This window comes from Ichthyophthirius multifiliis (assembly GCF_000220395.1).
Source record: "Ichthyophthirius multifiliis unplaced genomic scaffold scaff_1120509251421, whole genome shotgun sequence".
Lineage (NCBI taxonomy): Eukaryota > Ciliophora > Oligohymenophorea > Hymenostomatida > Ichthyophthirius > Ichthyophthirius multifiliis.
Genome location: NW_004085890.1, coordinates 1 through 62,993, shown reverse-complemented (window position 1 = coordinate 62,993; position 62,993 = coordinate 1). Strand labels below are relative to the sequence as shown.

Here is a 62,993-nt window from a genome sequence, read left to right as displayed (position 1 = left end):
AATTTTTAACTTTTATTTTTATTTTAATTGAAAAATAAATATTTATATTTAATTAATTTAATTTTTTTTTTATTTTAAAAAACATAATTTAGAAATATATTTTTAGTCTTTTTTTCATTTTATTATTATTATGTATTTTAAGCATAATATTCATTACCATATATAAAAACATTTTTTTATTATAAAATCCTTTTATAAATATTATATCATGTATATTAATTTGTCTTGCGTAGATTTTAAATATTATGATAGTGAATAAAAAACATCGAAAAATTTCAGTAATTTTAGCTTAAGATAACATATTTGAAATTCATCTATATTTACATTATTTTCATTATTCAATATAAATCCATTTTATATGTACTTAATGATTTATAATAATTCTAAAACTATATTTTACAGTGTAATTTTATTATTGGTTATGTTTTATATATTTTTTTTTTTTAAATAATTTATAAATATTAACAAAAAATCACTATTACTCCATTTTATTCGCCACTTTTTTTATTTATTGAGTTTTTTAATCAATAAAAAATGAGAGAAAAAACAAAAAAACATAAATCAAATAATATATAAAACAAAATAATTTATATTAACATTTTTTTTATGAAAGTTTTAATAAATATATATATTTTTTTTATTTTACTTTTGGCACATATAATCTTGATATGGCAATATATCTAATTAAAAATCAAATATCTTTGTATTAATTTAACGCCTAAATTTATTAAAATTTTTGAGTCGGCTTTATAAATTAAAATAAATAAAAAGGATAATAATATGGATTTATCAGGAGCTAACTTTTTAACATCATCTTTAGTCAAAGTAATTGGAATAACTATAATTAAATCTTCAGCATTATTTTAAATTGAACAATTTATATAAAATAATAAAAAAAGATATAATTATATATAAAAATTTGTAGTAAAAATAGATTTAACATTGAAAAATATTTATTATCAGAAATATGCCAAAGTTATAAAAAGCATTATTTAATTAGGGAAAATAAAAATTATAAAAGATTTAATTGAAAATTTATTATTGAAATTTAAAATTTATAAAAATTACAAGAAAATTGTTATTTTATGAAAAATTTTAAATCTTTTAATTAATAAATAAAAAATATTATTTACAATTAATTGATATAAACTTACCAAATAACATTCTAAATTAATATGCAGTTTATGGAATTGATAAAAATATTAAAATATTAAAATTATATATAATAAAAGAAATTAAAATATTCTTTAATAAAAATAATTTATTTTAAACTTAATGAAGGTTATAACAACAAATAAAAATATATACGTCATAAAATAAATTAAAATAATCTAATAATATTTTATAAAAATATAAAGTTATAACATAATTAATTATCAATAGTGTTTTCTATTTGTGAAACACTTATCGATAATAATATTTTCATATATTTGCAATCTTTTTAAATAACTTATATAAACTGTAAAATATATTCTTATAAAGAATAAAAAGAAAAAATTTTACGTTTTAAATAAAAAGTAAATAATAGTTTTATATATAATTGATTATTTTTCATATTACGTAAATACTTTATTTTATTTAAAATTTAATTTTATAAGTTTTTTATATATTTTAAAAAGTAATCTAAAGAGTTATAAAAATACAAATAATTAAAATTTTATTAATTTTTCATTAACTTTTTTAAGCTTTTTATTTATTATTACTGATTTTTTTTACAATAAAAACTATTAATATTAAAAGACATATAAAACCCATAACTAAATAACTTATCGCTAAAAATTTATTTTTACCACCGAAAGCGTTGGCAGTTGATATAACAAATAATTTTTTTCCATTAAATCTTTAAACAGGATAATCTTTATAAAAGAAATGTAAAATAAATATTAATAATTTTCTTTTTACTATTTTCAATGTTTAAAGTGTAAAATCCTTTTTCCAATCCTTTCTCTATAATACCCCAAAGCTTTCTAAAATTAGGTAAAGCAGCAGTTCTCATCCAAACCATAAATCTTTCTTTAGTTTTTTTATTTTTTTTACAATTTATTTTTTTTTTGTTCAAAAAAAATACCATCTTCCACATCTAACCATTATATATTTTGATAATCTTTATTTCTTTTAAATTTATTTTCTTTATCACTAGGCCAAGCAATATCTTTATTACTAATATGAACAGGTTAATTATTTAATTTATTCTCTAAAACATATGTGTCTATAAAAATTAAAAAAAATAAAAATAGTAAAAAATATATCAAATAACCATTAAAATACGATGCTGCTATTAATCCACATGGATTGGCTATCATATTATCTTTTAAATTATCATCTATGATTTTAAATTTTCTTAAATCTTTATAATAAAGAACAGGTTCACAATCACTTAAATCTGATGATGAAACATTATCTCCTTATAATTGATTAATATTTTTTGATTTTACATATCTTCTATGGTTTTAATAAAAATTGTCCAACTCATAATATACAAATACAGGACCTTCTATATTTTCATTAATATCAAAGTTAACCTTACAAGAATTATTTGGAAGTTTATTATTTTTAAAATCTTCCTAATTTACTAATTTTACATCTCCACATTCAGAATCATATCTTACTGAATACTCTATTATTTAATTTGATAATATTATTAAAACGATTCCAAAAACTAAAAATATAGTCGCTTTTTTTATATATAGATATTATTTTAAAAAATACTTTTTTATTTATTTATACATAAAATTGCAAATAACATTATTGTAGAATTAATTGTAGGAACAGGCTACCATGCTTTCATTATTTATTATTTAAAAGCATATGAAAATTTTGTTTTATCTTCTTTATTTATATCAGACATTTTAATTGCTTAAATAAAATATATAAAGAAAATAATTAAGTATATATTTATTATAAAATTTTATATATAAATTTGAAATAATATTTTTTTATATATATTTAAAAAAGAAATTTAAATAAAAAATTTATATTGTTTATTTTTAACTCATATATTATGTTTAAGATCATTAAATTTATTAAACATTGTATTATAATTTTCAATTTTTCAACAATTAATTTTTGATAAACTTAATTATAAATTAATAAAAGTTAATAATAATTTAATAATATATTTTTATATAATAAATACACATGTTATATTAAAAAATATCGCTTTGAAAACTCACTAGTATTTTATAAAATAAAAATTATTACTAAAACACATATTTTATAATAATAATTACTAATTAAAAAAAGTAAAAATATAAAAAACTTAAATATGATTAGTATTACAATGATTTAAACTTATGAATAATCATTAGGAAATAAATTCAAATCAATATACTCTGCTCCTGAAACAAATATTTAAATTAAAAAATTTAACAAATGTAATTAAAATAAATTTAATCCGTAAAATTAAAATAATTATATTCAGATAAAAGAACATAATAATTAATTAAAAACTTAAAATTCTATAGAAAACCAAATATTATAAGAAAAAAGTTAATAAATCTAAAATAAAATGAATAATAGATATAAATGTTTAAAACCATCTATTCATAATTAAAATAAAATTTAACAAAATATAGAAGATAATAAATTACATTTTAAAACGTCAACTAAAATATACTTTCACTAAAATTTAAAGTAAAAGTAAAAATAAAATTATTTAAAAATTGCTATACTAAATTGTGCTTTTAAATATATTAATTACTCATTAAAATATAATAATAATATTAATTTTTAAAAATAAGCTATTTTAAGCTAATAGTATGATTATTAAATATTATAAAGAAAAGAAAATTAAAATTAATCTGAAAATCTAATTTTGCAAAGCTTATACTCTGCACCTGAGATTTTATGAAAAAAATATTTTCATTTAATTTATTAATATAAATAATTTTTATATTTCTATATTCTCTAATACTAAAAATTTTAAATTATTAAATTCTATATTTTATTTTATTAATAAATAAATATATTTATGTATATTTTTTATTCTAATATATAAAAAAAAATTTTATAAGTGCGTAATATATTAAAAAATATAATAATTAAATATCATAAACAATTTTTTTTTTAAATAATTATAATATTTTAAAACATAAATTTTTATTAAAAATAATATCTATATTTTTTAAGTTGAAATATAAAATTCAACTTTTTTTTTATATTTATATTTAAATTTTTATATAATTTAGTCTTTTTTCAAACATAACCTTTATCTTAGTCGATACTATTTTATAGTTATTAATTGTAATTATTTTAATAATTTCTAACTTTTAGATCACTGTTTCCTTTACTATTAATACATTTTTATTCACTATTAATTATCTTTTGCTTTTTATAACTTGAAACAGAATTTAATTAATTTTGAAAATAGATTATTTTTTCTTAAGCATCTTTTTCAAATTCTTTTCTAACTTCTAAATTTCTTTATAAATTAAATATTTCTTATTTATCAATTTTGCTATTACTTATACTATCTTTTAACTAAGAGTCAATTTGCTTTTACTTTGTTAATACTTTATTCATCTGTTCTTTCAATTCAAAATATTTCTCTTCTATTTTACTATTCTCTAACCTATTATTTTAATTATATTCATAAAAACTATATATTTACAAGTTATTTTTTTTACACTTATTAATTATATTCATCTTATAATTAAGCATATTTTTCTTTATGTTCTTATATTTGTTTGAATTTAATTTATGAATCATTAGCATATTTATCTTTTTCTATATTTATTTATTCTATTTATTATTTCAAATATTCTTAATTATATTAATTTTCTTTTATTTTTAAATTAAGTTATTTATTTTCTTATTCAACTTAAGAAATAATTTTTTCTTTATTATTTAATTTATTTATTAAATTATATAATTCATCTTACAATTTACTAAAGTTTTTTTCTTATTAACTTATTTAATTATCCTTTATATTTTTTTAATAAATAAATTTATTTTATTAATTTTACTTTATCCATTAGTTATAAGTCTTTTTCGTGTAAACCATTTTTAATAGAGTTAATATTGCATTCTAAATTCTAATTCTAGTTTTTTAATTTATTATAAGAATTATTTAATTCTAAGTATTCTTCCTCTAATTTTTAATTTTTTTACTAGGCTTATTAATTCTATTTTTCTTAAACTCTTTATTAATTATTTATTTAAGCTATTTAAGCAGAATGTTATTACTTAATATTTTCAATTTAATCGATATATTTTTTTTCTTATTAAATCAATTACTAATTTAATTATTTTAATTATTCACTATCTTCATTAATTTTTTGTTTCAAAAATTAATTTTAACTATTAAAATCTTAAATTTGATTTTCTAATAAATCATTTTGGATTTTTTTTTACTATAAATCTAACTAATTTTAATTTAAGTTTTTATTTAATATATCCAATTATTAATTTAAAAAAAATACTTATTATATCTATTCTTAAATTTATTCATTTTTATTATTAAAATTATTTTCTAACTCTTAAATCTACTATTTTTAACTATTCGATTATTATTATTAAGTTTTTAATTCTCTTTGTCTTTATTAAATTTCTTTATTTAAATTTTTTATTTATTCATCTTGTTTTTATATTTATTATATTTAAGCTTAATTTTAAAGTTCAAACATTTAATTTTATTATATAAGTTATTAATTTTCTTTATTTTATTATTATATATCTTTTTTTAATTATTCCTAATTATTTTTTTATATTTGTGATTCTTTTTAGGAATTTTCCAATTATTTTTGATAATTATTATATTCAATATTTAACTAATTTAATTATTAAGTAATAAATTTGTTTTCTTTTGTTTACATTTATAAGTCTTACTTTAATTTATCTGTTTCTTTAATTTATAATTACATTTCATTAAATTACTATTAAATTTATTTTGAATAAGAAATATTTTCATTTTTCAGTTTGTTTATTTCTTGATTTAATTTCTGTGTTTCTTTTTCACTTTAAATCAAAGATTTTTCCAATTCAGTTTTTTAATTTTCTAATTAAATTTATAATTATAATTTTTATTCTTAAATATTTTTTAATTAATCTTCTATTTTTTACATGTCGAATTAAGAATTATATAATTTTTTTTCATTAGTTTAAATTATATTACTTTATTCCAATTATTTTTATTCAAATTCATATTCTAATTAATTTGTTTATTATTTAAATTAATTAATTTCTTTTCTATAATTTTCTTTAGCTTTTTAATTCTCCTATATTTATTCTTAAACATTATTCTTTAAAGTTTCTATTTACTTATTCTTTTCAAAAGTTAAAGTTTATAATTTTTCTTTTAGTTCATTATTTATTTATTATAATTCATTCAAAGCAAGACTTTATTCCTAATTTAATTTTTCAATTTGTTTTCTTAAATTTTATTTCTTTTATTTTTATTTTAATATTTTATCATTATTTTTATCAACTTATTTTTAATAATTTCCTAATTATTAAACTTATAATTATAATGTTTTTTCCAAAATTACATTTCTTTCATTTAATTTTTCTAATTATTTTGTTTACTATTCTAATTTTTAATTATTATTTTCATTTAATTATAATTATTCTTGATTTTAAATTTTTAATTATTTATATAAATTATAGTATTCATTAATTTATTATTCTTAATTTTTAATTGTTTAATTATAAACTTTAATTTCTTGATTTTAATCTTAAATAGTTTAATTATTTTTTATAATGAATTATTTATTTATTAATTTTCATCTTCCAAATTATTAATGATATTCTAAAATTATTAAATACATTTTTTATTTTTTTAATTTTCATTTTAAAGAATTTCAAAATTTTCATTTAATAATTGATTTTATTGATTTAAATTTTATATATTTTAATTCACTTAATAATTTTACTCTTATAGGTTTACATTTTCTTATTAAATTTGTTTTATTTATTTAATTAATTCTTCTTTTTAATTTTTAATTTATAAATTATTTTCTTATAATTTATTGATTTCTCTTATTAATTCTTTAATTTATTTATCTTATTTTATATTTTATTATTCATGTTTATTTTATAATTATTATATTTGTTCTTAATATTATAATGAAATTTGTTTTTATTTTTAAGTAATTTCAGTATATTCTTATTATTAATGTTATTAATTTAATTCATTTTTAACATTTATCTTTTTCAATTATTATTTTAAATCTGCTATTTATGCCAAGTATTATTTCTTTTCATTATTAAAATCTTAGCCTGATATATGTTTCATTTATTAAATTTAATTATGAAGTTCTTAAATTAATTCATCCTTTTCTTTATGAATTTTTTATTTTGTAAATCATTATTATTATTACAATCTCCTTCATTAGTTTTATTTTAATTTTTTTCTATTATTTCTTCATAAGCTTTTATTATTTTTTTTTATTCCTGAACCAAATTTTCAGTTTCCTTTATTTTTTTTTGCCAATTCTTAATTTCTTCTTATTAGTCCTCTAAAATTGATTTTATTTTTAAATCATTATTCGTAATTATTTTAAAATTTTAAATCTAATTCAATAATTGATTATTTTCATTTTTTAAATTGTTATTTTCTCTTATAACTTAATCAATCTTCTTATTTTTTTCATTCAACTATTATTTCAATTGTATATATTTTCTACTTATCCATTCATATGAATTAGAATTATTTAAGTCATCATCATTATAACTTAAATTATTTTAATTTATGATTTTACTTTAATTATTATTTAAATCTTCATTTATTGATTAATTGTTCAATTAGTTTGAATCTCTTGATATTTAAAAAGACATTTATTTTAATTTATTTTTATTAAATTGTGAAACTTTGAAATATTATATAAAAATATACCTTTATATAACTTATAAATTATTAAATAAAATTTTTATAAATTATATAAAAATTTATATAAAGAAATAAAAAATATAAAATTAGAATATATAAAAAGGATTATAATATAAAAAAATATTTTAAAATAGGTAATTTGTATAAAAAATAGATATAAAATAAATATATATATATATATAAATATATATATATATATATATATTGTTTTAATTATTTTAAAATTTTTATTTATTTAAATAAAAAAATTATTAATAAAAAAAATATATGATATTAATATATATAAATAAATATTAAATAATTCATATGTTTATAATTTTTTTTTATATATATTAAATATATTAATATTTAACAGAATTATTCAGAATCTCTATAAAACACATTAATAATTTAATAACCTAAATAATATTAGAAATATATATATATATTATCATAATTAATTAACAAAAATTAAATATGAATTCTTTATAAGAAAGATAATAAACTATATTAAATTAATATGAAATAACAGATGAATAAATAAATTAAAATTAAGAATATTAAGATTATTTTGATTATGACTATTATATGAATTAAGTTATATTTCCTGCTGATCAAATTCTTCCTTGCAAAATAGGTGGTTTAGAAATAGTTAATTTAAGTTGGAATGATTTTAAAGGAGTCCCAAATGAAGATTCATTTTGGAGTGCATATATAAAATGGGCAATAAGTTATAAATATTAGGAAAAGTAGATAGTTTAAAAACAGCAAGAAGGTGAATAAAAAATATAATAATAATATTAAATAGTTCCTTAAGTAAAAGTTTTTTTGAGAAATGATTCTTGGACTAAAAGTAAAAGTATATATTTATTAAATCATGAAAGAGGACATTATTTAATTGGATGTTTATTAGCTTTAGAATTTAAAAAGCAAGCTATTAATAAAATATTTGGTTAATATTATTAGTAGGAAATTTAAGATTTACTTAATAATGTTCTCAAATAATATTGTTAATATGAAAAAGATTATGATAATTAAACTGAGCATATGCTTAATTAAGAATAATAAATGATATGGGATAAAAAAATTGTAAGCTAATTATTAGAATATTAAAACTATTTTTTAAAATATTGAAAAAAATAATAAATGAAATCTAATAAAAATATTTCAATAAAAAAATATATGAATATTTTTATTTAATTAATAATAAACAAACTTTTTATTAACAAATTTTATATAAATTTATATATAAATATTAAGTTTTATTATATATATTTTTACTATTGTATTTTGCTAAATATTTTAGACTAAAAAATAGTGAAATATATTATTTGAAATAAATCTTTTAACTTAAATTTTATAATAAAAAACAAAAAAATATATTTAATAATAACTTAAAAAAAATAAAAACAACAATAACATGTATTATTAAAAATTCTAAGATACAGAAGAGTAATAAAATTCTTAATAATATAATTTTAATCAAGAAGATTATTATATTAGTTTTTTCTAAAGTGACTAATTTTAAAATAACTTTCTTTAAGATTAATAAAATATTTAAAGTTAATATTCATAAAATTGCTAAAGTTAATAATATGTAAATTACTAATAATCATAAGCATAAAATATAGGGTAAAACTAAAAAAATATTAACTAAAAATACTAGAATATAGATATAATATAAGAAGACTCATAAGAATATAACATAAATTGTACAAATGTTTCATATAGTAATATAAAAGAAATGAGCTTTAAAATTCCAAAAAAAGATGATTGTAAAATATATAGTAATAATATTGTTATTTCTAAAAAAAATAACTAAAAAATTATTGAATCTATCAATCTAGATAATTCTTTTGTTTCAAATTCAAAAATAATTGACACTTAATTTGAAATCATGAGCAATATAAATTCAAATTTTTAAGAAAACTAAATGTAAAATGAATTTTCTAATTAATAAACAGGAATTATTAATATTATTAACGCTTAAACCGAGAAAGAAAAAGAAGATTTTGACATATACTCTTGTAAGAAAAACAATTAAAACTAGCATAATAAAAAAACAAACATTAGCGAATTTTAATCAATATTTCAATAAAACTTGATCAAATCTAATATTAAATAAGAAGAAAGTTTATGTTTGTAAAAAAATATTTAATAAATTAAATAAAAATATTAAACCTCAAATAATATTGAAAATAATAAACAAAGTATAATAAACGAAAAATTAGAAGATTCTTATATAAAAGATTAAAAGAAAAAAAGTCTCACAAAAGAATCTCTTGCTATTAATAATAATCAATTAAGTTTTAGTAAAAATGAAAAATCTAATAATATTTTAAAAATCTAAGATTAAGATTAACAATCAAAATAATAAAATATATATTTAAACAATACTGAAGAAACAAATTAGTAAAATGAAAAAACTTTTCTTTAATAAAAGGAAAATAATTAAAATATTTTATAATAATCAAAAAATATTTATAACTCTAATAATTTAAACTTAAGAAGAAATATTAATATATCTATTTTAAATAAAGATAATATAATAATAAAATAAGAAGAAGAATAAGAAAAATTAAGACAATAAGAAGATAAAGCAAAATAGTAACACTAAAACTTAAATGAAATAAGAAAAGAATAAAAATCTATAGAATATTAAAATTTTAATGATTATTAAGAAAACAAACAAATTAATGTGAAAGAAGAAAACTAATAAAATTTCTAAACTATAGAAATTTTAAAAAGGCCTTAATTATAAGATCAAAACTAAAATAATTAATTATTAAATTAAAATATGAATATCATCTAATAAAGCATATAATTATAATAGTTTCAAGAAAAAAAAAATATTAAAACAACTTACAGTCTAAGGAAATTAACTTAAATTTATAATCTTAATTTATTTAATAAAATATTTAGGATTAACAAAACCAAAAGGTTTAAGTATTAGAAATGTAATAAAATATTTAACTATAATAAAATAACTTAAAAACATAAACCTATGAAAAAAATATTTAAATTTAAGAAATTAAATGTTAAATAATGGATAATTAACAATAATAAGATAACAATAAAATTATAGAAAATTAGAATAAATAAGAATAAAATTGTTAGAAAACATAAGACACATTAACCAAAGAATATAGAAGTGAATTTGAAAACAAACAAATGAAAGGAATTATAATTTAAAAATAAAATGATAATATTCATATTTATTAGAATGCAAATATATAAGAAACAAAATAATTATAAGAACATAAAAATGATAATAAAATTTAAAATATTAAAGACATTAGCTAAGTTTCAGAACAAAATAAAAATCAAGATAGTATTAATATAAATATATAATAAGAAAAAATAAAATTAAAAAAACAAAAATTGAAAATGAAGAAAAAATAAAACAAAATTAATAAAAAACAAAAAATGTTTAAACCCATCTAATGGAACAAATAAAATAAATAACAAAAAGTAATATTAATAGTTTTGGAATATAAAATTCAAATTAATAATCCTTAAATAATTCTTTAAATCAATAAAGTAATTTTAATTCAAAATAAAATCATATTAATAAAAATCCTTTCTTTAAACTAAAATTAAACGCACACATTAATAATGACTAAAATGATATAAATTAAAATTAAATAAAAAATAAATAAAATTAAAATGAAAAAACATTAATTAATAATGAAAATTAAAATTTAAATATATAATAATAACAAACTAATTAATAATAATTCACTAATATAAATTAATAAATTTTAAAAAACTAAACCGATATCGATTAATTAGAAAATAAAATTAAAAATTAAATTAAACTAAAGATTTATAAATTTAGAATTTAAAAAATTAAGAATAAATATAAAATAATTTTAAATCAAATTAAATATAAAAATAAATATAATAAAATTTTCTTAAATTAAAAATTAAAATATTGATGTTATTACAAATAAATAAGATTAAAAAAATTATGAATAAGCATTAGGTATTTTAAAAATTATAAAATTATTAAAATATATATGAAATAATAGTTAGTAATATACAATAATCAGATATTGAAAAGCCTTAAGAATAAGATAATTAAAATATTAAAAATGAAAAATAAATGACTTATAAATATGATATTTAATAAAAATAAGTAACCTAAAATATTTAAACAATAAATATAAAATTTTAAAATATAAATTAAGAAAATAATAGTAAAATATAAAATTAAATTTTTTTCGCAGACTTAAAAATTGCTTAAAATCCTAATCAATATAATAATTAGAAAGAAATTAAATTTTAACTTTTTTAAAAATTTTAAAATAAAAATAATTTAGAAACTCATCATAATAAAATAGATTAGAAAAAAGAATCATTAAAGTATTAAAATATAAATGATTAATAAGATTTCTCAAAAATAAATTTATAAAATAATTAAATTACTAATTCAATAAAATCAGTTTAAAAAAATTAATTAATTTAAAATGAAAAATAAGAAATAAAAACTATTAATAGTAATTCTAAAATAGGAAATATTATTCAAATAAATTAAGATTGTAAACTATTATAGAAAAAACTATTTCTTAAAGGAAATATTTTATAGAATATATTACCTACACATTAATAAAAATTGAAGATAAAAAAATTAATATTGAACAATAAATATAAAAAAATAGAATAAATCTAAGTTCCTAAATTATTGATATAAACAGGAAAAAATAAACCTGATTTTTAAAATATATTTAAATTTTTAGATAAAGAGAAAACAAATAATAATAAATTTAATATTGGTGAAATAAATAATAATAATGATTAAAATATATTAAATAAGTAAAATTAGTATTTAAATAATAAAGATATAAAAAAAATAATGATATAAATTAAAATATAAACATTTAAATTAAATAAAATTAGGAAAGTAAATAAAATGAATAAAATCTAGACAAAAAATATAAAGCGATAAATGAATAAAAATAAAATAATATAAATTAAAAAGTAAACATAAACTAAAATTAGGAAAATAAATATATCGAAAAATAAAATTTACATGTAGAAAATACATTAATATAAGATTCTTGTATAAATTAAAATTAACTTTTAAATTAATTAAAATAAATTGAAATATAATATGATCTAAATATAAAAAATTAAATTTGTGAAATAAATAATTAATAAACTTTAAATGTATAGACTATTCAAAAATAAAAGGATATAAATTTTATTGATAGTAGTTTTAATAATCATGAAAATAATGATAACAATAATTAATATACTATTAAATAAAATAAAAGTTAAAAAGTGAGTCTTAAAAATAATTTAATTGAAACTAATTAATAAATTTTAGACATAAACGAAAATTAAAAATTAAAATTAGATTAATCTTAAATTTAAATTTAAATTTAATAAAATTAAGAATATAAAATAGAGAAAGATATTTAAAATTAATAAATTTTTAAAGAAGTAGCCGTAAAAGTAAAATTAGAAGGTAATTTATTTATTTTATTTTATTTAATCTTAATCTATTTTTAGATTCTAACAATAATTAGATATTAAATGATAAACAAGTTTAAACAGACTTAATAAATTAAAATAATGATTAATTTTCATATATTTTAGACAGAGAGAAACTTTAAGAAAATATAAATTTTTAAACATAATTAGATTAGAGTAAAAATAATTATTAGATATAAAAAAATTTGATTGATAGATTATTATGTAAATATAAAATATTAATTATAATTTTTTATATAAACTATATAGTTAGAAGTATTGAATTAAAATGGAATAGTTTAAAAAACATGTAAAAATTTAAACATTAAAAGAATGATTTGAAGAAAATGTAAATATTAGTATAATAAATATAAAATATCTAATATAAATGATTGTATAATAAAATTAAATAATTTCTTTGAAAAAATATATTAAAATGTTAAATTATATTTAAATATTAAAAATTAAAATAAAATTAAAACATAAACCGAATTATTATTTTTATGAATTTTATAAGTATATAAAATATAATGCCTCTTTTTTTATTTATAAATAATTTTAAAATGTTTATATAAAACTAAATAATTTTTTTAATTTATTAATTTTGATTTTTCAAATTTCTTTATTTAAAATATCAACGTTAATTTAATTATCCTAGCTTTATTACAATAAATTAAAGTATTCCGTTATAAATACTTTGCTAATTTTTTCAAATAAACCAAAAATTTGCTTTTTCTAAACCTAAACTTTTTATTTTGATGGATTTTTTTTAATTTATTCTTTTTCTTTATTATCTTTATTATTATTATAACTGTTACAACTATTATTTGTATAAATTTGTGCAATATTAGCTTAATTTTAATTCTCATCATTTAAAGTATTTACTTAATTTTTTTATTTATTATTTTAAGAAATAATTTATTTCTATTTTTATAAATTAATAATTTATTTTGAATTTTATTAAATTTAATCTGTTTATTTTAAACTTTAATTAAGTAATTATTTTTCTTTTAAACTTTTGCTTAATAATTATTTTTCTTTTAACTATTCTTTTAATTTTCCTATTTTTTCTATTAGTAAAGATTAAATATCTTCTTCTCTTAACTGAAGTTGCATTATTTATTCTTTTATTTGAGGTGAAATTATTTATTCTTAATTTTATGTTTATAAGATTTATTCTTTCAATTAATTTTAAATTATTTATTCTTTTATTTAATTTTAAATTATTTATTCTTTCAATTAAGGTTAATTTTCTTATTCTTTTGCTTAATATTATATAAATTATTTATTTACTTACTATTAAATTATTTATTCTATTACTTAAGGTGAAAATATTTTCTTTTCTTTTATTTAATTTTAGTATGTTTATTCTTTTAATTTATCTTATTATTAAAGTTATTGCTTTATTTCATATTAATTAGTAATTTCTCTTTATTGATTTTATTAACTTTATTAGTAAATTTATTCTTACAATTAGATAAGTGGTTCTTAAAGTAAATTTTAAATAAATGGTTCTTATGGTTTAAATTAACTATTTTATTATGTTTAATTATATTCATTAGTATTATTACAATTTACACATTTACAAAATTAACCACATTAAATTCCTAGATTATAACATTCACAATATTTTTTATTGCACCCAGATTTATAGCAATTACATCCTTTTTTAGTATCGTTAGATTTCCTTTAGAATTTTCTTAAAATATTAGCATCATTGGGATGTCTTTCAATTAATTTGTTAATTGCTTTTATTCTGTTATTATTATCGTCCATATTATTGCATTCACAACAATTGCAAATATCTGAACATTTCTCACCATTCGCAAAACAGTCGCAGTATAATTTTAAACATTTAGATTTTTTACAGTTACAAGATTTTTATTTTTTCGAATCATCTGCTTGAGGCAGTATTTAATAAAAGTTTTAATTAGTGTTTAAATTACCAAAAAAACTAATTTATTGTTAACTTTAATCAACGCTTTCATTATTAGAATTTATTTAAAGGTCTTCCTACTTTATCAATATTTATTTACTTAGAAAAAAAAAAAAGAAAAAAAAAATAAATAAATAAAAAAATTAAATATAATATGTATTTTATAAAATTATAAAAAATGAATAATATATAATTAATTACTTTATTTCGATTGTATTTTATTATTATGTTTAATTTTTTTATATTATTTCAGGCAAAATTTTTTATTTTTTTTATTCTAAGTTAATATTCTATTCTTCTTTTAAATTGTTTTATAATCTACATATTTTGATTTTTATTAAATATATGAAACATTTTTTTTTAATACATTTTTTTAGCAATTTAGATAAAATTAAATTATTAGTAATCATCGTTTTCATTAGATTTTATTGATAAATTATCTTATTCTTTTCTTTATGCTATATTTATTTTTTATCCTGAGTCTTAAAATTTAACTGAAGTATTATTTTAGAGAAAGCTATCTTTTTATTTTAAAGTTTAGTATTAAGATTTAGGACTTTAAGTAATATGATTCGCTTCTTTTAATTAAGATGTAAATATTGTGTTTTATAAAATATTTTTATTCATTTTAAAAGTTAGTTTTAAATAATGTTTGAAAATGGTATAAATACAATTTTTGAATATATTTATTTGGTTATTTAATTTTTAATTATTTTAATATATTTGTATATTTTTATATTAATTTCAGTGTTTATTTTCTTTTATTGCGGAAATATTATATTATTAAAATAGAAGTAATTTTATATTGTATATTTTATTTTTCTTTGCATATTTTTCGTTTTTAAAATTAAATTTCAAAAATCTTTAACAAATTTTTTATCTTAAATTAGATTTAACTTTATAAATGAGTTTTATATATTACTTTTTAATAAAAAAAAATATTAATAATTTTTTTTTATTTATTATTTTTAAAAATATTTATTATTTTATTAGATTTTTAATCGAAGTAAAATCTTTTTCATATTTTATAATTAATAAAAATGCTTTGATTTTTAAATAAAAAACTATATCTATAATAAATAATAAACTTTAATTAAATATATATAAACTATTTATAATGAAAATATTATATTTAAAAAAAAATATTTATTTTACAATATATATTTTGTAATTCATAAGTAGAAAAAAAAATATTAGCAAACATTCTATTTTTTTTTATTTGCTATCTATAAAACAAAAATAAATAGCTAGGTTATTTAATTAAAAACTAATATTTATAAATTATATATAAAAAAATAGGAAATATTATAACTAAAATGAAAAAATAAATAGTTTAAAATATAATGGATAATTTATTTATACAAATAATTTATTATACAAAAATTTAAGTAAATTTATTAATTAATAACTATATCATAATTCATTTTATTTATGAATTACAAAATTATTTATATCTTTATTTATTTTAATAAAAATTTAAGAAACAACAATAAACTTTAAAATATTTTTTTTTAATAATATATATTTATCTTTTTTTTTTTAAATATATATATATTTTTTTTAAACTTTTTTAAATTATTTCTATCTTATTTTATTTTATTTTTAACTTTTTTCTTTGTACTTTTATCTGTTTTAAATTTATTAATCTAAAACTAATTTTTATACTATATCATAAATTATATAATTGAATCACTTAAAATAAAATGATGTTTGTCAAATAACTCCTTATTTAATTAATATTACAATCTTTTTATATTTTTTGAATTTTATTTTAGGTTTTCTTTTAATTTATATGTAAAATAATTCTAAAATAAATTCATTTAATTTATAATTTTTATAAAATAGTCATTAAAAAATTTATCTCTTAATCCTTTACTTAATTATTTTAATATTTCCTCTCCTTAATCTTAATTATTGTTTTCCATATTATGAATGTATTCCAACTGCTTAATAACCTATAACTATGTAAATTTATTAATTTTTGTATTATGCATATAATTCAATATAACATATATATTTTCTCTAAACTTAGCCTCTTATTAAGCTTTTACTTAAAATATACTTCCTATAGTATTTACTGCATAAAAGAAAATACCGCAACTAATTAAAGTCATTCCAATAACATATCCTTTTTCCAAAATACTATGATAAGTAATATTCCTATATCCGATGTATTCATAGTAATAATAGTAAAATATATAGATTTCATGTACTATATGGTTATTTTAGAAAAAAAAAAGTGTAATAAATTAAATATATAGCAAAATCTTTTATTTATGTCAAAATTTTAATCAAATTCAGTTTAATAATTTTGTTTAATTCCATATATAAAAAGTGTTTATAAAATATTTTAGGTTTTATTAAAATTATTTGTAAATTAATTAAAAGAAAGTATTTAATTATACAAATAATAATTAATTAATAACTTTCTTTTTATTTTATTTAAATTAAAAATTAGTATAAATGTTTTAATGATAATAAATATATGTATATAATTTTAGAAATTGTTTAGTTTATTTTTTTCATATTTTAATTTTGAGTATCAATTTTATAATTAAAAAATTATTATTTAATAAATAAAAAACTATAAAAAATTTTTATATATTTAATTATAAAATAAATAGTAAATTTATAATACGTAAATTTAGTATTTAAAATATTTTATTTATTTAAATTTACACAAAAAAAATATATATTTTTTCTTTTTATATAAATAACAAAAATATTTCATTTATTTTTTTGTAAAAATAATAAACATAAATCATTTAATAAAAAAAAAATATAAAATATAATTCGTTAAATAAAAACCTAAAATGAATACTAAAAATAATTAAATAACTTTCCATTAATATAAAAAAATTAAAAAAACATATACCCATATAACCTCTTTTTAAAGCGAAATTTTCTATACTTAAAAATGGTGGATGACTGAAAAAATAAGTTGATCTGATATTTCAAAATATAAAGAAACTATTGCCGTTTAAAATAAGGAAATAAGTATAAATTAAATGTATATAAATGTTCTTTTTCAACTATGATTGTTAATTTATTTTGCTGTTGGCAATTGAAGAATAATAAAAATAAATTGACATTTTATTAATCTAATTGTTAAATACTAAAGATTAAAAGTTGAATGAAATTTAAATGTTGTATTAAAATATAAATTTTACTAAAGGCCTACTACTGTATTAATACTTAATAGAATCAAGTGGCTCTAAGTTTGCACTTTAGGAAGGTATAAAGTATATTTCATACATGGCTAATATAACTAGAATATATAAATCTGCATCCGCATATTAGGTAATAATAGATTTATGTAGAGATTATAAAAAAAGACTGAATCATCTAGCCAAAATAATTTTAGTTACAAATATAAGTATATGTTTTGGCTGATATATATATATATTTAGAAGAAATGTAATCTATTGAATAAAAAGGATATTTATTTTATGGGTAAAAAATAAATTAGAAAGGCAAGTATTTTCATGATAATTTATTTAAAATAAGTAAAACAATATAAAAATTATAAAATAAATAGATAATGTAAAATCATATAGTCAAGGAATTAAGTTTATCAGAGTAAAAAGAAAATAGTTATTCAGAATTACAAAATATTAAAAAAATAATTAATTATATTGTAAAACAAAAGAATATTTTTTGATATTATAAATTATAAATTAAAAATTTATTATAGTTTATAAAAATAATAAAAATTTTATAAAAAAAATATTAGAAACTATAAAAAGATTTATATTAAGAAAAATAAAAATATTAATAAGTTAATTAAAAGAAAAAAATCAAATATAAAAATAAATTAATTTTTATTTTATTTAACAAATTATAATAATAATAATAAATAAATTAAAAATAAAAAATAAATATATTATAAATAATATATTAAATCAAAAAAAAATATATTTATATATATAAAAAAAAAAAAATATATATATATTTATATATTTATTTATATATATATTTATATATATATTAAATAAAATAATATAAAATAAAATATCATCGATTAAAATTTATTTAATAAAAACAATTTAAAGTAATAAATATTATTTAACAATAAATTAAAGTTATAATATTAAAATTAAAATCATTTATATTAAACAACTTATTTAATTAGTGATTAATTAGCACTAATCATATCATATAATAATTTAATATTTTTTTGTAATACTTCAAAATTAAATTAATTTTATTATTATTTTTAATCAAAAATTTTAATATAATCTTCAGAATTTCCTAAATTAAAAAATATCTAATTTTTAGTTTCCATTAAAGAAGGTGATTAAGATTAGTTTCTATTTAAAAATATGTTATTATTTTATTATATTTCATTTTATGATATTTCAGTTCTTATAGAATTATATTTTTATTATGAATATGATATATTTTTGTTTCTATTTTCTATTTAATTTTAATTATTAATATGGTTATTTTGTCTAATATTTTCTATCTTTATTGATGTTAAAGGAACTGTTTTTAAAGAAATATTATCCTTTTATAATTTCATATTTACGTATGGTATTTATTAATTATTGGTTTGAAAACTTTAATTTTTTAATATTTTTAAATTATTTTTTAAATTCTGTTAGTTCTTCTCGTTTTATTATGCTAGGTAAGTTTTAACATTATCATAATTAAATGGATTCATCAAATTTTTAATTTATTACCATTCATCAAAAAGTTTCTTTGAAAAAATTATTTTAGAAGTTTAACACATGTTTTCTATAAATTAAGAAAATATATCTATTATTTATTCAATACAAACTTATGAATTATTTTACATTTATGTTATTTTATTAATTTTTTTGATAGTATTATTTATTTTATATGATTTCTTTTATATATATATATATATTTATTTATATATTTATATTATTTAAGATTTTAGTGTTATTTTTTTTATTGTAAGATTCATAAAATATTTTAATATAATAAATAAATTATATAATTTATTATATCTTATCTTTGAATTTTTTATTTATTTTATATTTTTAAATTAATTTTTTTTTTTTATTTATAAATAAATATAATCATATTTTTTAATTAAATAAATAAAAATATGCTTATAAATATAAATAATATAAGTATTTATTTATATTTAAAATTTAAAAATTGAAAAAAAAAATTATCTTAAATTTTCCTTTAAATAAAAATAAAAGAAATAAATAAATTTAAATATAGAAAATAAAATAATAATAAAAATATAAATATACAATTAATTATATTAAATAAAAACTAAAATAAAAAACCAAACAAAAATTTAATTAAAATAAAAAAATGGGCAATTAATCTTAATCATCAATTGTGGACAGACAATTATATAACCCTTAAGACTTTACCCAAGCCTAATCTTTAAACGATGTCCGTTACGGGACAATCAAAATTTTAGAAAATAAACAATCAAAATAAAAAGTGGCCGAAATAACCAAAACTACAAACAATGAAAAACAATGGCAAACCCGAGTTGCTGAGTTAAAATTCAGAAGTTTATTAGATCACCCTAATATAGTTAAATTATTGAATTTCAATTCTTAATAAAACAACGAATTTTGCTCGTCTTTTTACAAAATATGTCTTCTTTACGAATATTACTTTAATGACTTAAAAACTGAAATTTCCGAAAGGAGAAGAGTCAGAATTCCATACACTGAAGGTGAGCTTCTATACTTATTGCAATCTCTAGCTAGTGCTATCCTCTATTTGAAGTCTAAAAATGTAACTCATGGAGATATTAGACCCTACAATGTGCTCTTAAACGATATTGGTTAAGTAAAACTTGGTGAATTGTACATTTAATCGTAAAACATGTCCAATTATTCCCTCTTATTAACGGGATAAACTGATGACTGCTATATATCACCTTAATTATTAGAACATTTGAAAAGATTTAACCAAACCCCCACTTATGATGCCTCTAAAAACGAAGTTTTTTCACTGGGAATGACCCTTTTAGAAGCTTCAACTTTAGATAATGTAAGCGCTAGTTGTTATAATAAAGAATAATACACACTAAATTCTGAAAAGATAAATTCTTTATTATCCTAAGTAAGATTATAATACTCTAATAATTTCTATTAAATTTTACAAAAAATGATACTCGAATAATAATTAGATAGAATTTCTATTGAGTAATTAAACTCAGAATTAGAGTCTTAATGGGTCAGAAATAATGCTGCGAGAAATATTAGTACTATAGAGATTGTTAGTTAATAATAATAACAAATAGTATAATTAGAAACTCCGTTAAGTTAAAATACAATTAGATATGAAGTTTAATAACCTACTTATGTTTTAGAATAGACATAACCTGTATATCCTATTGCTTAGAACAATTTAAGCGACTTAGATGCTAGAGTTGAAGCTATTCTTAAAATGAGCAGAGAAACAGTTTAAAAATATGGAGTAGCTACAAATGATAGTAATGTATAAACTAGTTATACTACTAATGTTTATACTACATCACTTCCTAATGTTAAATAATAAGTCAATTATAATGTAAAATTATATTTATTTATATTTTTATATTTATATGTATATATATATAAATAATAGTAAGCTGAAGATTAATTTAAAATGTCTGGTAAAAATTCCGTAAATTATGTTCCTTTTGACACAACTTAACAAGTAAATTATGCTCAATTTACAAATACTTCAGTAGGTTAATATGTTCCTTTAACTATGAATAGTAATAATAACGCAACTACTTATACTTACGTAACTGAATAATAATAATAATAATAACCTTTAAACGCCTAATAATAAGAAACTTAAGTATAATCTAATGAAAATGTAATAAAAAGGAGTATGCCAAGAGTTTAAGCCTTTACTTCAAGTTATTAAGAAGAAGATGCAGTAAAAAGAGGTGGAAATAAAATGACAGAATAATCATATGAAAATACTTAATAATATTATACCAATTATTATCCTTAATAGTAAATGAATGAATAATTACAAAATTAAACATACCCCCAAACATACACTTTTGCAGACGATTAAGCAAAACGATCAGGAAAATCAAACTCTATAGTCGAAAATCATGTTGTAGGAGAAAGTCATAGTGTTACTTATAATCAATATAGACCTCAGGTAGTTGAAAATATCACTAAAAATACTTATGTTGTTAATGGTTAAGATTAAAATGGATAATAAATGTCAGCTTAAGAAAGGGAGGCTTATATTTAGAAAATTTTAAATGAAGCAAGATAAGTTGCTTAAACAGGAAATACATATACTACTAATAATTATACAACTAGTAATGTAGAATGAAGAAAATTATGTAATTATTTTTTATATTAAATATATTTTATTTATTAAAGGATATTCTCATATAGAGTTGATTTATTTTTTTATAATATTTTGAACAAAAATAAACATATTATATTTTTTATATAAAAATTATATTTAATTTAATTGAAAATATTACTTCAATTAAATAAAAAAAAGTATTAATTTTTATATATATAAAAATAGTAAATTTAATAAATATTTATTATGTTTTTAATAAAATATATATATATTATTTATTTTAATTAAACTAAAAATTATAAAAATAAAATTATAATTTTTATAACTTTTATAAAAATTTATTAATAAAATTATAAAAACATTTATATTTAAATATAATATGATAATATATATATATATATATTTTAGAAATAATTTTAATAAAAGAAATTATGAAAATACTCATAATTCTTGTTCCCAATCAATTACTTAAGATTAACAAGCTATTTTTAATTATCCTTCTGATTTTATTTACTCAATAATGTTTTTACCAGTCTTAGTTTCAATGTCATCTATACTCCATTTTATATTATATTAAGGTATATATGGTGCTTCATAATCCATATTATTTAATTTTTACTATTTATTAAAATAAAAAAAAATATATTTTAATAAATATTAAAATTAAAAACTACCCAATCTAAATTTCTAAAAAATTTATGTTATTTTAAATTATTAAAAGACCCTCCTAATCTAATTTCTTGAACTCTACTTAGTAATTACTCAATTAAAGCTTTAGCTTTTTTATCTTAAATCAATTTATTAAAAACCAATTTTTTCTTGATAATTTCTTCATAAATTTCATAAGGATCTTCCGCTTCTTCACCAAAAGGTAAACACCCACACATAAACTCATAAAGACAAACTCCTATAAAAAAATAAAATAAAAAAAAAATAAAAATAAAAAAAATATGCCTATAGACCACAAATCTACTAAATAATTATAACCCTTTCCCGATATAATTTCAGGAGCCATATAATGTGGAGTGCCAATAATAGTAAAAGTTCTTGTAATATTTCCTTTATTTTATTTCAATATTTTAGCCGTTCCCATATCAATTAGTTTTACATATCCTTTCTAATTAACCATGATATTCTCAGGCTTAATATCTCTATAAATAACATTCGAAGAATGTAAATATTCAACTACTAGAATCAAAGAACCGACATAAAATTAAGAATCCCAACTACTCAAAAGTCCTATATCTCTAATAACATTAAATAGCTCTTGGCCTTAAATAAATTCTAGCAAAAAATAAACATTGAATTCATCTTTAAAGCATTTAAAATATCTCATTATGAAATTATTATTTACTATTTACATAACTTTTTTCTCCTCTATTATATGAGATTCTAAATTTATTGAAACCACAGTATGTTTACTTATACATTTTAATGCATATAATTAGTTATTATTTTTATTTTTTACTAAATAAACATTCCCAAACTAACCAGTTCCTAACTTTTATAATACACAAAGATCCTATAATTATATAAAGTTTATATTTTGTTATATTTAGTTTTCCTTTAATTATATTTAGGTATTTATTTAATAATTTTTAGCTATTATTTCAGATAAAGTACCTCCTATATTTTAAATTAAAAGCTGATTAGATATCAAAGCCACAATCGAGTTTTCTTCGCAAATCAAATCACTTTCATATATAGAAGATGAACATGTTTATATTATATTTTCGTCTCCACCAACTATTTATCCTTTTTTAAAAATGATATCATCAGTAAGCTTTTTTACAACTTAAAATTTAGAATAGGAAAATCATAATAAGTATAATAATAAAAATATGATAAAAAAAAATGTATACATAATTATATTTAAATATATTAAAATATAAAAATACCTTAAGGCTTCCTTTCAAAACCACACAAAAATTTTCCGAAACTTTCGAATTTTTGAAAAAAATTATATCGTTTTTATACCTTCTCTAAATAATCATAATATCTAATATTTTATCTAACTAATCATTATTCAAATCTTTAAAACCCTTTCCTTTTTCCAAAGTCCATTTTGCAATATTTCTATAAATAATAACTTCGACTTTATCCCCTAATAATTAAGTCAAAACATCTCTTCCTAAAGCTAAGCATGTAGTATTTTCTATTGCTTTTACGGTCATAGTTCGTACTTAAACTCCTTATAAAAGAGCCGTTTCTCCAAAAGATTGGCCAGCTTTTAAAATTCGTATTTATTTATTTTCTGATATTACACTTACTGCGCCTTCCTTTATTATGTAAAAGGAACTTGCTGATTCATTCTAATTTACTATGTTTTATTCTTTGTAAAACCTTTAATCTACTAAGGCACCAGCTATTGAATCTTTTTAACCAGAAGTAAGATTTTCTTTTTTTTTTAAAAAAAAATATTTTATTTATTATTATTTAATTTTATACAAAAGAAATGCATTTTGTCAATAAATTTTCGATTTAATTAATATTCGCGTTTAATCATTAACTCGACTGCTTTTTTAAATGTAATACGATCTATTATCCAAAAAAAACTCTTTACCAAAGCAATACATGAAGCTGATCTTTGAGCACTATATAATAACGCTAATTCTCCAAAGCAATCACCTTCTTTTAACATTTTAATTTTTATATCATTTACTTAAACTTCGACAGTCCCTTTTTCAAAAATATAAAATGTAAATGCATTATTATCTCCTTATTTTATTATATATTCATTTTCTTTTACATAACAATAATTCATATCTTATACTAATTTTTCTCTATTTTATTTTATTTTTGTAAAAAAAAAAAAAGAAGTATTTATTATGTTTTATTTTTTACAGTTAAGATTCTTATAGATTATAAAATATAAAGTGATTTTTTAAACATTAAATTATAAATTAAATATCTTATTCGGTTTTTTATTTTGGAATTATTTAATAATTTTCACAGGATTTTTCAATATTATTACAACTATTTTTGTTAATTATAAAGTTTTGACGTTTTTCTTATCTTTTAATTTACTTTTTAAAATAGTTTAATGTGATATTTTTTTAAGAAATATAAATATTTTTACTTCTTGATTCATTATTTTAAAATTATCTATTTTTTATTTCTAAAGAATTTTTTTATTTTATTTTAAATTGAAATATAATATAGTATTTATAGGATATATTTAATAAATTTTTTAAATTGATAATATTTATAGTTAATATTTTTAATTTTTTTATATATTATATATATTATATATATTTATTTATTAAATAATTTAAAAATATTTAATTTTATTAACTAAAAATATATTAAAATTAATCAATTCATTTATATTATAAAAAAATATTTGATATAAAATTTATTTAAATACAAAGAAAATGTAAAATAATAATAATATAATGAATATTTTATCAAAAAAAACTTAAAGATAAGATTTTTTATATATAAAAAAATTTTAATAAATAATAAAAAAAACAAAAAAAAAATTATATATTTTCATAATAAAAAATCCTTTTCAAAAAAAAAATATAAAAAAATAACAAAAATAATGGAAGACATCGAGCAAGAAAGATTATTAGATAAATCTCGATAAAAAGTAAAAGAGTAAGCCTATTTCATGAAACGTTCTTTAGAATAAACAAATCTTCGGGAAGGTCTAAAATACGCTTCATCAATGCTCGACGAACTTGGGTCTAAACCCCAAAAATCACTAAATCCAAAAAACTATTATATTCTTTTTATGCAAATATTCGATGAAATGAGAAATATGGAATAATTTTTTAAAGAAGAATACCGAAGAGGTAGAAAAATGATGGATTTATACGAATCTGTATAACATGCATCTAAGTTAATACCAAGACTGTATTTATTAATCACTGTAGGATCTGTATATATACAAACTCATGAAGTTGGCGCAAAGGAAATTCTTTTAGATTTACTAGAAATGATTAAAGGAGTAGAACATCCAACAAGAGGACTTTTTTTAAGATACTATTTCTTAAAAATGTGTAAAGATAGATTGCCGGATTAAGATTCAGAATATTATGGGTATATATAAATATATGAATATATAAATATATAAATATATAAATATATAAATATATAAATATATATAAATATATAAATATATAAATTATATAAATATATAAATTTAATTTTTATAATAAAAGTGAAGGAGGTGATACAAATGATTGTATAAATATAATAATGAGAAATTTAGCTGATATGAATAAACTTTGGGTAAGAATGAGTGCTAAAACTAAAAACAAATAAAAAAAAGAAAAGTAAAGACTCGATTTGAAATAACTTTGTGGCGAAAATATACTTCGTTTAAGTAGTTTGGAAGGTGTTAATTTGCAAGTTTATAAAAATTAAGTACTTCCTTAATTACTTGATTTGATAGAAAATTAAAGCGACGCAATTTCTTAATAATATCTATTTGACGTAATAATAAGTTCTTTTCCAGATGAGTATCATTTGGATACTTTATAATTAATGTTGCAGGTTTGTACGATGAACTTAGACCCAAAAGTAGACATTAAAATTATTTTTATACGTTTAATGGACAGATTAGCAGAATTCGCCATTTATAATAAGGATGTTGCAGCTTCCTTTTAATAAAAAGGAGACTCTATATACAACATGTTTAAATAAAATATTGACAAGATGATTGAAAAAACTAGCAGTAATGAGTTTTAAAACATTTTAGATTTGATGGCAGCCTTTCTTAAATTTACACTAAAATGTTATTTATAAAACGTAGAGTGTGTGAACTAAATTTTAAAAAGTTGTGTACTAATATGCCAAAAGTAGTAAATTTAAGACTTTACAGATGAATGTTTTAAAAACATTGTTAAATTTTTAACTTTGCCCCTAGAAAATTTATCTCTTTCAATTTTAAATATGAACGAATATCCTAAATTAATGAATTATTTATCGTTTGTTAAAAGAAGATAAGTAGCTTAAAAGATCATACAAACAGTAATTTCTACCAAAAAAGAAATTTCAAACGAAGAATTAGCGAATTAACTTATATTATTTATATCTCCTATGTTAGAATAATAAGATGATTATGTAGAAATAGAAGATTATGAATTTGAACTTGAATAATCTTTGCTAGCAAGAATGGTGCATCTTATACATAATTAAGATTGTTAATAATATTGGAATATTATTAAGCTTTTCCTTATTAAGTTTAAAAATGGTAAAATAAAAAGATAAGTTTATACTTACCCGAGTATTATTTTTGCTATATGTAATTTTACAAGATATGTCTATTCCATTTAAGCATAAAATTAAGTACTTAATTACTAAAATATATTCAAAATTATTAAAGAACTTATTGAAGAATTATAATCGGAAATGCCTAAATTAGCACTTAAGTTATATACTTAATTATTATTGATTATTAATGAATTTGATGATTAAAAAGAAGTATATTATATATGTATTTAAAATATATTTAATTTATATATTTAAAAATTAAAGTTAGATGAATTTACTTATGAAATAGTTTGCTAAAGTTTAATTATTTATTAAGATGATTTAAGCGATGTTAATGATAAATTAGAAATTATGAATATTTTTATTGGAATTTTTAATAGAATTAATTGTTTAAGTGATGAAAACTTTGATACTTTAAGTAGTAATTTATCATCTTATTCTGCTAAATTATTGAAAAAATAAGATTAAATTATTACTACTCTTAGTTGTTCTCATCTTTATTATGGAATACAAATCGTATTTTAATATTTTTTTTTATAATTTTTTTATAAAATATTCATTAAAATATATAAAAAGAAAGATCAGAATTAAGTTAAAAAATGTCTACAAAAAGCTATTAAAATTGGATAGATTTTATTAAAGTAAGGTGGTAAAAATTGTGGTGTTTATGTCTATATACTAAATAGATTTTTAATTTTTGCTTAATAATTTGAAGTAATAAAAACATATATATATATATATATATATATATATATATATTTTATTTTAAAATATATATATTTTAATATATATAGTTTTAATTTGAAGAAATATAAGAAATAATTAATATTATTAAAAATAATATTAATTCTGTTGATGATAATGAAGATGGTAAATAAATAAAATAATATTGGGTAAATACTATTTCTTATATTTAAGAAAAATTTAATTAAATATTCCTATTTTTACATAAATTCAAGTTTGAAAATAATAAAAATATATATAAAATAATAAATATAAATTTTATATTTAAAAATATTTAATTTTTTAGATTAAAATTTAATAAGAATAAGTTATTTTTTTATTTTAATACATTTATCATATTAATATAGATTTTTTATTTTTAGAATAAATATTTATAAATTATTAAAATTAAAAAGAAATTCATAAATAATAATAATTAAAATTTTAAAACTAATATAATTAATTAATTAAAAAACAAAAACTAATAATAATTACTAAAGAATTAAAATTAAAAACAATTATAATAATTATAAACAAATAATAATATAATCTAAATAAACGAAAAATTCAGAGCAGACTTTTCAATGAGAAAAAATACCTTAAGTAAAAGTTTATGAATATAATAAAGTATAAGAATAAACATTGTAATAACCTTAAAATTCTATTAATTAATAATAAAACTCATATAAATAAAATAATTATCAAACTTAATAAAATATTTAATAATAATTTATTTTAGAAATAAAATAAAGCTATTAAATATAGATATAATAACTTCAATAAGTAATTTATTAATAATAAAAGGAAATTTGAATAATTAGTCCAAATAACTAAAATTTAAAATTATTTAATTAATAATAATAATGTTAATGGAATTTAATAATTCCATTTATATTAAATAATATTTATATTAAAATTTATATAATTTATAATGTTATTAAATTGTTATATAATATCAAATTAATACTTTTGTAGATAAAAACTAATAAAATTAATATTTCTAATAATAACCAGTCTATAATCATTAAATATTTATTTAAAAAAGTTAATTTTTTTTATTTATTTACATAATATTATAATTATATAAATATCTGTGACTATTTAATAAAAGTTTAACTAATAAAACAAATAATAATTTTTTTAATTTAACTTAAAGGCAATTGTTTATTTCAATGGCATCAAACATAGCAGAATCAAACTGAATACTTTTTAAAAAAATATAATATTGTTTAAAGTAAAAGATAATTAATAAAAACAAATTATATACTAATAAAACATAAAAAATCTTAATTTTATAAAATTAACATAAATAAATAATATTTTTAATTTATTTATACACATATAAAAAAAATCATATATTTTATTTTAATTAATAAAATAAATATTTTATCTAATATTATTATAAATTATAAAGGAAATAAAAATTTTAATATTTATTAATAATTTTGAAGTATCATATTACATAATATTTTATCATAAATTATTTTATTAATAAAATTATTTAATATTAATAGTTTATAATAATTTCAAAGTATCATTATTTTATATTATTTTATTCATAAAATTTTATTTTAATATATTTATCATTCAATTTTAAAAAATCTTATATCATATATATAATTAATTTTAGTATATTATTTTATCTAAATATTATATATTTTTTTCATATAAATGATTAATAAAAACAATTAAAATTCTTAACAAAATAAAAATAATATGTTAGACCTATTAAGGTAACTGAATAAAAGCTTAGATTAAATATCGAATAATTAAAAAATAAACTTAACTTTATAAGAATTAAGTGAACTTAATTTAGTAAAATAGAAACTTAATAATTTAAATATTATTAATGAATATTATCCTTAATAATAATAAATGTACTTTATTTATTTTTATAGATTTTTTTTCTATAAAATATAAAGAAACTTACTTTAATTTTTTTATATATTTATTCTTTTAGTTTTCCTTAAATCAAAAATTCAATACATAATTTTGATGTTGAATAAAATATAATTGAATAAATATAAAAAACTATTAAAATATTCAAAGTATAAATATAACAAAATAAAAATTCATTTAAAATATTTTTATTTCAATATAGGAAACAATAAAAGAACTTGATTAATAAAGAATATATATTTTAAACTAAAAAATAAATAAATAAAAAATATTAAATTTGCTTAAAATAATATCGTAATCAGCTTTTAAATCTAACAATTTTACTGTAATTTATTAATTGTAAAATAATTAAGGATAATACTTTTCTACTAATGATAATTTGAATGTAAAATAAATTAATATAAAATATTAAAAAATAAATAAAATAAAAATATATAAAAAAATAACTTCTTATCTTAAACAATAATTAATAAAAAAAAAATCTAAAAATTATTTTCTCTACATAAAAAAATAATTTACATAATTAATTTTTTTTTTAAAAATAGATTCCATTCCAAACATTAAAAAATGCAATAGAAGAGTTAAATTAATTTTTAATCGGTGAAAACAAAAACGAAATAGTAGATAATACATAAGAAAGACCTGATTTATAAAATTTTACATTGATTTTTGGTCCTAAAAAGTTCTTTTTTATAAAACTACAAGAAAGTGTTTTCTTTATTTTTGAATTAGTTGAAGACTAAAAATTTTCTTAATTTTTAAAATTACCAGCTAAAAGTTATTTTATGATTTTTAATTTCCTTTATGATGCAGTTAAAGACCTTTTTAGCAATAAATCAATGAAAGAAAATATACTTTCAACTTTGCATATGATAAAGTTTTAATATATTAGATATTCTCATTTAATTTTTAAAAACATTTTAGCTGATATATTATCTTTTAATTTAAAATGCGAATGGTATATATATTTAGAAATAAAAATATATTTATTTATTTTATAAATAGTAAAATATTGCATTGTAATGATTAACTATTTAAAGAAATTACAAAATAGAACTAATGGAATGTTATAATAAACAATGGTTTTATTAATATCCCTATAGGAGATTCTAAAAAAGTTTAATATATAATATAATTAGAGTAATTTAAGCTAAATATTTTTACATTTGTGGAAAGAGTAAAAATAAAAAATATAAATATGTTTTTTTTTTTTTTAAACAAAAAAAAAAAGTTAACTAAATACTGGAGATATTTCACTGGATTAATTTCTAATTATAGTATGAAAGAATTTATAATGCAAATCATTGAATTAAAAACTCCTGAAAGTATTTTCTTTTTGTTTAATAAAAAAAGATAATTAATTTATTAACCTTTACCACTTCCATCTAACTTGGAGTATTTTTTTAAAATTATTTAATAATTAATTTTTTTATTAAAAAATAATAGTTTCATTTATATTCCAGAAAATCATTAAATGGGTTAACTATTAGGTATTGATGATGTTATTTTTGAAGAAGAAAATAAAAAATTAATAAAAAAAGTGATAAATGAATTAGAAAAAGGAGAATTAAATTTTGGAAATGTAGATGCTAAATAATATTAAGTAGATATAATTCCTTTGAGAAATTAATTTTATTAAATTGATTCATATTTAATTTTATTTAATTATATAAAGTAAATAATTTTTTTTTATAAAAAATAAAAATAAAAAAATAGTAATTAAGATGATTTTTATGTTTCTAAAAATGGTAAAAGCAAAAAAAATATCTATTAAGAAATCGAAAAAATGTGTTCTTAATTAATAGAACACTATAATTTAGAATAATATTTAAAACCTTAAGATTTATTAAATATTTTACAAGATAGGGCAATTGAATATAAAATACAGGAATCTTTTAATGTAAATTAATTAGTTTTTATAAAAAAATAAATATAAATATAAATAAATAAAGATTACAGATGATTTTTTTAAAGATTCTTATGTAATAGAATATTATCATACAGATTTACCTATGTATATTTTACATAAAAATTATTAAATAATATGAAAAAAATAAAATAAAAAAAATAGAAAATTTAAATCAAACATGTAAAAACTTCTCACTAAATTTTAATAAAGTTTTGATAGAATAGAAACTACACCATTTAATAATTAAAGTAATAAAAAAAAATATAATATTATAGCTTTATATATATATTTTTTTTAAAAAAAAATAATAATAACATATAGTTTCTAAATATTCATTATAATAAGTAAGTCCTTCTGATTAAAATTTATTGCAATCTTGGGATTTTCCTTACGATAAAATTGAAAACATAGAAGATAAAATAAGATATATATGGTGTATGTTTGATCTAAAAGGATATGTTAAATAAATGAACATAGAAAAAGATGTATTTTATAAATTTATGCATTAATGTATAAAAGAGTACGATAAAAACAACAATCCATTTCATAATTTTCAACATGCATTAGCAGGTAAAAAAAAATACGAAAAAAAAAAAAAAAAAAAATTTAAGTTTCACATGCTATATTCTATTTCTTAAATTAAAAATTACTTGATTAATATTTGGACACTATAGAATAATTCACACTATTATTTTCTGCAATGGGACATGATGTATCCCATACAGGACATACAAACACATTCGAAATTGCTACATAATCAAAAATAGCAATAAAATATAATGATGAGTCTGTTTTAGAAAACCATCATGCGTCTTCATTATTCAAGCTTTTATATTAAAATAATTTTTTGGTAAATTTAACTGCGGAAGAAACTCAAAATATGAGAAAATTCTGCATTTCTAATATTTTATCGACTGATATGAAAAAACACAAAGACTTAACTCAAGCCTTTGAAATTAAATTAGCTTGTGCAAGCCAAGAAAGAATAGATTTAAGTATATAAGCAAAAAAATATATTTTATAATTATTTTTTTGTTTAATTAGTAAAAAATGAAGCTGATAAAAAGCTTATGTGTGGATTTGTGGTACATGTAGCTGATCTTACAGGACCTACAAAAATTAATGATTTATCAAAAGAATGGTCTTTTAGAATTTGTAGAGAATTTACTTAATAAGTAGAAGAGGAGAAAAAATTGGGAATTCCAGTTACTCCTTATTTATTAGGATTGGATTAGTTAGAGATTATTGCTAAATAGGAAAGTAATTTTTCGAAAGTTATTGTTTTGCCTTTATATAATGTTTTTATTAAATTTGTTGGGGAAGAATATAAGTTTATGATTACTAATTGTGAAAATAACATAAAGGAATGGGAAAAAATACAGATCTAAGAAAAAATTAAAAATGCTGAGTAATGATTATTATTATAATAGGATTTATTTATTTAGTTTTTTTTTTTTTTTTTTCAAAAAAAAAAAAAAAAAATAATATTGAAATTCATATATTTTTTTATTATATCTATTTTACTATATATATATATAATATTTAGGATTTATTTATTTTATTAAATATTTTTTTTTATTAACATTTAATTATAAACTCAATATCTGTAATTTATTCTTTTAATTTTATTATTATTCGTAATTTCTTCTGGTATTTCTAATTTTCCAGGTAAATAATTATATTTATATGTAAAATATGTAAAAATATTTTAACAAAATATATATCATATATATATGACTTATATAATACAATATGTATATATTATTTAATTTCTGTCTTATGCATAAATAAAACGGACTATTAGTTTTTTGAGTTAACTATATTCTTATTACTATTATATATCTGTCTTTATGTCTGTGATTTGTTATTAATATTTCCTTTTGTTTTATGTCAATTTATTCTGAGAAAATATTGTTCATTATTCTTTAGATATATTTACCTATTAATATTTTTGGATTAATATTATATATAAACAGTATTTTCAACATATTTATTAATCTTATTGGAAAGTATTAATTTTTTTATTGAAATAAGTACTTTATCATATTTTCTTTTTAATTTATGTTATTATTTATTAAGCTTTTTAAAAATCATTTTTGACTTCTTTAAATTAAGAAAATCTCATTTCTTATATTTTTTTAAATTTATCATAATTAGAATAAAATAAATTATTCATTTTTTTCGTATATTTTTTTGTTAAAAAAAAAACTTGTTTTAATAGAGTTACCTATATTAATTCTTATTTTATTTTATTTTATTTTATTTTTATAAGAATCTTAATTTAATACTTTTCCTATATACTCAAATAATTTAATTAATGGAAATTATTGAGATATAATATTATCAACAATTTAAAATATTATTTTAATATTTTTTTTTTTAAAAAAAAGAAAGCATTTATATATCATTATATTATAATGGATTGATTAAATATATAAGATAATAATATTTATTTAAATAAAATTTATATAATTTATTATTTTTTTAATGTATATAAAAAAAAATTATAAATAGTAATTATTTCCTTAAAAAAAAAAAAATGCAAAAAGAAATTAAAAAAAAAATCTAATAAATTATATGTTTTATTATAATTTTTTTTTTAAATTTAATATCAGCAAGTCTAATCTATTTTATATTTATTTAAATTAAATATAATATTTATTTTACTTGTTTTAGAAAATTAATAATTATCTTAACTTCCAAATTAATTAACAAATAATTTTTTCATTTGTTCAAACTCTTCTTTTTCTTAATCACCTTCATCATAATATGTATACTAATTATTTTTAACAATAACTTTATCTAAAATAATATTTGCTTTTTATGGAGGAATAAATAAAGATTATTAATTTTTTTAACTTTTACAATACTTATATTAATTATTTAATTCGTTAACTTAATCTTATTTTTCCTATTCTATTTCTTTAGAAGTTTATTAAATTTAGTAAATTAAATTTTTATTGATATTATTATTATTATTAAAATTATTTTAAAATAAATATTTTTTATTTTAATTCTCATTACTACTACTATTTTCTTGGTTTTAAATAATTTTTAAATTTTATTGATTATCTTATGAATTTTATATATATTCTTTTTCTTTTTTATATTCATCTACAAAAAAAATAATTAAAATATATAAATAAAATTATATGAATAAAAGAAATATTAAAAATATATATATATATATATATTTATATATACTATATATATATATATATAATATTATTTATTTATTGAATTAACAAAATTTCCTTCAAAGCATGATCTTAAATTATTTTTTTACATGCAGGATGGAGATTTAAATGAATTATTTCTTTTTAAGACCTAACTTGAACTAAATTATGATTATTTTATTTATGAATAGTATTACATATTCCTTCTTTCATCGTTTTTTTCTTAAATTCTTTTTTGCCATTCAATTTATCTATCAAATAAACTCAAACTCATTTATGATTAATTTTGACTTTTAAATTCTTCATTAATTTTAGGTTAAAAAGTACATTCTTAATTTTCTTACATTTATAATTCTTACTATCGTTTATTTTTTAAAAAATCCATTCTTTTTTTATGCATAACAGTTTTGTCTTATATACATATATAATTCTCACTAAAAATATATTTATATATATATATATATATATATATATATATATATATTTTATTATTTAATTAATATAAACTTTTAAGTCGATAATTATTAAGCTTTTTTTGTAATTTAAGGTTTAAAGCTACATTCATTTAATTATTCTTAAGATTTTAAATACTAGACATTCTTTCTAATTTCATCCCATTATTTTTTTCTTTCTAATCCTTATTCATATAAATTTTCAAAATACTCTAAATTAAATTATTTTTATTATGTTTTTTTTTCATCTTAATTCTATTGTTAAATTGTTTAATTTTTTTAAAATTTTTAATTTATATTATTATTTATTTCATTTTTTATTCTTGTTTAATGATTGAAGTTAACTTTTTTTTATTTCAATTATTTCTTTTTATTCTTTATGGTTTTTAATAATTATAATTGCATATTTTCATATTCAATTTAAGCTTTTTCTTCTGAAATTTAATTAAATAAACGTTTTTTTTAAGATTACTATTATTCATTTTCTTAGTATTAATTAATGTTTGCATTAATACATTACCTCTATTCTTCTACTATTAATTGCTGTTCTTTTAATTTTTAAATAATTTCTTAATTCTCTAAGTATTTGTCCATATTTATTTTAGATTTTTCTTCATATTCTTAATCCCAATTTAAATATTCTTTAATTAAATTGTGCATTTATAGGCCTTCATAATTATAATGTGTTTTGCAAACATTTTAAGATTAATCTTCATAATATATATCGTTTTTTTATGTTCTAATTTTCATTATATTATATATATATATAAATATATTTTATTTTTAATATATATTTGAATATAATTTTAATTAATTTAAAATAAATATTTTATTTGAATAAAATATATTACAATAATGTAAATAATTTTAATTTCATAACTATTATTTAATTTAAAGTTATAAATAAATAATATTTTGAAATAATTATTATTTAAAATGCTATGTTTCTTTAAAATATATAAAAAATATAAAATAATAAATATATAAAATAATAATAAATATTCAAATAAAATTATAATAAATATGTTTGCAAATAATAAAAAATAAAAAATTTAAAAATAATTTATTTTGATTAATATAAATAAAATATCTTTGAAATTAATAATAATTTTATTATGGATAAATATATAAATATATATATATATATAAATAAAAATATGTATATAAATATATCTATATATATTATTTTTAATAATAATATAATTTATATTAATATTTATTATGATACTTTAATTTGTATTTTTGTATTTTTTATCTATAATATTATTTTATAAATTATTTTTAAAAAATAAAAATGATTTATATATTAATTCTCTAATATTTATAAAATAAAATTTTAATGTTAAAATTTAATTCAAATTAAATTGAAAATTAAATAAAATATATATTTTTGCTATTTTTTAAAAAATTTAAAACATATAAAAAAAATAGAATAAAAACAATATAAAAAATGAATGACTTAAAAAATTGTATTTCTTCGTAAAATATTATTAATATAAAAACGAAAAATTAAATACTTTTATATTTATAAAAAAAAAGTAAAGAAACTCATAATTTCCAAAAATATTTACGAAATTATAAAATTTTACAATTTACAAAGCCAATAAAAAAGTTTGATGTTTAAAAATCTCAATAAATGGCTGAAAAACTAGAAAGATGGAAAAAGTAAAAGTATGTAAAAAACATAAAAAATGAATTAAATGTATAATAATACAAGATTATTTTTAATTTTAAAAATAAAGAGAACAAAGTATGTAGAAATCATTTTTTTCTGAATTTTCATATAAAAGATAATAACAAAATGCACATTTAAAAAGCTTTGAAAATTCATTACGAAAATATCCAAAATAAGCAATGCAATTCTGTATAAATAGGAGCCTGAATTTAATAAAAAAATAATAAGAAAGTAATTTCTTTTTGTCTTGTAAATAAACATTTTCAACAAATATTAATTTAACTCGAAATAATTAATACAAATAAAATAACAATAATAATCTCATAATTCAATAAATAGAAAATTAAATTGAAAAGTTATATATGAAATATTTGGTAATTTTTCATTATATATTTTTAGTAATTTTTTTATTGTTATTTAAAATAGCATTAAGAAATAACAAATAAATAAGAAATTCGATAATAAATAATAAATATATTAAATGAATGTAATATAACAATATTTAAAGGAATAATGATTGATGGAATAAATAAAATAAAACTTAATTAATAATTATGGATATTATTTCTACTTAATTTTGATTTCAAGCAAGAATGGAAAAAAAATGCACTACAATTTATTAATGTAACCATTTTTTTTTATTAATAATAATAAATTTTTTGTTATATAAATAAACGAAAAAAAAAAAAAAAAAAAAAAAAATATCAATAAAAGTTAAATAAATAACAAAACAAAAAATATAAAGGCAAATTAAATTATTGAATAAAGATATTTAAATACAATTGCTGAAAGTATAATTGTTGTAGATGAGAATTAGGAATCTGCTTAAAAAGAAGAAACTTAACAAAATTTAGAGTAAGAAACTTAACAAAATATAGAATAAGAAACTTAACAAAATATAGAATAAGAGACTTAACAAAATTTAGAGTAAGAAACTTAACAAAATTTAGAGTAAGAAACTTAACAAAATATAGAATAAGAAACTTAACAAAATATAGAATAAGAAACTTAATAAAATTTAGGATAAGAAACTTAACAAAATTTAGAATAAGAAACTTAACAAAATTTAGAGTAAGAAACTAAATAAAATATAGAATAAGAAACTTAATAAAATTTAGAATAAGAAACTTAATAAAATATAGAATAAGAAACTTAATAAAATTTAGAATAAGAAACTTAACAAAATTTAGAGTAAGAAACTAAAATAAATAATAGTTAATAAACATAATAATAATATGATACAATTGAATAAGAAACATAATAAAATTAATAACAAGAATAATAAATAAATAATTAGTAAGAATAAATGTAAATAAACAATTATGAATAACAAATATAAATAAATAATTAATAAGATAATAGTAATAAAAATTAGGAAAAAACAGAATTCGATAAATTATCAGAAGAAATATAAAGCTCTTTAATAAAAATATAAGATATAATAACTAGTCTAGAAGAATCACATGAAAACCTACACAAAGAAGAATAAACTACATAAACTACATAATTAGAAAGTGAATAATAATAATCATTAAAAGCAATATATGTTGATAATTATTAATTATTTTCTCAATAAGAAAATCAAAATGAAGAAGAGAAAAAAATGTATAGTTCAAATAAATTTAATAAAAGAAAAAATATACTTGGATTAGATATTAAAGAAATTACACACAATTAACTGGATACTAAAAAATATGTACTTACCTTATTAAAAGCTAAATTTTATACTAAAAGTTAGATTACTAAAGAACCTACATATGGATGGGTACGTAGATCTTTAAGATTAAATAAATAATAAGATGAAGAATGATAAAAAAATAAAAAAAATAGTTTATTTGTTTTATTTTTGTTTTTAAATAAATTTTTTATTATTTTTTTTTTTTTGTAAATTTAATTATTTTATTTTTTTAAAAAAAAGGAATAAAACAAAATTATGTTATTGTAAAAATTTTATTTTAATTAAATAAATTTTATAAATATATATATATATATCATTTTTTTAATAAAATAAATTAAAATGTCTGAACTTTTTAAATAAATTACTTAAAATGCTCATAATGGTTTAAGCGCAGAAGAAAAAGATAATAATTTAATTGAATTTTCTTCTTAAGACTCTTTAAATACTGATAATTCATTTAATTCTTCTATTGATGATAATAAAGATGAAAGTTAAATTAAAAATATAAATAATTTTTTTATTTTATTTTTTGTTTAAAAAAAAAAAAAACAATAAAAACAAATAAGATTATATTAACTAATTTTAAAATTTATAATAATAAATTGAGGAATTATTTCAATAAAATCCAAGCCTAAAAGAAAATATGAAATTCGACCAAGGAATAAACTTAGAATAAAATTCTAAAAATATAACAAATGAACCCACCAATGATAATTTAGGTAATATAAAAAAAAATCATTTAAATTATCTATAAAAAATTAAAAATTCAGAATTAAAGTCAAAAACCTAATTATGGAAAAATATAGGTAGAAATCTACTTAAATATCCTTATCCGGAATAAAAAGTTAATTCAATAGAATTAATAAATCATAGGTATTTTATTATTTATATTTATATATTTAAAATAACGATAGATTAAATATATACAAATCGAAAGTAGAATATATAGATTATTAGACATTTTTACAATCAACTAAAAGCAATTAAGATTAAAATGAGAATACTTAAGAAAAGTAGGATTAAAAAAACCAAGAAAAAAACCAAAAATAAAACGTTAAAGATAAAAAATAAGGGGATTCACAGCAATCTAATAGTGATGAGGAATAATAGGCTCCTGTTGATTAAGAAATCGAATTTTATTCTTATAAAAAACGATTAGAAATGCAGGCAAAAGATTTAAGGAAAAGACAAGAAGAAATTAAAAAAAAAAAAATCTTTTAAAAACATAAAACTATAAATATACATAATATTGATAAAGTTGCAGAGAATTTACAAAGTTTCTAAAAAGAAATTTAAAACGTAAAAATAAGAAGCAATATTTCCCAAAAACAATTAAGATTAAAACAAAGTAATAGTACAAATAGAAGATCTGTATATTTTTAAAAAAACGAAATAAATGAATCATAAAAAAGCCATAATTAACAATAATAATAATAATAATAATAATAATAATAATAACAATAATAATAATAATAATAATTTTAAACCAAAATTGGAAAATAATTATATGAAGCTATGAAATAATGTCAAGGAGATAAAGAAATTTTCAAAAAAATTGCTATTAATATATTAAAAGATTATAATAAAAATAAAACTGCTTTAATGAAAATTAAAAAAAATCCGCCTCAATTTATAAAGTTTACAACTGAAGCTAACAAAAGCTTAAATTAATATTTGCCTGATTTTAATATTATTCCTTAATTACATAATAAAAGTGACCCTTTGGAGGAAATAAAAGATTACAAACCTCCTTTGCTTTCAAATGAATATTAATTTATTGAAAGTGTTTAAAATATGTTAAATGGTGATTTATATAGTTATTGGAAAGAATAATAAATTAACTGAAAATATATTGACTTATTTATCTTTCTAAATATTTTTTATTATATAAAATTTTTCTAAAATTAATTAAATATAATAAATATAAAAATAATTTATTTTTTTCTGTATAAAACATAAAAGATTATTAAAAATTTTTTAAAAAATATATAATTATAAAAATAATATAAAATATATAAAATAAAAAAAATAATAAATATATATATATATATATATATATATATATATATATATATATATATAATATATATATATATATATATATATATATATATATATCTTTCTTTTTTTTAATATATATATATTGTTATATATATACATTTATTTATTCATATTTCTTTTGGTTTTATTACAGTTTTTCCATATTTATCTATATCTAATTATATTAATAATTAATTATTTTAAAGTATTTTTTATTAATCCTAATGATATTTATTCATTTTATGAATACTTTTATTTCTAAACATTTCTTTATATTTTTCTGCATTATTACTTTTGCAATAATCCAATTATTATAATGCTGATAAAGACTTATTTTTCGTTTAATTTAATTTTTTTATTTTTTCTTATTCAATTTCCTCTAATTTTTTAATTAAATTTTGTTTGTGTTTTATCTACTCATTTTCCCACTCCAGTTATTTTTATTATTTTTCTTATATTTTCTTTTACTTTTAAAATATAAATATTTATTATTTTTATTTTCCTATTTATTTTTAATGTTTTATATTTAAACAATTTATTTTTAAATTATTCACTAATAACTCTTCTTCATATTTTTTTCTCATTTTTTCTTAAAAAAATTCACTTTTTATATTCTCCGATCTTTCTCGATTTAAATCATATAGATTTTATTTAGAAATTTAACATTTTAACATTTCTTTTTAACCTATTGGATGTGTAAAAGGTATTTCATCAACTTCTATTTTTTTATTTTCCATTTCTTTTTTCTTTATATAAATTTTATTTAATCATTTTTGTAAAAAAAAAAAAAATTACTTTGTTGTATGCATATTCTTTTAATTAAAATAATTATTCCGCTTTTAAAGAAGCTTAATATATTTTCCTTTATAATGTTAAATCTCCATTTGTTAATTTATTTATTCGATTAGTTAATATACTGAGTTTTATTCGGTAGATTTATGGTGTTATTGGGCTTAATATAAAGAATTTTATTTAATTTTTATTTCTTATAGGCATATAGAAATTATTTTATGAAGTGTTATTATTTGTATATACACTAAAATACATTTATTATGTATTTTGTATTTAAATGAATCTATTTTATATTTTTTATTTGTTTTATTTATATGTATATTATTTTTATTATATAATAATAAAATTCTGAATATAATTAAATTATATATTAATTATTATATATTTCTAATATATATTTTTTAATAATTTGTATAAAAATAAAATTTATTTTAATAATATTTTTTAATTAAAATTATAAAAATATTAGTTTATGTATTTCTTATAATAAAATATAAAATAATTATATATCATTTTTCATCGAAATATATTTTAATACTTTTTTTTATATTTTTATCAATTTTCTTTTCATTTATATCATCTATATATTCAATAGTTATACTTTTTTGAATTTTTTCTTTTTTCTTATCACAATTTTTAAGGAAATTACTAATTTATGAAGATTTAGAAAGAAGAATATCTTAAAATTATTCATACGATAATTAACCTTAAAGACTAGTATGAATTCCAACTAAAGAATCAATTTTTTAAATAATATTAACAATTTCAGTATTTCTATCAGCCAAATTTTAATAATTCTTTAAATATTCTTATAACTATTTGACTTCAGATTCTTAATAAAGTTTTATATTTTAATCTATAAGTTCTTTCTTATTATAAAAATTTCCAGTCAAATTACTTTAAAATTAGGCAGCGCTTTGTATTTCTTTCTTTACATCTTAAAGTAAGTTAAAATATTATTTTAATGTTTATTAGGTCATATAGTTGTTTGAATAGAATAAAATTTCACTTTAGTCTATTAATATTTATTCCTTATCTTCACAAGTTTTTTATAATATATTATAGTTTAATGCTTATTCAAGAGATAAGCAATTAGATACTTAAAGTAATAAAATTGATGTAGAAATGATTAATAAAAATATTTTCATTAAATAATTATTTTTAAAAAAATATCTTATTAATTTATAATTAAAAAGAAAATATTTAATTAAATGTTTATATACTTTAAATTTTTAAATTATTATTCTTTTATAAAAAGTAATTATATATATATATATATATATATATATATATATATATATATATATATATAATATTTTTTTCTTTAATAATATTTATTTAAAAACATAATATCAATTTTTTTATATCTAAAAAAATAACATAATTCTTTTTAATAAAAATATATAAAAAATTACACAATTTCTTATAATAATATATATTTATATATATATAATAATTTAAAAAAATTATAATAAATAAATTTTAAAAATAAAAAATCACGCCTACCTTCCTTTAAAATTATCCATACTACAATTACTACCGAAAAAGTCCAAAATCCTATCCATAACCCCTACTGGCATAATGCTTTTAAGAGTCACACAAATATTTAAAAACCATGGCATAATAACTACTTTTTCCTCTTATAAAATTGCATTTACAATCCTTTATGATGCCCATTTTTCCTCTAAAATTGGTAAAAGTAACGGGAATTTACTTTTAGCTCCATCAAACATTCCAGTATTAATAAAATATGGACAAATACACGTTGTTTTTATATTCTTTCCTAATTTTAGCATTTCCATTCTAATACTTTCATCAAAACCGACTGCCCCAAATTTGCTTGCGCAATAATCAGCTAAACCGGCAACTCCAATATGTCCTGCAACAGATGCTATTGTGACTATATGTCCTGAATTTCTTTAAAGCATTTACGGTAAAACTTATCTTACTGTATATGTGTGCGAAATGGTGTTTACTGCAATTGTTTACTCAATTTATTTATCGCTTACTTCTAATATTTTCTTACCAGATACTATCCCGGCGTTGTTTATGAGAATATCGACACTTCCGTAGATGTTTTAAGCTTATTAGAATGCGTTTTGACATCGTTTATGTCAGATACATCACATTTAAATGCTTTAGTTTGGTCTTAATAGCCTAATTAGGTGATTATTTACTAAGTTTATTCGGCACCTTGAATATTTAAGTCTAATATTGAGATTTTAGCTCCTAGTTTAGCTAAAAGGATAGACATTTAACGACCTATTCCACTTCCGGCGCCTGTTATTAAAATATGCTTTCCTCTTATGCTTTTTTTGGGAGTAAACCGTTTGTTTTTAGAAGTGTGTACGAATGAGTAAAGTATTATTATTGTATATACTGATTTTTTTTAGATTTATTTTTTTGAATTACTCATTAATAAATAATTAAGAAATTTAAATTTTAATAGATATTTTTGTATGTTATTCATTTTTTATTTTAATTATTATTATTTTTTTTAAAAAAATTATATATTAATTTTTTATTTTCTAAAAAAATAATTTTTACCCTATTATAAATTTACATATTTCTTTTTCAAAAAAATTAACCGCGTTTAATATTTATATTAATAATACATATTTATATATATTTATAAATATATAAAAAAAAATGAAAAATAATTGTTTATAAGAAGAAAATATTCTTATATCAAGTTTAAAAAATCAAATAATTAATAAAAAAAGAATATACAGATAAGAAATTCGAAAAAAGAAAAACAATTAAATAATATAAAAAATAAGATAAATATAAATATACGATTAAAATCAAAATATAGATTAAGAACAAATAGAATAAATTTATTAGCAAAATAAAAATTTAAAAGGAGAAATAGAGTAAACTTACGAATAATAAAGATTTTTAGATCTCATTGTATAAATTAATTAAATACATTATAATGAACCTTAAGAAATAGCATAACTAGATAAATTAACAGACGAATTATTATAAAATTATTTAGTAAATACTTAATAATTATAAATATATGCAATTAAAATAAATGAGTGTATTTTTTATCATACGCTTTATTAAATTCTTAAAAGAAAAAATCTTACAGAAGATACAAAATATAATTTATTGTGGATTCTTATTAATTTAAATTCTATAGAAAGTAAAAATTACTTTATTAGTGATAGGTTAATTGAATTGGAAATTTTTGATGTTCTTATAGGCATGTTAAAGGAAAAATAAAATAGTAATATTTATTTTGCAGTAAATTAATATACTTATTTAAAAAATGAAATAAAATAAAATATATAAATTATAAATTTCTTTTTATATTTTAAAATAAAAAGGTTTGGCATTGTATATTTAATATAGTAGCAAATAAAAAAGAAGCAAATAAATAATTGATAGAAAAAATATAATTTATTATTTAAATTAAACTATTTAAAATATTAACTAGTAATTAAACTTTTTAAATTATAAATATATAAAATATTATTATTATTATTTTATTTTATTTTATTTTTTTAAAAAAAATTAATAAAGATAAAAAAGCCTAAATTAAAATGATATTATTATTATTTTGAAAAACTGTCTAAATTTTTTTTAATATAATTAATTTTTAAAAGTTGATTAATTTAATAATATAATAAAAATATTTGATACTTTTATTGAAATTGGATTATAAATATAATAGGAGCAAATCATTTTAATAATAATATAATCTTTAAAATATCTTTTCAGAAATGATGATAATATAATCAACCCAGAATTTTTCTAATAAAAATAATTCCTAAATATTTTAGAAAAAATATTTGAAAAAGCATTTTAATTCGAAAATAATATCGTAATATAACAGAGTTTAGGATTTTTTTATAAATAATTATCACTACTAAACAAAGATTGTATTTAAGTAAATATATATATATTAATATATATATATTAATATATATATATATATATATATATATATATATATAATTTTATATTTATAATTATATATTTAAGATAATAATGTCAAATAATTTTATACTTTCGTTTATTTTTATGCTTGAAAGTGAAAATGAAACTGTTAAATGTGATACTTTATATGCTTTATCTAATATAATATCTAATGGTCAAGAAACTATAGATATATTAGAAAATTATTTTATATTTAAAAAAATAAGTGGTATTTTGAAAAGAAGTTCTATTTCTGTTAAAGAGGAATGTCTGTGGTGTTTAAATAATTATTTATAAGAATTAAATGAGTAGAAATTAATATATTTTATCGAAAATGAAAATATTTTTAATTTGATTCTTGAAATATTAATTGAAAATTATAAACTTTTTAAAAATGAAGGTATTTTATTACTTTTGAAATGCTTATATATATGTGTCAAATAAAAAAATTAAGTATGTGATAAATTTTTTTTTGAAAAACATAATTTTTTCGAAATTTCGAATTTTTTGTTAATATAATATGATTAAGATTAAGAAATTATTAATGAATTGTATAAAATTTTAGCTTTTATAGAAAATCAAAATGAAATTTTATGAAAAATCAATATTAATATATATTATTTGTTAATAATTTTATTTATTTTGTTCTATTTTTTTTTTTTTTAAACAAAAAAAATAAAAACTTATAAAAAAAAAGGATATGGCCCTTTTTTTTTTATTGAGTTTTTTAAAAAAATACAGGAGAAATAAAAAAAATTAAGAATAAGTAATTTTATTATTTTTTAATAATATAATTTCTTTATACTTTAAAAAGAAATTCTAATAATTGATTTTTATATATTTACATTTATTATGATTTTTTTTTTTTTTTCAAATATATATATTTATTTTTAAAAGTATAAAAATTTAACCAAAAAAATATTTAAAAATAAATATAATAAATATTCAACTTAAAAATAATTTAAAAATAAAAATATGGATTATACAAATTTAATATAAGAATTAGAATAATCAAGTATTTTATTAATTATTAAATAATCTATTAATATATAAAATAATAATAAATTTATATATATTCTTCTTTTTTATTAGAAAAAATTGATATGGGTTAAAAATGGAGTTTCGAAGAGTTAGAAATATTTATTTAATGTACAATTTTATTTATTTTCAAATAAAAAAAATACATATTCAGCAAAAATCAAATAAATAATTTTAAAAAATACTTCTAGATTTTAAAGATTCAGAATTAAAATAATTATAATAATTAAAAAATGAATTAAATACAAAAGGATATTAAAGATCTTTGATAAATATAATAAGTTTATATTTGAAAGTATATTAATTTTCGATTTTTTTTTGTTTATAAAAAAATTATATATAGAATAAAAATTTCCTGAAACTGATAATATAAACAGGTTAATAACTTACGCCTTAATTATTAAGTACTGTTTTAGAAGATTAATATGCCGGTTTAGAATAATAATAATAAACTTAATAAAAAACTTAAAAAAATAATGATATGAATAATATAAAGGTTTATATAAAAAAAGAAATTAATTTTTAATTTTTTTTTATGATTAGATTTATTTTATCTTTATTAAATTTAATTTTTATTTTTATTTTTTTTAAATAGAAAGCTTATAATGATTAATTTAAAAACTATAATAAAAATCAAAAAAAATAAGAACTTAATTTAGAAAATATTAATCCAAATAACTAATCTATAAAAATATAAAACAAAACATTTGAATAATAAAATAAAATAAAACCAAAATATGTTTAAGGGAAATATTTAATAAATATACCAAATATTTCTGAATAAAGAGTTTTATATATTGAAAAAATATCTAAAAATTGTACTGCAAATAACACGAAAAAAAATAAATTTTAATAAACTATTTAAGAATTAATAAATGAAAAAGTATACAGAAATAATAAGCTTATATATAAATATATTTTATATACAAAAAAAAAAGTGTTTATAAAATTTTCAAAGTGAATTTTTTTATAGTACAATAGATAAACCATTTTTTTAATATAATGAATTTAAAGAAATGCTTAAAAAAGTAGATTTAGGAAATATTTCTAATTTAAAATAATTCGAATGGGTAATAATTCGATAAGCTATGGGTCGTCCAACAAGATTTTCGAATTAATATATAAAAAATGAATAAAGAAAATTAGATATATATCGAAAAATTGTTAGAGAATATTTATAAAATTCAGTATTTAAATAAAAAAAATTAAATAAAAAAATTTAATAAAAAAAAGTAATAATATCTTACAAATATTAAATTTAAAGATAGTTTAAGTGATTAAGTACTATCTATTTAACCTTTTAATGTAGGATAAGTGGTAATTGCAATACATCCTTTGTGTAAGCATTTTCACATAGGAACAATTTTAACTAATAAAGAATAGTCAACAGTAAGATTTTTAACGCATGATTTAGGCGTGCATAAAATAAAAGATATTTAATTAACAAAGTAATAATTTAAATATATATATATAAAAGTAATAATTTAAAAATGTATATAATATATATATATATATATATATATATTTAATAATATATTTAAAATATATATATAAATATATGTATTTTTTTTTTCATAATTAGTGATTTTACTCATAATTTTTAAGGAATTAATAATGAAGAAAAAAATATAAATAATTAATAATTTTTACAATAATAATAATGTTCGGATAAAATGAAAAACAAATAAGATGATTTAACTTTAAATGAAAATATGAATGATATTAAAAATAACTAATAACAAGCTTCCTCTATTGTTCAAGATTTAGATTTTTTTTCTATGGCATTTTTAATTAAACTATTGGACAGGTATTTTATAAAAACAATTTTTTTAAATGATTTATTATTTTAAAAGAAAAACTAAATTAATTTAATAATTACAAGAATTTAATGATTTAGCATAAAAAAATCCATAAGAAATAAATGAATCTTTTTATTAAAAATATGGTTGGACAGGCATATAAATAAACTTAATTGATAACGCACTTAAACATGTGATTACTAAATTTAGATTAAGAGGAATAAATCATTATGGTATTATATTAAAAATACATTTTTTTTTTTCTTGATATACAAATAAAAAATAGATGAAAAATAAATAACAAATAATTTAAGTTAAATTCTATAAATTCCACTTTTATAAATAGAGAAACATTTAGATAATTAATAAAACGAGAAAGGATTAATAAATGAAATAAAATCAATTAGTTATAAAAATATAGAAGTTTATTAAATAAAAACTTTTTGTATATATAATTATTTATTTTTTTTATAAACAAAAAAAGGAAAATATTTCCTCAGATGTTTAAAATCTTATAATAAAAGAAGAATAGAACATATTTTAAGAAAAAGGTGATGAATATATGAAAAATTATTAGTAAAATTAAAATACGAATGGGTATGGAAATCTTATTAATATAATATATAATTGCTTAGGTTTATTAAGTTCTTTGGCTTATAACTGTGATAATTAATAATAAAATAATCCTTTTTTAAGTGGATTAAATTAATGTTTATTTGATGAAAATGAAAAATAAATGAAACAAATAAATATTTTATTATAAAATATAGGTTTAAAGAAACAACTATAAATTTAAAATAATGAAATAAATAATGTATAATATGAAAATAATGAAAATAGCAATAATGATGGTGATAATAATAATTTTTTAAATGAAAATAATGTAATTAAGGCTTGTATAAATAGTTTATCTAATTCTAATTTACTTTAAAAAAATTTAAATATTTCGAATAATATGAATGAATAAAATGAATGAAAGAAAATTAATTTAATATAAATTAAATTTATATTTATATATTTTTTTTTTGTTAATTTTATATTTGTATTTTTATAATTTAAAAATAAAAAAAAATTAAAAATTTAAAATATTTTATGAAATATTACAAAATTAATTTATATATAGAAATAATTAATATAATTGTCTTCATTTTTTTTTTTATTAAAAATAAATATTTAATTATATGTAATAATTTTTTTTTAATTAAAATATTAAATATTTTAATATAATAAATATAAATATAAATAAATTACAATTATGATAAAAAAACTTATTTATAAATAAATATTTTTATTTTTAATTTTTTAATTTTTTTTCCTTTAATTTTATTATTGTTATAAAATTTAATTTGTTTTTGATTTTCGCGAAAAAATAAAAATTTAAATTATTAAAAATTAGAAACATGAAGATATTTTATATATTGTTTTCTAACAATAAAATACAATAAGAACGAGAGAATATATTTAATATAAATAAAAAATAATAAAAATAAAAAAACAAAAATAAAAATAAAAATTAAAATAAAAACTTATTTTAAACTTTGTAAAATTCTAATAGAGAAACTCTTAAATAAAATACTAATATTGTAATTGCAAATTTCTATAAAAATAAATATTAAAATTATTATTATAAATATATAAAAATGAGCCATTTTATATTTTGGGAGAAATAAATTAAAATGAAAAATCAAAAAAAAAAAATTCAAATAAAATGCTTAGATTTAAAAAAAAAAATCATAAGAGATTTCATATCCAATAAAAAAGGGATTTTTAAATAAATAAAATATTTTTTTAAAAAAAATAATTAAATTAAAATATATAAAAATAATTATATAAAATAAAGATGAAATGTTATTTATATGTTTATATATAAATAATGATTACTATATTAAGATATATTTATATATTAGAAGGCGGGTATGAATTTTGTATTTAATTAAAGAAGAGAAAAAAATATATAAAAGAAAGGAAAACATATATATATAAATTTATATATACAAATTAAAATAAAAAAAATAAAAATAAAAAAAATAAAACAAAACAAAACAAAACAAAAAACAAAAAAAATATAAAGAAAGAAAAATTTATCTATGTCACAATCTTAACAATCAAATTAAAACCTTAATTTTTCAGAAGACGATAACTATTCGGAAGGGGAACGCTATTCTCGTAACTTAAGAAGAGGTTAAACTAGACAAAAGTAAGATTTTTTTGAATTTTTATTATATATTTTTGTATATTAATGTCTCTAAAAATTTAAATTATTTTTACTTATTTTTTTGTTTTTTTTTATTGTTTTTTTTTTTTTAGTTTTCGTTTTATCTTCATCAAAAAAAAAAACAAAAAAACAAAAAAATATAAAAAAAAAATATAAAACATTATTTATAAATATTTTACACATAAACAAATATATACTATATTTATTAGAAACAAATACAATAAAGAACCAGAAAATAATCCATTAAAATCAGGCCTACAAGATGATGAATACGGAGAGTAAAAAATAAATAAAATACCACAAATCATATAAAAAAATAAACAAATAAATACAAAATAAAAAACATATATATAATAAATAAATAATTAATACATATCAAACTATACTTTTTTTATTTAAAAATTATAAAATAGTGCTATATAAAAACGCCGTACCAGAGAAAAATCAAAAAATGGAATTTAAAATATAATATAAGAAGAAAGAAAGGTTGATTAATAAATTCTTTTAGCAGAGCAGGAAGACGCTGCAGATTTCAAAGACGAATATTATGGCCAATAACCTGGAAGCATATTTTTTCCAGAAATAGATCAAATTATTTGGCGAAAAGAACTCAAAAATGAAGACGGAACATCTGAATATTCATACTTAGTTAAATATAGAGATTATTCATATTTAAAATGTGAATGGCTAACTGAAAAAGAGGTCACTGGAGATGATAAAACAGGTAAAAACAGGCTTAATAGATTTATTAAAAGTTTTGAGGAAAAATTATAAAATGGAGTAAATAAAATTAATTTTATTTATATTATTTATTTTATTTTATTTTATTTTTTTAAAAAAATAAATAAAAATAAAATAAAAAGGATTTTGATTAAGAAATGATAGAAAATGAAAGATATTTTGATATAAAATTTACTGAAGTAGACCGAATAATTTAATGCACGGAAATTTTCTCAGTAATCCATCCTAAAAAAGCTAACGAAATAAAAGGTAAATGGAGTGAAAATCTAGTTACTTTAGTCTAAAAACTACTTAATTTTACCAAAGATGATGTGCATTATGGAATACATTTTATGTAACCAATAAATCCAGATTATGATTATGAATATAAAGACTATAGGAAAAAAATTTAAAATCCAATGGATTTAGGAACTCTTATTAATAGACTATATCTTGATTATTATAAAAATTTTTAATCTTTTTTTAATGATTTTGGATATATATTTAAAAATTGTAGAAAATTTTTTAAAGATTAAGATAGAGATGAAATAATTTTATGTGATACATTAAGAGAAGTAATAATATATTATTTTTTTTATAAAAAAATATTTATAGTGTGCAATAGTTTTATATAAAGAATGGTATTAAATAGAAAAGATGAAATATGAAATTCTTTTAAAAGACTATTAATAATAATAAGATCCTGAGTATATAAAAAAATAAGAAGAAGAGAAAAGAATAGAAAGTGAGAAAATAGCATAATCTGAAAAAAAAAAAATGCAAAAAGAAACTATTTATTTAACAAAAGAATTAATTTAAATTTAAGATAAAATATAAAATAATTCTTAAAATAACGAAATTTTAATATAAGAAATAAAGCTTTTTGCAGAAAAAATAGAGAAGAAATATAAAATAATATAACATTAAAAGACATTCATTTAAAACATGAAGAATAAATAATAAATATAATGAATATTTTTATAAATGCAAATAAATATCTCCTAGAATTAGATATTTAAAGTGATGATAAAATGGAAATAGAAGAAGAAAATAATGAAAGTAATAATAACAATGAAAATAATAATGAAAATAACAATGAAAATAATAATAACAATGAGAATAATAAGAATAATAATGAAAAAGAATAAGAAGAAACTTCTTCTATATTATCATAATCAAACAAAATACAAATAGAAATCTAAAAAGACGAAAAAATTAAAAAATTAGTTGACCAATAAATCCAATAAGTTCGTAACTGTCGTAAAAAAGGTGCAATATAAGACCTAACTATCGAAGAAATAGAAAAATTTAATCCAGGCCAATTTTCCTTCAATTGGTTAAGAGACGAAAATTCCTTATACGAAATTGAAATTGACAATTTTATTTATTTAAACGACACAGAAATTGAAAACTTATCTTTTTTAAAAGACATCGATGTCCTATATCGTGTCAAATGGAAATGTCTTTCCTATATATATTCAACATGGGAGCATGAAAGTGTATTCCAAAACCCCTAGAAAATTAACGAATATCGAACCAATAATCGTGCTTTGGACAAAGACTCTCGGTAGATACTCCAAGCCTAATTAAAGCGTCACCAGACTTTATTAGAAATTGAAAACAATCCAAAAAAAAAGAAGAAATTATGTCCACAAGGTCTCCAAGATCTCAAAAACAAGCTTTATTTTTACGACGTCGGAACCTAAAGGGATCCTTTTTAATATACAGTGAAAAACTAACCTATATATAAATAACGTAAACTCCTCAGATATTACCAATTAGAATCTCTAAACTGGATGATAGAGTCTTGGTATAGTAAAAGAAACGTAATTTTAGCAGATGAAATGGGTTTGGGAAAAACTATATAGAGTATCGCTTTTATTAATCATTTATATACTTTCGAAAACGTAAGAGGACCTTTTCTTATTATAGCACCTTTAAGCACACTAGAACATTGGAAAAGAACAGTTGAAGATTGGACTAATTTAAATGGAGTTTTATATTATGATAATGCAGGATAGCCTGGAAGGGAGTCTTGTAGAAGTTTTGAGTGGTTTTATACTGATATTTCCACTAAAGGGACAGTTCTGTAGTCAACTGAAATTTATAAGTTTTAAGTACTTATTACTACTAATGAAGTTTTTTTAAGTGATATAAATAATTTTTTGATTAATATTCCTTTTTAGTTTATTGTTGTTGATGAAGCACATAAACTTAAAAATTAAAACGCGAAAATACTTTAAGCTTTGAAAAGATTACCTTGTAAAAGAACATTACTTTTAACTGGTATTTTCATATATATCTATAAAAATATATTCATTTATTTTTAAATAAATAAAAAAAATATATAGGTACTCCAATATAAAATAATACAGAAGAATTGTGGACTTTATTAAATTATATTGAACCTACTAAATTCGCTAGTTTGAAAGAATTCAAAGAGAATTTCGGAGAACTCCAAAGTTAATAACAAGTTGATAATCTTCAATAAAAAATAAAGCCATATTTACTCAGGCGTATGAAAGAAGATGTTGAAGACAGGTATATTATACATATATATTAATATAAATAATATAAATAATAGTATACCTCCTCTTTAAGAAACTATTACAGACATTGAAATGACTAATATATAAAAAACTATATATCGAGCAATATACGAAAGAAATAAGTCCATGTTATAGAAATAATTCTCTACAACAGTAATGAATACATCATTAAATAATTTAGAAATGTAACTTCGAAAATGTTGCAATCATCCTTTTCTTATAAAGAAATAGAATACGAAATTACCCAAAATCTATAAACTCATGAAGAAAGATTTCTAAAATAATCGAAGTTTCTGGGAAAATGATACTATTAGACAAACTAGTATAGAAATATAAATAGGAAGGCAAAAAAATACTTATTTTTTCCCAATTTGTTTAAATATTATAAATACTGGAAGAATATTTCAGATATAAATAATTTAAATATGAAAAAATTGATGGTTCAATCAAATCAAAAGACCGTCAAAATGCAATTGACAGATTCAATGATCCACATAAAAAAAGAGACGTTTTTCTACTTTCTACAAAAGCAGGTGGTCTGGGAATTAATCTAACATCCGCTAATATAGTCATTATTTTTGATTCGGACTGGAATCCATAAAATGACGTCTAGGCGACCGCTAGAGCTCATAGAATCGGATAAACTCAAGAAGTAATGGTTTATAGATTTATTACTAAAAAACATATGAAGCCGAAATGTTTGAAAGAGCGGCTAAAAAATTAGGTTTAGACTAGGCTATTTTCATGGGAGGAGAATTTAAATCTGCGGCAACTAAAGAATAAGACCTATCAAAGAAAATGGGGAAAGCGGAAATCGAGAGTTTACTAAAAAGAGGTATTTTGGGGCTAATGAACGAAGAAGAAGAATAAAAAAAATCAAACTAATTCTTTGAAGATGACATTGATTAAATATTAAAAAACAATACCCGAATAGCTTAGTATTCAGTGATTAAAGGGAATTATAGTTTCTCTAAAGGGTCATTTGTTTCAAATAAAACAGACTAAGATTTAAAAATTGACGATCCGAATTTCTGGAATAAAATTTTAAAAGACTAAGAAAGTAAGACTTTATTAACTTTAAAAGAATTCGATTAAAAACTTAAATTTTTTGGGAATGATTTAGATTTATAAAAAAGGTTTTTTTTTAAAATTTGTGAATTTGTAAATGATTTAATTTCAAATAAATTAAATTTCATGAGTTATAATGCAGACGATGAAAAAAATGTCAATGAAATTCTCAATAAAATTAGTTAAAGTAAAGATTTTCATAATAAATATATTGATATAGCCAATAGATGTATTAATGAAATTAAAGAAGGAAGACCTTCGAGAAGATTTAAAAAAATTACGCTTTAAGATTTAGATATATCTAATTATTAAGATATTGTTATTAATTCAAAATAAACTAGTAAATATATATATTATTTTTATGAATATCTATTATTTTATATTAACTAAAAGATAATATAAATGAAAATGATGAATTATATTATGATAATAATTACTCTGATAATGATTATTAATCAAATGAATAAATTGTTTAAGAAAAAACAATTTAGAATTAGAAAAAAGAAAAAAAAGACTCAAATAATAATAATTAACCTAAAAATGAAGATTTATTAAAAAAACTATGTTATTATTGTGATAAATAAAAATGTACAGTTTTCTGTTCTTCTTATTGTAAAAGAAGTTTCCATTAATAATGTAAAGAAAAAGTTGAGTAAGGTTATATTAATGTAAATGGAATGGACGAAAATACTGTAATATTCCCAAATGAATCCCATATGGATGAAGAAAGACTAAAAAGATTAATAAATGTGACTTTTATATGTAAAGACTGTAAAAGTAATTAAGCCATATGTTTTATTTGTAAGACAAAAAGCTTATATTCAAACAATAATGAATAAAAAAATTAAAAAAAACAACATAATAATAATAAGAAAATATTGAAAACGAAGAATTAGTAAAGTGCTCAATTGCAAACTGCAATAAATTTTATCATTTAAATTGTTTAAAAGATTTCCCTTTATTTAAATTTATAGACTAAAATAGAAAAAAATTTAGATGTTCTCTTCATTATTGTGCCCAATGTTCAGAATCGGGAGATTCTTAAGCTATTTGTTAGTGTGTAAGATGTCCTAAATCTTTTCATTTAAAATGCTTTGGAGATAAAAAACTACATAGATTGACTAAAAAATTGATGATTTGTTAAGATCATTCTTAACTAGAATTTAAATAAAGTATTAATGGGGGTAAATAACAATAAAGAAAATAAGAAAAAAATGAATTAATAGATAATTAAATTGATAAAAAATAAAAAGTTAATGGAAATACTAATATAAATAAAGTATAAATTTAACTAAATAATAATAATAGAGATAATAATAATAATAATAATAATAATAATAATAATAATAATAATAAAGATATTAATTTTAGAGATAATAATTAGCATTTAACAAGATAATAAAATTAAAATAAAAATTCTAAGAATAATATTCCAAATATTTAAGTTAGTGAAAAAAATAATTAAAATGTTATAAGAATAACACGTTCATTAGATAAAAACTAGCTTATTCCTAATAAAATTTAAACAAAAAAAGATATTAAAATAATTGAAAAAAATGATAAAAAAAAACAATCATAATTATAATTAGTTATTAAAAATAATAATAACAAAATAATATAAACTAAAATAAATACTAGTTCTTTAAATAATGTTGAATTAATTAATGAAAATAATAATGACATCAAAAAAGATAAAAATAAAATTATTTATACTTATGAAGACTTCTTAATTCCACCTGTAATAAATTTTGATTATAGTAATTATCCAAGTGTAAAAAAAATATAAAAATATATATATATATATATATTTATATATTATTATTTATTTATTTAATTTTTTTTTTTTTATTATAAATAATTTTTTTTTTATTTTAACAAATTTTATATATAAATACATTTAACAAAAATATTTTAAAATAATTAAAATATATAAATATAGGATTGGTGTAGATATTGTGGTGCTAGATTTGCTTCTAATTTTACAAAAGGTCCTTGGGGTCCTAGAACTTTATGTACAATTCATTATATAGCATGGAGTTAGAATAAAACATTAAATTTGAGTTAATATCCGGTATTACCCACTTAACCTGTTAATCCAGAAGATTAAACTGAAATATAATTTATGAATAGGACAAAACTTAAAGATGAATATTTTAATCCTTAATTACAGTTGTAATAAAAGATGAATACAGCTTTGTAAAAGAAATATGTTTTAAAAAAAATAACGAAAGAAGGTGGAGAAGAGGAAAATAGTTTAAGGGATTAAAATAAATTAGTTAATATCTGTAATGATGAAAATGCAAATATTAATTGATTATTATTATTTTTTTTAATTAAGATTATATATATATATTTTATTTTCATTATTTTTTTGTTAGATTAATAATTTAGGATATACATTTTTATATTTATTTCTAAATATATTATCTTAAAATTATAACATAAGCTTTTATTAATGTATTCTTTTTTATTATAATATTATATAAATATAATATTTATTATTAAATATATTATTTAAATTTTTGGGACTATTTATATTTTTTTTACAATATAGTTTTTTTTATTTTTATGAAAAACATTTATTATTTCTTAATAATAATATATTTTTTATTTAAACAAAATTATATTAAATTAAAATCATATTCATATATATTACAAATTAAAAAAAATAAATATTATTTTATAAAAAAACAACTTTAATTTTTTATTAAACAAATCAAAATTAAAAAATAAAAAAACATTTAATAAAAATTTATTAACATAATATATATATATATTTCACATCTAATAAAAATCCTAAATATTCTTTGAATATAACTCACTTGGATACTAAACATTCATTAAAAAAAGCCCTTTCGGTGGCGCCCTAGTTCTATTGTTCAAATGCACTTCAACTGACGTCAAATGTTTAACAGGATCAAGCAATTACATAAACTATTCTTCAGAAGTTAACCCTCTAACGAATTTAACTGCTTCGCCAATCATGAACCTAATTTAATATGCAAGGAAGGATTTTCCAATAAGAACAATTTTAAAACATTAAGCATTTTCTAAAAACGGATGTTAGTAATTAAATACATCTATAGAGTCTATTTTTCTTGCATATTATTCAAAAAACTTTATATGAGCCGCTTTTATTGTGAAGTTTTAAAAATTGTGGGTGCCTACATAAAAACTTAAGGCTTTTTTTAATTTTTCCTCATCAATTTTTTCTGGTAATGAAAAAACTTATTTTTCATTTTAGAATATATTATATTAATATTCTTATAAATTGGCCTCTATATAATAATGATATTCCTTCTTTAAAGCGCTTTTTTTCACATCAAATTATTCTAGAGGAACATAATATACATCTTAAATACTTATTTTGTCGTTTGTTTTATATAAACCATGATTAAATGCTATTTTAATCGTTTCTAAATCCATTATCTTTTAATCATTATTATATTCTATTGTAAACATTATTGGGTGGGCGATTGCGTTTACTCCTTAGTCGGTTCTGCTGGAAGATCTTATAGTTTAATTAGGGTCTTTAGTTATTTTTTTTAATGCTTTTTCTAATGAATCTTGGATTGAAAAATATTTTTTGTCATTGGCTTGGGTTTAAAAACCACTATAATTTTTTCCAATATATGATACTGTGGCTAAATATTTCACTTTTAATGTTTTATTTATTGTTCGAGAATCTTTTTCTTCTTTATTTTCTATATATTCATTACCAATTTAAAATGATTCCATTTTTATTTTTAATTTCTTATTGTAATTTTTTTTAATTATTATTATTTTAGGATTTTATTATATTTTTTTTTTTTTTTAGTTTTAATAAAATAGTATTCAAAGTTTAATTAATTTTTTAACTATTTAAATTTATTTTGTTTATCTTCCCTTTTAAACTTTAACATTTTTAAAAGCAAATATTTCTAAGTTTTCAATAATTATTAATTTTTATCTATATTAGTCTATTATATAAATAATGATTACTAACTAAATTATAACATCGATATTTAAGCCCTTTAATAAATTTTAATTTAATATTCATTTCTAAATTAATAATATCTATATAGAGTTCAAATGTATTAATTTTATTTATAATATTATATTATAAATATTGTTAAAAAATATTTCTAAAGTTTTTATATAATAAATATATTTAGGATTTTATTTATCAATTAAATTAAAATCAAATACTTTTTAGAATAAATTATTATTCTTTTATATTTTTAAAAATTATTTAATAAAACTACTTTTATACATTTAATAAATACATTTATATTAAGCATTCTTATTAGCTAAAATAATTACCAAATACCATATAAAATATTATATTTTTTCTATTAATTATTAATTTTTAATAAAAAAGGTTCTTAAAAAAGTAATATTCTTTTTAAAAATTATAAAAAATAATTTTTAATTTGTATTTAATGTATTTATATTTTATTTTAGATTTAATATATTTTTGTTTTAGATTTAATATATATTTAATTAAATGATAAAAATAGAAAATTATTAAATAAAATATGATTTTTTAAAAAAATTAAGATTTTTTAATTACAATTTTTTTTATATAAATAAACTAATTTATCAAAATAAATAAAATATTTGATTTTTATATATTTAATAAGATTTATTTATCTCATGATTATAAGATTTTATTAAATTAAAAAAAAAATATCAATAATTTATTTTATTTTTTTTATAAAAAAAGGAAATATTTTTACTTGAAAAAAAAAGTAAAAATAGAATCAAAATTATTTTAATTTTATATAAAAAATTCATTAAAAAAATAATATTAAATCAATTTTAAATTTTAATCAAAAAATAATGTATTTCTTTATTATTTAGTAATTCTAAATTAATTATTCATAGTAAATGTGATTTATTAATGCATTTAATAAGTTATAATATACATCAAATTGAATTCAAACAAAGGTCAAACTAGTTTTAATTTACATAATTAGATAATATTAAGTTACAAGGGTTTCTTTTATCAAAATAAAATAAAATAGAAAATGCTTATCAAAATAAATATTAATAATATATTTTTAAAATAAAAATATTAAATATCTAATAAACATTATTTATTTTGTAAAAATAGGATATTCAATCTAAAAACAATATTAAAGTATTAATTTTTATATTGAATAAAAAATCAATTTTTAAATTATATAAAATAAAAAAACATTATTAAATTTATTAAAAAATAAGTAATATTTTAATTTCATAGTTTTAAATTAAAAAAAGTAGAAATTTATTTTAAAACACAGAAAATAATTTTATATTTTATGTTTTTATCATTTTAGTTTATATATCAAAAAAAATATATATATAAACAGTTTTTTTTTTATTCAAGCAATTAATATTTTTAATTAAAATTAATATTAAAAATATATATTTAATTTTTTTCAATATAAAAAATGTATACTATTTATAATATTTAATTTTATAATCTAAAGTTACTATAAATATTTTATTAGCTTTATTTAAAAAATAAATATTTATATATACATCTGATTTTCTTTTCTTACAAATTTATGTGTAAAATAAAATCAAATCAGTTTTAACTACTTTTTTTTTGTTTAAAAATATATTTAACGTTTTGAAATTTTCATATTTATAAAACGAAATATAAATACCATAAATTTTTTTTTTAATTAAAAAACAAAACAAAAATAAAAAATACATCAATATAAACAAACTATGAAATAAGTAATATTAATATCTCTCTGTTTAATAATTCTTTTATAAACATGTCAAAACTTGTCCATAAACGAAGCCTTAACTTACAGAATATATGAAAAAAAATGTGAAAATAAATTATCTATATTGGATGATTAATCCGAAATCTAATACTATATGTAATAATATTTGCAAGTGGATTAACTCTAAATTATTATTAAGTTATTATAAGATGTAAAATAAAAAATCATAGAAGTTCAAACTGATGAATTCTAATTAGAAAATGGGTTCTATAGTAAAAATTAAAATAAAAATTAAATGAAACATTCTTCGAAAGAAATTAAGGATATTTTGTATAATTTAAATTTGACTTAAAATTTTAAAGAAAGATAATAATAAATTGTAAATATTATTAAAAATATAGAATAACTAAAAGGAATTTGCAATAGTTTAACTAATTAATAAAATTATAAAGATATGATGAATATTTTAAAAAAAATCAATATGTAGATTACCGATTTTTTGGAATAATGTGATAAAAAAGAAAAATCTAAATAACTTAAGGATCTCAATATTGATACAATAAAAAAAGAATTTAATAAAAAAGATCATACTAAATATGTTATTGATGATGAAGAAGAATATTAATGAAAATAATTAAATTTTTTTTTTATATTTTTATAGAAATATATTTAAAAAGAAAAAAAAATCTATTTGAATATAATAATTATATTAATATTTTTTTGAATTAATTAATTTTAAAATATATATCATTTTTTTAATATAAAATATAGTAATGTTTTTAAATAACAAATAAAATAATTATTAGTAATTTAAATTTATAAATATAAAAATATTTATTAATTAATATATATAAAATACATATATAAATTTATTTATATATATTTTATTTAATTTTTATATTTATATTTTAATAAGTAAAAACATTTAAATTTATTTATTTTTATTATTTAAATAACTTATTTTTTTTTTTATTTTTTTAAATTTTTTTATTATATTAGATTAATAACAAATTTAATTTTTTTATTTGTTCTATCAATTTTTATCGTTTTAAATATCTTTTTATATTTTAAAAATATTCATTATAAAATTTTCATATTAAAATTAATATTTAATACTTTAATTTTAACAAATTAAATTATTATTTAAATAAGAATATTATTTATTTCATATTTTTCAAACCTATAATTTAAATATAATATAATATAATATAATATAATATAATATATATATATATATATATAATTTATTATAAATAAGTTTATAAAAAAAAAATATATTTTTATTATATATTTATTATAAATAAGGTAAATATGAAATATAATTTTAATATTTTTCAATATAAATATTTATATGTTTTCATTTAATATTATATTTTTAAAATCTTAATCCTTTTTTTTTTCTTTTTTCATAAATTATTAATATTTATTATATATAAAATACATATGTTATTGTTTTTATTTTATATTAAAGAATAATTATCAATTTCAAATAAATACTAAGTATTTTATTTCTTAATATATAAAAATTGTTTGATATTTGCAAATTTTTTAAATTTTAAATATATTTTTTTTTTTTCTTATTTTTATTTTTATTTAGTTTTAATGTTTTATTTAATATATTTTATAAAGTATATTTTTTATATATAAAAAAATAATTTATTAATATATATTTATTTATTTAAAAATATCATTTGAAATACTTTTATTTACTTTATAAATATAAGCATAAATCAATTATTCAAAATTATATATATATTTATTTTACTTTTGTTTAATATTTTCTTTACATTTTTAAAATTTTTATTAATAAATATATTTATTTTAATTTTATTTGTATTGATTTTTTTTTTTTTTATAAACTATATTATTATTTATAATTTTAATATTGAGTATATTTTACTAAAGTTAAAATAATTTAAGTATTTTTTCTTTTATTTTTTTT

General features: G+C 15.8%; 10 protein-coding genes across 10 annotated transcripts, besides 121 other annotated features; 7 read left to right on the top strand and 3 right to left on the bottom strand. All coding sequences in view use genetic code 6, as the record gives it.

Annotated features, from left to right (window-relative positions):
• Nucleotides 1-1,668: 1,668 nt before the first annotated feature.
• IMG5_200420 (ligand-effect modulator 3 LEM3 family protein, putative) lies at nucleotides 1,669-2,848 on the bottom strand (the record flags this gene model as incomplete). Its single annotated transcript, XM_004024032.1, has 4 exons — nucleotides 1,669-1,856; nucleotides 1,903-2,013; nucleotides 2,069-2,674; nucleotides 2,728-2,848. The coding sequence occupies 4 exons, from the start codon at nucleotides 2,846-2,848 to the stop codon at nucleotides 1,669-1,671; spliced, it is 1,026 nt and encodes a 341-aa protein (XP_004024081.1).
• Nucleotides 2,849-3,069: 221 nt separating this feature from the next.
• Nucleotides 3,070-3,114: a microsatellite.
• A 1,597-nt stretch (nucleotides 3,115-4,711) lies between these two features.
• Nucleotides 4,712-4,744: a microsatellite.
• Nucleotides 4,745-5,534: 790 nt separating this feature from the next.
• Nucleotides 5,535-5,570: a microsatellite.
• A 1,054-nt stretch (nucleotides 5,571-6,624) lies between these two features.
• Nucleotides 6,625-6,688: a microsatellite.
• A 1,154-nt stretch (nucleotides 6,689-7,842) lies between these two features.
• Nucleotides 7,843-7,893: a microsatellite.
• Nucleotides 7,852-7,902: a microsatellite.
• Nucleotides 7,903-7,990: 88 nt separating this feature from the next.
• Nucleotides 7,991-8,030: a microsatellite.
• Nucleotides 8,031-9,343: 1,313 nt separating this feature from the next.
• Nucleotides 9,344-9,397: a microsatellite.
• Nucleotides 9,398-10,250: 853 nt separating this feature from the next.
• Nucleotides 10,251-10,291: a microsatellite.
• Nucleotides 10,292-11,188: 897 nt separating this feature from the next.
• Nucleotides 11,189-11,229: a microsatellite.
• A 195-nt stretch (nucleotides 11,230-11,424) lies between these two features.
• Nucleotides 11,425-11,499: a microsatellite.
• Nucleotides 11,434-11,479: a microsatellite.
• Nucleotides 11,436-11,504: a microsatellite.
• Nucleotides 11,505-12,634: 1,130 nt separating this feature from the next.
• Nucleotides 12,635-12,694: a microsatellite.
• Nucleotides 12,695-13,706: 1,012 nt separating this feature from the next.
• Nucleotides 13,707-13,741: a microsatellite.
• Nucleotides 13,742-14,172: 431 nt separating this feature from the next.
• Nucleotides 14,173-14,217: a microsatellite.
• Nucleotides 14,218-14,257: 40 nt separating this feature from the next.
• Nucleotides 14,258-14,323: a microsatellite.
• A 70-nt stretch (nucleotides 14,324-14,393) lies between these two features.
• Nucleotides 14,394-14,515: a microsatellite.
• Nucleotides 14,419-14,522: a microsatellite.
• Nucleotides 14,451-14,603: a microsatellite.
• Nucleotides 14,465-14,509: a microsatellite.
• Nucleotides 14,550-14,600: a microsatellite.
• A 714-nt stretch (nucleotides 14,604-15,317) lies between the features above and the next one.
• Nucleotides 15,318-15,342: a microsatellite.
• Nucleotides 15,336-15,370: a microsatellite.
• Nucleotides 15,371-16,324: 954 nt separating this feature from the next.
• Nucleotides 16,325-16,367: a microsatellite.
• Nucleotides 16,368-16,562: 195 nt separating this feature from the next.
• Nucleotides 16,563-16,602: a microsatellite.
• Nucleotides 16,603-16,716: 114 nt separating this feature from the next.
• Nucleotides 16,717-16,777: a microsatellite.
• Nucleotides 16,720-16,777: a microsatellite.
• Nucleotides 16,778-17,899: 1,122 nt separating this feature from the next.
• Nucleotides 17,900-17,966: a microsatellite.
• Nucleotides 17,967-19,052: 1,086 nt separating this feature from the next.
• Nucleotides 19,053-19,110: a microsatellite.
• Nucleotides 19,064-19,146: a microsatellite.
• Nucleotides 19,080-19,174: a microsatellite.
• Nucleotides 19,156-19,203: a microsatellite.
• Nucleotides 19,157-19,204: a microsatellite.
• Nucleotides 19,200-19,229: a microsatellite.
• A 316-nt stretch (nucleotides 19,230-19,545) lies between these two features.
• Nucleotides 19,546-19,576: a microsatellite.
• A 469-nt stretch (nucleotides 19,577-20,045) lies between these two features.
• Nucleotides 20,046-20,109: a microsatellite.
• Nucleotides 20,053-20,108: a microsatellite.
• Nucleotides 20,110-20,379: 270 nt separating the features above from the next.
• Nucleotides 20,380-20,442: a microsatellite.
• Nucleotides 20,443-20,470: 28 nt separating this feature from the next.
• On the top strand, nucleotides 20,471-22,496 carry IMG5_200410 (protein kinase domain protein; the record flags this gene model as incomplete). Its single annotated transcript, XM_004024031.1, has 2 exons — nucleotides 20,471-21,725; nucleotides 21,783-22,496. The coding sequence occupies exons 1-2, from the start codon at nucleotides 20,508-20,510 to the stop codon at nucleotides 22,494-22,496; spliced, it is 1,932 nt and encodes a 643-aa protein (XP_004024080.1). The 5' UTR covers nucleotides 20,471-20,507.
• A 772-nt stretch (nucleotides 22,497-23,268) lies between these two features.
• IMG5_200400 (protein kinase domain protein) lies at nucleotides 23,269-25,116 on the bottom strand (the record flags this gene model as incomplete). The annotated part of the gene is made up of 3 exons (XM_004024030.1): nucleotides 23,269-24,258; nucleotides 24,374-24,873; nucleotides 24,924-25,116. The coding sequence occupies 3 exons, from the start codon at nucleotides 25,114-25,116 to the stop codon at nucleotides 23,269-23,271; spliced, it is 1,683 nt and encodes a 560-aa protein (XP_004024079.1).
• Nucleotides 23,387-23,424: a microsatellite.
• Nucleotides 23,389-23,421: a microsatellite.
• Nucleotides 24,041-24,086: a microsatellite.
• A 589-nt stretch (nucleotides 25,117-25,705) lies between the features above and the next one.
• Nucleotides 25,706-25,740: a microsatellite.
• Nucleotides 25,741-26,019: 279 nt separating this feature from the next.
• Nucleotides 26,020-29,035, top strand: IMG5_200390 (vacuolar sorting protein, putative; the record flags this gene model as incomplete). The annotated part of the gene is made up of 5 exons (XM_004024029.1): nucleotides 26,020-26,519; nucleotides 26,642-27,905; nucleotides 27,960-28,211; nucleotides 28,272-28,409; nucleotides 28,490-29,035. The coding sequence occupies 5 exons, from the start codon at nucleotides 26,020-26,022 to the stop codon at nucleotides 29,033-29,035; spliced, it is 2,700 nt and encodes an 899-aa protein (XP_004024078.1).
• Nucleotides 26,522-26,622: a microsatellite.
• Nucleotides 28,421-28,454: a microsatellite.
• Nucleotides 28,421-28,496: a microsatellite.
• Nucleotides 28,445-28,494: a microsatellite.
• Nucleotides 28,939-28,976: a microsatellite.
• An 860-nt stretch (nucleotides 29,036-29,895) lies between the features above and the next one.
• Nucleotides 29,896-29,931: a microsatellite.
• Nucleotides 29,932-30,048: 117 nt separating this feature from the next.
• Nucleotides 30,049-30,096: a microsatellite.
• A 320-nt stretch (nucleotides 30,097-30,416) lies between these two features.
• Nucleotides 30,417-30,445: a microsatellite.
• Nucleotides 30,446-30,704: 259 nt separating this feature from the next.
• Nucleotides 30,705-30,759: a microsatellite.
• Nucleotides 30,760-31,241: 482 nt separating this feature from the next.
• On the top strand, nucleotides 31,242-33,641 carry IMG5_200380 (hypothetical protein; the record flags this gene model as incomplete). The annotated part of the gene is made up of 7 exons (XM_004024028.1): nucleotides 31,242-31,494; nucleotides 31,549-31,920; nucleotides 32,180-32,331; nucleotides 32,389-32,474; nucleotides 32,548-32,796; nucleotides 32,838-33,221; nucleotides 33,271-33,641. The coding sequence occupies exons 1-7, from the start codon at nucleotides 31,267-31,269 to the stop codon at nucleotides 33,639-33,641; spliced, it is 1,842 nt and encodes a 613-aa protein (XP_004024077.1). The 5' UTR covers nucleotides 31,242-31,266.
• An 824-nt stretch (nucleotides 33,642-34,465) lies between these two features.
• Nucleotides 34,466-34,492: a microsatellite.
• Nucleotides 34,493-35,400: 908 nt separating this feature from the next.
• Nucleotides 35,401-35,452: a microsatellite.
• A 390-nt stretch (nucleotides 35,453-35,842) lies between these two features.
• Nucleotides 35,843-35,886: a microsatellite.
• Nucleotides 35,887-36,603: 717 nt separating this feature from the next.
• Nucleotides 36,604-36,669: a microsatellite.
• Nucleotides 36,670-36,804: 135 nt separating this feature from the next.
• Nucleotides 36,805-36,849: a microsatellite.
• Nucleotides 36,805-36,876: a microsatellite.
• Nucleotides 36,807-36,878: a microsatellite.
• A 99-nt stretch (nucleotides 36,879-36,977) lies between these two features.
• Nucleotides 36,978-37,037: a microsatellite.
• Nucleotides 37,038-37,897: 860 nt separating this feature from the next.
• Nucleotides 37,898-37,949: a microsatellite.
• A 257-nt stretch (nucleotides 37,950-38,206) lies between these two features.
• Nucleotides 38,207-38,231: a microsatellite.
• A 131-nt stretch (nucleotides 38,232-38,362) lies between these two features.
• Nucleotides 38,363-38,730: a microsatellite.
• Nucleotides 38,731-38,771: 41 nt separating this feature from the next.
• Nucleotides 38,772-38,815: a microsatellite.
• Nucleotides 38,794-38,883: a microsatellite.
• Nucleotides 38,811-38,879: a microsatellite.
• Nucleotides 38,884-39,369: 486 nt separating the features above from the next.
• Nucleotides 39,370-39,441: a microsatellite.
• Nucleotides 39,373-39,441: a microsatellite.
• Nucleotides 39,442-39,546: 105 nt separating this feature from the next.
• IMG5_200370 (hypothetical protein) lies at nucleotides 39,547-41,052 on the top strand (the record flags this gene model as incomplete). The annotated part of the gene is made up of 3 exons (XM_004024027.1): nucleotides 39,547-39,697; nucleotides 39,774-40,464; nucleotides 40,620-41,052. The coding sequence occupies 3 exons, from the start codon at nucleotides 39,547-39,549 to the stop codon at nucleotides 41,050-41,052; spliced, it is 1,275 nt and encodes a 424-aa protein (XP_004024076.1).
• Nucleotides 40,631-40,687: a microsatellite.
• A 136-nt stretch (nucleotides 41,053-41,188) lies between the features above and the next one.
• Nucleotides 41,189-41,251: a microsatellite.
• Nucleotides 41,202-41,251: a microsatellite.
• Nucleotides 41,243-41,325: a microsatellite.
• Nucleotides 41,326-43,301: 1,976 nt separating this feature from the next.
• Nucleotides 43,302-43,355: a microsatellite.
• A 126-nt stretch (nucleotides 43,356-43,481) lies between these two features.
• Nucleotides 43,482-43,528: a microsatellite.
• Nucleotides 43,529-43,633: 105 nt separating this feature from the next.
• On the bottom strand, nucleotides 43,634-44,455 carry IMG5_200360 (short chain dehydrogenase reductase family protein, putative; the record flags this gene model as incomplete). Its single annotated transcript, XM_004024026.1, has 1 exon — nucleotides 43,634-44,455. One exon carries the CDS (start codon nucleotides 44,453-44,455, stop codon nucleotides 43,634-43,636), a length of 822 nt encoding a protein of 273 aa, XP_004024075.1.
• A 46-nt stretch (nucleotides 44,456-44,501) lies between these two features.
• Nucleotides 44,502-44,540: a microsatellite.
• Nucleotides 44,541-45,937: 1,397 nt separating this feature from the next.
• Nucleotides 45,938-46,024: a microsatellite.
• Nucleotides 45,939-46,001: a microsatellite.
• Nucleotides 45,939-46,027: a microsatellite.
• Nucleotides 46,028-46,984: 957 nt separating this feature from the next.
• Nucleotides 46,985-47,022: a microsatellite.
• Nucleotides 47,023-47,522: 500 nt separating this feature from the next.
• Nucleotides 47,523-47,584: a microsatellite.
• A 606-nt stretch (nucleotides 47,585-48,190) lies between these two features.
• Nucleotides 48,191-48,233: a microsatellite.
• Nucleotides 48,196-48,240: a microsatellite.
• Nucleotides 48,241-48,426: 186 nt separating this feature from the next.
• Nucleotides 48,427-48,519: a microsatellite.
• Nucleotides 48,447-48,500: a microsatellite.
• Nucleotides 48,451-48,567: a microsatellite.
• Nucleotides 48,495-48,561: a microsatellite.
• Nucleotides 48,568-49,923: 1,356 nt separating the features above from the next.
• Nucleotides 49,924-50,028: a microsatellite.
• Nucleotides 49,949-50,030: a microsatellite.
• Nucleotides 50,031-50,262: 232 nt separating this feature from the next.
• Nucleotides 50,263-50,307: a microsatellite.
• Nucleotides 50,267-50,313: a microsatellite.
• Nucleotides 50,269-50,319: a microsatellite.
• Nucleotides 50,269-50,325: a microsatellite.
• Nucleotides 50,280-50,325: a microsatellite.
• Nucleotides 50,326-50,673: 348 nt separating this feature from the next.
• On the top strand, nucleotides 50,674-54,713 carry IMG5_200350 (myb domain protein; the record flags this gene model as incomplete). Its single annotated transcript, XM_004024025.1, has 9 exons — nucleotides 50,674-50,714; nucleotides 50,872-50,997; nucleotides 51,225-51,293; nucleotides 51,429-51,795; nucleotides 51,879-52,310; nucleotides 52,351-52,480; nucleotides 52,930-54,021; nucleotides 54,087-54,276; nucleotides 54,320-54,713. 9 exons carry the CDS (start codon nucleotides 50,674-50,676, stop codon nucleotides 54,711-54,713), a joined length of 2,841 nt encoding a protein of 946 aa, XP_004024074.1.
• Nucleotides 50,736-50,778: a microsatellite.
• Nucleotides 50,794-50,853: a microsatellite.
• Nucleotides 50,800-50,855: a microsatellite.
• Nucleotides 50,801-50,881: a microsatellite.
• Nucleotides 50,808-50,864: a microsatellite.
• Nucleotides 50,816-50,853: a microsatellite.
• Nucleotides 51,062-51,105: a microsatellite.
• Nucleotides 51,069-51,105: a microsatellite.
• Nucleotides 51,069-51,111: a microsatellite.
• Nucleotides 51,072-51,103: a microsatellite.
• Nucleotides 51,130-51,163: a microsatellite.
• Nucleotides 51,147-51,173: a microsatellite.
• Nucleotides 51,809-51,846: a microsatellite.
• Nucleotides 51,809-51,850: a microsatellite.
• Nucleotides 52,782-52,844: a microsatellite.
• Nucleotides 52,788-52,861: a microsatellite.
• Nucleotides 52,788-52,870: a microsatellite.
• Nucleotides 52,800-52,876: a microsatellite.
• A 247-nt stretch (nucleotides 54,714-54,960) lies between the features above and the next one.
• On the top strand, nucleotides 54,961-56,105 carry IMG5_200340 (hypothetical protein; the record flags this gene model as incomplete). Its single annotated transcript, XM_004024024.1, has 2 exons — nucleotides 54,961-55,692; nucleotides 55,746-56,105. The coding sequence occupies exons 1-2, from the start codon at nucleotides 55,489-55,491 to the stop codon at nucleotides 56,103-56,105; spliced, it is 564 nt and encodes a 187-aa protein (XP_004024073.1). The 5' UTR covers nucleotides 54,961-55,488.
• A 379-nt stretch (nucleotides 56,106-56,484) lies between these two features.
• Nucleotides 56,485-57,666, top strand: IMG5_200330 (type iii restriction res subunit family protein, putative; the record flags this gene model as incomplete). Its single annotated transcript, XM_004024023.1, has 3 exons — nucleotides 56,485-56,524; nucleotides 56,888-57,123; nucleotides 57,292-57,666. 3 exons carry the CDS (start codon nucleotides 56,485-56,487, stop codon nucleotides 57,664-57,666), a joined length of 651 nt encoding a protein of 216 aa, XP_004024072.1.
• Nucleotides 56,647-56,708: a microsatellite.
• Nucleotides 57,141-57,183: a microsatellite.
• A 162-nt stretch (nucleotides 57,667-57,828) lies between the features above and the next one.
• Nucleotides 57,829-57,869: a microsatellite.
• A 1,712-nt stretch (nucleotides 57,870-59,581) lies between these two features.
• Nucleotides 59,582-59,624: a microsatellite.
• Nucleotides 59,625-59,780: 156 nt separating this feature from the next.
• Nucleotides 59,781-59,828: a microsatellite.
• A 30-nt stretch (nucleotides 59,829-59,858) lies between these two features.
• Nucleotides 59,859-59,900: a microsatellite.
• Nucleotides 59,901-60,484: 584 nt separating this feature from the next.
• Nucleotides 60,485-60,547: a microsatellite.
• A 1,685-nt stretch (nucleotides 60,548-62,232) lies between these two features.
• Nucleotides 62,233-62,355: a microsatellite.
• Nucleotides 62,242-62,308: a microsatellite.
• Nucleotides 62,243-62,293: a microsatellite.
• Nucleotides 62,356-62,993: the final 638 nt, after the last annotated feature.